Source organism: Aquarana catesbeiana, linkage group LG13 (assembly GCF_042186555.1).
Source record: "Aquarana catesbeiana isolate 2022-GZ linkage group LG13, ASM4218655v1, whole genome shotgun sequence".
NCBI lineage: Eukaryota > Metazoa > Chordata > Amphibia > Anura > Ranidae > Aquarana > Aquarana catesbeiana.
In genome coordinates this window covers 67,502,539-67,561,155 of record NC_133336.1, presented here as the reverse complement: position 1 = coordinate 67,561,155, position 58,617 = coordinate 67,502,539, and the positions used below count along the sequence as shown (strand labels likewise).

General features: G+C 43.9%; 1 protein-coding gene across 2 annotated transcripts; it reads right to left on the bottom strand.

The window, feature by feature from the left end:
* Positions 1-17,256: 17,256 nt before the first annotated feature.
* On the bottom strand, positions 17,257-48,546 carry LGALS3 (galectin 3). Of its 2 annotated transcripts, XM_073610097.1 has the most exons (7): positions 48,411-48,546; positions 26,078-26,098; positions 24,642-24,894; positions 24,412-24,593; positions 24,211-24,299; positions 20,306-20,471; positions 17,257-17,546 (listed from the first exon to the last, which is right to left on the bottom strand). In XM_073610097.1, exons 2-7 carry the CDS (start codon positions 26,093-26,095, stop codon positions 17,391-17,393), a joined length of 864 nt encoding a protein of 287 aa, XP_073466198.1. In that variant the 5' UTR covers positions 26,096-26,098; positions 48,411-48,546; the 3' UTR covers positions 17,257-17,390. The 2 variants fall into 2 exon arrangements, with proteins under 2 accessions (XP_073466198.1, XP_073466197.1); XM_073610096.1 differs by having other exon boundaries at positions 24,412-24,894.
* Between the last annotated feature and the right edge of the window lie 10,071 nt (positions 48,547-58,617).

Sequence of the window (58,617 nt, the reverse complement as noted above, 5' to 3'; positions counted from 1 at the left end):
CTGCTAAGTCAGCTGATCCCAATTCTCTATCTATCCTCAATCATCTATCTGCTGACTTTGCCAAACCCATACACACTATACCCATCTCTTTAGTGCTCAGATTTATGGATGAATTGCCCAAAGCATGTAGTGCAAGGGCCTGCCTGTATACTTTCCAATGGTACTGTTTAAAGTTCTTGTATCCTATTATGATCTTGATAGGTAATAGCAGAATGTCCAAATGTGCTCAAATGTGTACAGTGTGTATTTATATCTTTGTATTATGACACTTCTTACCTGTCCAGTGGGCTGCCAATAGTGTAACTAAGGAGGGGCTGTTCCAAGCAATACCCATTATTTAGGCATTCATCTCTAAATTAAGTGAAGAGGGTTACCTGTCCAAGAGTTCCCCCCTATAATGTTAGAAATGGCCCATGAGAGGGGGGGGAGGGGGAATATGATAGGTGTACCTTATACTTTGTTGTTGTTAAATTCCCCTTAATAAATGCTATCTGGAGGTTGCCCCATAATGTTTGTGTCTAATCTGCTTGCCATGTTTCTGTGAAAAAATAGTAATGTTTATTGTTTTTTCCTCAACAGTTTCCTTCCACGCCACAGGAATGGCAGACTGTGGCCTCCCACTTTGCCCAGCGGTGGGACTTTCCTAACTGCGGAGGGGCAATTGATGGGAAACACGTGCACATCGTCCCACCACCCAACTCGGGGTCGTACTATTATAATTACAAGGGGTTTAATAGTATAGTGATGTTGGCGGTGGTGTCGGCTAATTACGAGTTCTTGTATGTGGACATGGGGAAGAATGGCCGGATGTCCGATGGTGGAGTGATCGCCCAGACGGAGTTCTACAGGCGTCTCCAGAATGGCAGCTTGGACTTGCCACCTCCAGAGGACAATGTTGAAGGTCTCCCATTTGTGTTCGTTGCTGATGAATCGTTTGCGCTGGGGGACCACCTGATGCGGCCATTCCCGATGAGGACCCTCACCCCGGAACAGAGGGTTTTTAATTACCGGCTGGCCAGAGCCCGAAGAGTGGTGGAGAACACATTTGGAATCCTGGCCAGCCGGTTCCGATTATTTCTGACACCCATCCATATGGCGGAGTATAAACTGAACCATATAATACTTGCCTGCTGTGTTCTCCATAATTTTCTACGAAAACATTCAGCCAACTATGCTGGCTCAGTTGGGCCTGAGGCCGGAATCCCAAATCCATCAACACTGACTGCGCTTGAAAGCGGCCGTCCTGGCTTGCCCTCCCTGAATGCCCGTGATGTCCGGTTACGATACCTGGAGTTCTTTGCGGGTAGGGGGGCTATCAATATGCCAGACAATCTGTGACACCTTTTTCAAATAAAAAACAACCAAAAGAAATTCTTTGTGGCCATTTACTGCTTGTATTTGTTTTAGCTGACCCTGACAGAAATGTGTGGAGTGCAGAAAATGGCGTGATTGGGTAACCTTACAAAAAACACTGTTGGCTGGTATTTCCTAAATGCAAAAACACATTTCACTACAAGTGCACTTGCAACTGCACTGAACCTGCACTTGTAGTGCAAAGTGTATTTTCCCTTAGGAAATAACCCCCATTTTTGCATAAAACAGCAATTACATCATCCCAAAAGTGTTGTAGTGTTGAGACAATAATCCACACATTCTTGAGTAAGGCACTTTTTTATACCTGCACAATCACATGTGCATTTACGAAAGGTTTTTAAAACAAACCAACATGTTTGTTGTATAACAATTTTTGCAGTAGCATTATCAAAACTCGAAATAACCATTTCAGATAAAACAGGCCTGTGTAAAACCAACAAGAAAGCCAAAAAACTTGAACTTACAAAGTTCACATTAGGTAAAACCTGAAGGCTATATCAGACATCAGTATTTAGGAACTGTGTTTGATATAGCGTTCAGATGGGGGGAAATTACCCCTGGAAAAGCCAAATTTGGAAGATGCACACCAATTTACGAATGTCAACATGTGCTATCTGCCATCACGGGGGATCAAGGGACGTGTTTTGGGGGAGAAAGCCCTTCCTCACCGCTACTTTATAATTGAGGAAGGTGTTTCACCCCAAAACGCGTCCATTGATCTCCCGTGATGGCAGATAGCACATGTTGGCACACTGTGTGCATCCTCCAAATTTGGCTTTTCTAAACATTTTAAAAATTTTTGGAAGATTGGACCACAATAAAACAGGTGATTTTGTGGGGTTTTAAATTCGCCCCAAAACATCAATGATGGGGGGGTCTCTGGTCTCCTCGGATGAGGGGTGTCCTCCGAGTCTTTTCTCCCCTATGTAAAACAAAAATGGTATAATTAGCACACAGATATTTGATGGCAGAACTAGAAATAGGAAACATTGCTTGGAAGTGGGGTACAATTGTCTATTTTAGCCGAGTTCCAAGATGTATATTTTTTTTATTGTCCTTTGTCAAGCTGCAATACTTTACCTGTTTGGTACAAGCTTCACAGATGGAGACCCCCCTATAGTATACACTGGAGCACCTGTGTGCCCCCCCTAATAAAAATGGTGTTCTGGGGTCCCACACTAGTGCTCCAGTGTCCAGATGTGAAAACAGCTGCTCTGTGTCCTCTCCTTACACAGAATCTAGTTGTCATTTCAGTCTAGTAACAAACCCATCTACACAAACAAATATTTGGCATCCAAGTAGGCCCCAAAAAATGTGTGAAAATGCATATGGCCTAAACAATGGTGTTCTAGAGGCCGAAATAAAAATGTTTGATACGAACGAATAATGGGCCCATGAACATTAAAGTTGCCCTTTTAAACGTTACAATTAATAAAAGCATATGGAGCAGAACGAACGTAATAAAGACAGAAAGAATAGGAACACAGCACAACTACTTACTTTTTTGCAGCACTCTCCGGATCTTTCGGTACTGCTCTGGCTCTCTCAACTTCAGGTCCGACCACCGCTTCCTGAGCTGATCTTTAGATCTTCGTACCCCGAAATTCCTCTCCAGACTCCGGACCACTTTACCAATGATTTTGGCCTTTCGGATGTTGGGGTGGGGGTAAGGCCCATATTTTCCGTCATAGTCGGACTTCCTCATGATGTCTACCATCTCCAACATCTCCCCAAACGATATATTTGTGGCCTTAAAACGTCTCCTTCTGGATCGGGACGTGCCTGGATCCGGCCTTTCCTCCTTCTCCTCCTCGTTGCTAGAATTAGCATGCACCTGCTGTAACTCTGCCATCATGCTCTTCACCCACTGCGCCGAACGAAAAGGGGCGGGGAATACACTAGAAAGAACGTCAGGGGCGGGCGGAGTTACACGCATGCGCAGTGTGTATAGAGCGTAACACGCGTGCGTATTACGTACGATCTGTGAGCGGAGGAAGGAGCATTGGACGCGCCGATCGTAAGAACGAAGGTAAGAGACAAACTTGTGCCTATACTGCTTCTTGATTGAGGCCTATATTTTAACAAGATTAGGAGAGTTTTGTCTGACATTAGGCTTTGTCTTGTGTTGTGTCTTGCAGTGAACATGGATATCTTAATGAGAGATACTGACTTCATGTCACTATTCATTGATATGCTAAGGGAGCTGCCCTGTCTGTGGGAGATTACCCACCCCCATTTCAAGAACCAAGCAAAGAGGAAGGCAGCACTGGAGCAATTGTGTGAAATTGTGAAGCAGGTGATCCCCACGGCAGACATCACTTATTTAAAGATATTAATTGGTTGCCTGAGGAGTACATATCTGAGGGAGCGCAAGAAAGTCCTGGATTCACAGAGATCCGGAGCAGCAGATGACATCTATGTCCCCAGGATGTTGTACTACGACAGGCTGCACTTTCTGGCAGGCCAGACTGAACCCAGGCCATCCCTCTCCAGTCTTCCTTCCACGCTTCCTTCCCCCCCCGGCTGAGGCTTCTGACGCCCAACCTGGGCCTTCCAGGCCACATGTGGAGGAGCCCAGATTGAGCCAGGTATAGCATTCCTCTAAATATTTCTGCTTGTCCAATCAATGATGTTAACTAGATGTTAGTTGGGAGTACTAATTTAGGATTGTGATTGATGATGCAAAACATTACAACCATTTCCCTTTTTCATACACAGGGAAGTCTCAGCCAGGAGGTGGCCGGGCCGAGCCGGCTGGCTGATCTGCAGGTCCCTCCACCCCCCCTGAAAAGAGAAAGTGGCAGTAGGACGAGTGCCCTAGAGGAGGCTGCTATCAGATTCTTTTGGAGGGCTACAGAGGTCCTGGGAGCACCACACACCATGCAGGAGAACATTGCTGCATTCATAGCATATAAAATGCAGAGGATGGAGGAGGGCCAAAAAGCCATGTGTCAGGCCCTCATATCAGAGGCTCTGGAGAAAGGTATGAGGGGCCAAATTACACCTCACACACAGCTTTGGGATGGTCCTCCTCCTCCTCCTTCCTCTCCTCCAGGTCCTCCCAGTCCTCCTCCAGGTCCTCCCAGTCCTCCTCCAGGTCCCCCCAGTCCTCCTCCTCCTCCTCCCTCTCCTCCAGGTCCTCCCAGTCCTCCTCCAGGTCCCCCCAGTCCTCCTCCTCCTCCAGGTCCTACTCCTCTTCCTGCCACATCTCCAACTGCACAGCCACAGCCCGGAAGGAAGCGTGGAAGGAAGACTAGACAGTGATTGGCCTGGGTCCAGTCTGGTCGGCCAAAAAATGCAGCCTCTTGTGGTACCACAGCCTGGGGACACAGATGTCATCTGCTGCTATCCGAGTCTCTGTGAATCCCGGACCAGACTGCCCTCCCTTACATATGGACTCCTCAGGCCACCAATTTTGATGTTGAAGAATTGATGTCTGCCGTGGGGGTCCCAGGCTTCACTAATTTCTCTTGTTGATCCAGTGTTGCCTTCCTCTTTGTTTGGTTCTGATCCCTTAATAAAGGATTTTTGGTTTGAATTATACTCTCCTATGTGTTTTCCTTCAAAAATGACAGTTTGTTTGTGAGGATTCAGGTACATTTCAAATATACAATGTGAAATGAACAAGGGACACCAACAACAAAAAATCTCCTGGAGATTAAATAATAAAAGATAATAATGGTGTTGGGGTAACTTGACACACAAAACACACACAAAAATATTCTGGAGTAAAAATAAAAATAACATTGAACAAAGATCAGCCTTGGAAAAAATCCAAACATTAAGAAAAAAAAAGGCTTAAAATCCAAAAAAAAAAAACCATAAAAAATATAAAACTGTCAGATGTGACAACTAATAACAATATATTGAGGGAATCCCACTAAAAAAACACAAAGAAAAGTTTGTGAGAAGTGTGTGTGAATATGAGCATCAAAACTACTTAATTCTTGTCACATTATAAAGAAGAGAGTGCGCTGTATTAAACCATTTTGAACATTGCAGCGTGACGAAAGTGCTGTATCCATTGCGAACGCTAAGTTTACCAGATCGAGCTGTCCCGTGTCGGAATTTCTTCTGAGCATGCGTGGCACTTTGTGCGTCGGAACAGGCCACACACGGGCGAAATTGACGCGATCGGATTTTGTTGTCGGAAAATTTTATCTCCTGCTGTCCAACTTTGTGTGTCGGAAAATCCGATGGAAAATGTCCGATGGCGCCCACACACGGTCGGAATTTCCGACAACACGCTCCGATCGGACATTGTCCATCGGAAAATCCGACCGTGTGTACGGGGCATTACTCTCATAATCTGTCCTTTTGGGATATTCCGGAGCCATAATGGATGATGACCGCTTGAGATGGGCAAATAACTGTTCCTGTCTGTTTTTTTTAAATAAACTCTTGTTTCTAATTTATCGTTCACCCTATAAATGGTGACGTCCAAAAAGTTTATTTCTTCTTTATGCCATTCTGAAGTAAGCTTAATATTGTTGTTATTATTATTCAAGGCCTGTATAAATGCTCCTAACGACTCAGATGTACCATTCCAGATAAAAAACAGGTCATCAATGAAGCGTTTGTAAAATATAAGTTCCGGCCTTTGTTCTCTAAAAATGGTCTTATCCTCCCACTCCGCCATGAACAAATTGGCTATGCTGGGCACGAATTTCGCGCCCATCGCAACGCCTCTTTGTTGTGAGTAGACTGTACCGTCATACCAAAAATATTTATGACTAAGGCAGAAATCCAAGGCATTCCTAAGGAAAATCTTTTGGTTTTGGGGGAGATCCTCTCTTTGACTAAGGGCCCAATTGAGCGCCAATAAGGCATCATCATGCTGTATGATGGAGTAAAGAGAGGAAACGTCGGCTGTGACCAAAATTGCCTGCTCTCTTCCTATCAGGCTCACATTCTGCAAACAATTTAAAAAATTCTTAGTGTCCCTTATATATGAACGGGTATTAGTGACACTCTTTTGCAAGAACCGGTCCAAGTACTGACCCATTCTGGCAGAGACCGAATCAATACTGTTGACAATAGGTCTTGCTGGAGGATTATAGGGGTCTTTGTGAATCTTCGGCAAGGTGTAGAGCGTGGGGATCCAACTGCTGGTGGGTAACAGGAACCTTTTCTCTTTGTCCGTTAGTACCCCACTTTTTGAACCCATGTGTACTAGAATATCCAATTCATGCCTATAGGGCAGGGTGGGGTCATTCTTCAGACGTTTATATGTTACTTCATCTGAGAGTATCTCCATAATCTGGTTATGATAGAACTCCTTTGAGAGTATTACTACCCCACCCCCCTTATCGGCTGGTCTTATGATGATATCTTTTCATTTCTCCAACATGGTAATCCCCTCACTGATATGCCTTACATTCATTTGTTTATCGGGTTTCAGATGTTCCAAATCTCGTAGTATTAACCCTTTGAATACCTCAACTTGATGGTTGGGATTGTTGAGGGGGTTAAATAGGGACTTATTTTTAAGACCACTATTGACCACCTCCCCTGGCTTATGAGTTACCGCTGATATATTAAGGGTGCATCCCAAAAAATACTTTTTAATATTTATCTTCCTAATATATTTGTGGATGTCAATGAAGACGTCGAACTTATTGATTGTTTTTTTCAAGCCACATTTTAAGCCTAGATTCAGAATATTCATCTCTTTGTGTGTTAGTTGTTTGTCAGTCAGATTGAAGATGCCCTCTACTCCGACTCCCTTCTTCTTTTTTTGGGTTCTAGATCCTGGTCTGCAACCACGATATTTTCTTCCTTTGATTGTGGGTATTGCGGAGGGTGCCTCTTTCGTTGCGGATGTTGAGTCTTCCAATATGGGGTATTGGGGTTGTTCTGGGGTTGCTGGTCCCTGTATTGAACCCACGGGTGGGGTCTCCCTCCACGTGGGGGTTGGTTCCGACCTCTGGACGAGTGACCCCTTCCTCTCCCTAAAAAAGGACGGGGGTGTGGGTGATTGTTAGCATAATTCTCTTGATTATTTCAATATTTCTGCAGGGGCTGAAACCTGTTGTGTGTGGGTATGTCATAGGTGTTGGGTTGTGAATATCCGTTCTGATTAGAACGTCTTCCATTCCCCTTTAGTTTCCTTCCTCCTTTCTGTATGGGAGTGGAACACCTAATCGGTGAATTTGCATACGAGGTGTTCCCTGCACGATCATGCGTATATACCGGATAGTTAACCGATGGTAATCCTGGTATCAGTCACCGGATCTGCTGTGGAGGTGCAGATGGCTCTTGTATAGATTGATCTCCTGCCTCATTTCTACAAGGCACTTGTTGCCACGAGTAAATGGAACTCTTTTTGAAGTCCTCCAAATCCCTATGGTATTTCTTCAGTTTCTTTTTTTGTGTCTCTCTATCAACTTTTTCCAATTTCTTTTGTATTCTGGCATTAAACTCTATAATTTGTTGACTATCTTTTATTGGGTCTAATTGCTGTTGTAGATCATTGATTCTTGACTCCAAATTGGCCATTTTGCGTTTTTTTCTTTGTAGGACTAACTGTTGTAGCTTGAAACCCACACCGTTAAAAAAGTCCAACCATTCTTGCATGGAACCTTGGTCATCCAACCCATCCTGTGGGGTGACATCCCCTAAGGCTCCTAATGATGACTTTTTCCTTGATGTATTGTTCAAGACTACATATGTCCCACCAAGTCCGTACTTGTTTTTCTAACACATGGCCCAGTGCTGACATTGCTCCATTGTAATTGGTTTGTGTGGTGGTCGGTTCATAACTGGTGAACAAAGGATGCTTATCTCCATGTGCCGGTTTTCCCCGCTCACCAGAAATTTCTACGCTTTGAGGTAGAAGATCTTCATTTCCAGTTTGTAGCTCTGCCTTTCGGTCTAGCTACTGCACCTCAAGTATTTACAAAGGTCCTGGCTCCTCCTTTAGCCAGGCTAAGGGCTGAAGGTATCACAATACTAGCCTACTTAGACAATCTACTCTTGGTGGATCAAGCAGTAGCCCGCCTAAACCAAACTTTGGTCACCGCGATCAGCTACCTGGAATACCTAGGTTGGATTCTCAACCTAGAGAAATCCTCCTTAAAACCATCAAGGAGATTGCTGTACTTGGGGCTGATCATAGATACAGCTCAGAAGAGGGTGTTCTTGCCTTAGGAAAGGATCAGTTCCATAAAGCAACTGATTCAATTGGTCAAGACAACGAAGAATCCTTCTATTCAACTTTGCATGAAATTGTGGGGAGAGATTGTGGCTTCTTTCGAGGCCGTTCCTTATGTGCAGTTTCATTCAAGACTGCTGCAAAACAGTATCCTGTCAACTTGGAACAAGAATGTCCAAGCTCTGGACTTCCCAATGCGTTTGTCCCCCAATGTGCGTCAGAGCCTCAATTGGTGGTTGATATCCAACAATCTTCAAAAAGGAAAATCCTATCTACCGGTTACCTGGAAGGTGGTAACAACAGATGCAAGCCTTCTGGGCTGGGGAGCAGTCCTGGAAGAAGCGTCTGTCTAGGGGAAATTGTCCAAATCAGAGATGACCTTGCCCATCAATATTCTAGCGATTCGGGCAGTGCGCCTGGCCCTGGAAGCCTGAACGTCCAGACTATGGAATTGTCCTGTCAGAATCCAATCCGACAAAGCCACAGCGGTGGTCTCTATCAATCACCAATAGGGGACGAGTAGTCGTGCGGCCCAGAAAGAGGTGAATCATATTCTTTCTTGGGCAGAAAACAACATTCCTTGCCTATCAGCAGTCTTCATTCCAGGGATAGGGAATTGGCAGGCGGACTACTTAAATCACCAACAATTGTTCCAGAGAGAATGGCCCCTTCATCCCGACATATTTCTCTCAATATGTCAGAAATGGGGAGTTCCGGACGTGGATCTGTTTGCGTCCAGGTTCAACAACAAGATCGGCAACTTTGTGTCAAGGACAAGGGATTCGATGGCATACGGAACAGATGCCTTGGTCCTTCTGTGGGATCAGTTTTCACTGATCTATGCGATCCCTCCTATTCTGCTGCTTCCCCGTCTTCTTCGCATGATCAAGCAAGAAGGGAAGGAGGTGATTCTGGTGGCCCAGGAGATCTTGGTTTGTCGAGATCACCTTGGAGTCCACCTCACACCCACATACGACACTCTCTATAAAGCTAACTTCCCCCAGCTATATACCTCCATAAGAGCCTCTTTGGCAAAATGGAAGTCTCTAAGGTTGTCTCTTCTTGGTCACCTCGCGACCTTAAAGATGACAATGTTACCTAAACTTTTATATCTTTTTGAGACGCTACCCATCCCCATCCCATCCTTGCACCTTAAGAGGCTCCAGGGTGACCTGATACATTTTTTTTGGAATTACAAGAGGCATCAGATCGCTAGATCAGTCCTATATGCCTCTCGTAACCAAGGCGGCCTAACATTTCCTAATATTCCTTAGTTACATAGTTACATAGTAGGTGAGGTTGAAAAAAGACACAAGTCCATCAAGTCCAACCTATGTGTGTGATTATGTGTCAGTATTTCATTACATATCCCTGTATGTTGCGGTCATTCAGGTGATTATCTAATAGTTTCTTGAAGCTATCAATGCTCCCCGCTGAGACCACCGCCTGTGGAAGGGAATTCCACATCCTTGCCGCTCTTACAGTAAAGAACCCTCTACGTAGTTTAAGGTTAAACCTCTTTTCTTCTAATTGTAATGAGTGGCCACGAGTCTTATTAAACTCTCTTCTGCGAAAAAGTTTTATCCCTATTGTGGGGTCACCAGTACAGTATTTGTAAATTGAAATCATATCCCCTCTCAAGCGTCTCTTCTCCAGAGAGAATAAGTTCAGTGCTCGCAACCTTTCCTCATAACTAAGATCCTCCAGACCCTTTATTAGCTTTGTTGCCCTTCTTTGTACTCGCTCCATTTCCAGTACGTCCCTCCTGAGGACTGGTGCCCATAACTGGACAGCATACTCCAGGTGCGGCCGGACCAGAGTCTTGTAGAGCGTAAGAATTATCGTTTTATCTCTGCAGTTGATCCCCCTTTTAATGCATGCCAATATTCTGTTTGCTTTATTAGCAGCAGCTTGGCATTGCATGCCATTGCTGAGCCTATCATCTACTAGGACCCCCAGGTCCTTTTCCATCCTAGATTCCCCCAGAGGTCCCCCCCCCAGTGTATAGATTGCATTCATATTTTTGCCACCCAAATGCATTATTTTACATTTTTCTACATTGAACCTCATTTGCCATGTAGTCGCCCACCCCATTAATTTATTCAGGTCTTTTTGCAAGATTTCCACATCCTGCGGAGAAGTTATTGCCCTGCTTAGCTTAGTATCGTCTGCAAATACAGAGATTGAACTGTTTATCCCATCCTCCAGGTCGTTTATGAACAAATTAAATAGGATTGGTCCCAGCACAGAACCCTGGGGAACCCCACTACCCACCCCTGACCATTCTGAGTACTCCCCATTTATCACCACCCTCTGAACACGCCCTTGTAGCCAGTTTTCAATCCATGTACTCACCCTATGGTCCATGCCAACGGACCTTATTTTGTACAGTAAACGTTTATGGGGAACTGTGTCAAATGCTTTTGCAAAATCCAGATACACCACGTCTACGGGCCTTCCTTTATCTAGATGGCAACTCACCTCCTCATAGAAGGTTAATAGATTGGTTTGGCAAGAACGATCTTCATGAATCCATGCTGATTACTGCTAATGATATCATTCTTATTACTAAAATCTTGTATATAGTCCCTTATCATCCCCTCCAAGAGTTTACATACTATTGATGTTAGGCTAACTGGTCTGTAATTCCCAGGGATGTTTTTTGGGCCCTTTTTAAATATTGGTGCTACATTGGCTTTTCTCCAATCAGCTGGTACCATTCCAGTCAATAGACTGTCTGTAAAAATTAGGAACAACGGTCTGGCAATCACCTGACTGAGTTCCCTAAGTACCCTCGGATGCAAGCCATCTGGTCCCGGTGATTTATTAATGTTAAGTTTTTCAAGTCTAATTTTAATTCCGTCCTCTGTTAACCATGTAGGTGCTTCCTGTGTTGTGTCATGAGGATAAACACTGCGGTTTTGGTTACTGAAGCCCCCCGATTCACTCGTGAATACTGAGGAGAAGAATAAATTAAATACCTTTGCCATCTCCTCATCCTTTGTAACCAGATGTCCTTCCTCATTCTTTATGGGGCCAATATGGTCTGTCCTCCCTTTTTTACTGTTTACATACTTAAAGAATTTCTTGGGATTTTTTTTTGCTCTCCTCCGCTATGTGTCTTTCATGTTCTATCTTAGCCGTCCTAATTGCACCCTTACATTTCTTATTGCATTCTTTATAAAGTCTGAATGCTGAGGATGATCCCTCAACCTTGTATTTTTTGAAGGCCTTCTCCTTTGCTTTTATATGCATTTTTACATTGGAGTTAAGCCATCCAGGATTTTTGTTCGCTCTTTTAAATTTATTACCCAATGGGATACATTGGCTAATGCCCTTATTTAACATGCTCTTAAAGCAAACCCATCTCTCCTCCGTATTCTTTGTTCCTAATATTTTATCCTAATTTATGCCTTTTAGCAAGGTTTGTAGTTTAGGGAAGTTGGCTCTTTTGAAATTCAGTGTCTTTGTGTTCCCTTCATGTTTCCTATTTGTGTGATTTATACTGAAACTAATTGACCTGTGATCGCTGTTACCTAAATTGCCCCGTATTTCCACATCTGTGATCAGGTCTGTATTGTTGGTAATCAGTAGATCCAGTAATGTTTTATTTCTAGTTGGTGCGTCTACCATCTGACCCATAAAATTGTCCTGCAAGACATTAAGGAACTGGCGAGCCTTAAATGAATGCGCAGTTCCCTCCGCCCAGTCTATGTCTGGATAATTAAAATCCCCCATTATGATAACACTTCCTATCCTTGCTGCTAATCCAATTTGTGATAGGAGATCCGTCTCCACTTCCTCCCTCAGGTTAGGGGGCCTATAGCATACTCCCAGTATTATTTTCCCCTTAGCTTCATCCCTTTGGAGCTCTACCCATAAGGATTCCACCTCCTCACTAGCTCCCTCAGTGATGTCATCTCTCACATTCACTTGTACATTATTCTTGATATATAGGCATACCCTTCCCCCTTTTTTACCCTCTCTATCCTTGCGGTATAGGGTATACCCTTGAATGTTTGCCAGCCAATCATGAGAGCTGTTGAACCAGGTCTCTGAAATTCCCACAAAATCCAAATCCTCCTTGTACAACAGTATCTCTAGTTCACCCATTTTGTCCGCCATGCTCCTGGCATTGGTGAACATGCCACATAGTTTAGACCGGTCGCATATTGTCCTCGTATTGGGCGTTTCAAGATTGCAACTAGGACTTGCTACTATACTCACCTTGTGTTTTTGTGCTTTGGTTAACCTATCACTAATGCCCCAATACTACCCTCTGGAATATTTTCCGTGCTGGCTATCACGGTCTCTGGACCCTCCCCCCCATCGCCTAGTTTAAAAACCCCTCTAACTTTTTGGCCATCTTCATTCCCAGCAGATCTGCACCCTCCTCATTTAGGTGCAGTCCGTCCCTTCTATAGAACCGGTTACCGACTGAGAAGTCGGCCCAGTCCTCCAGGAACCCAAACCCCTCCTTACTACACCAGCTCTTCAGCCACTTGTTTACTTCCCTAATCTCCCTCTGCCTTTCTGGTGTGGCTCGATGTACCGGTAGTATTCCTGAGAACACTACCTTGGAGGTCCTTTTCCTCAATTTAGCACCTAAGTCCCTAAAATTGTTCTTTAGGACACTCCATCTGCCTCTGACTTTGTCGTTGGTGCCAACGTGCACCATGACAACCGGGTCTTCCCCAGCCCCTCCCAGTAATCTGTCCACAAGATCCGTGATGTGCCGAACCCGAGCGCCCGGTAGACAACATACTGTTCGGCGCTTCAGGTCTTGGTTACAGATTGCCCTCTCTGTCCTTCTAAGAATTGAGTCCCCTACCACCAGAATCTGTCTTTCCTTTCCCTTTGCTGCCCCCCCACTCTCACTGGAGGAGTTCTTCCCCTGGCAGCTAGGAGAGTCCCTCATCTCCAGCAGTGCTGGTCTCTGACTGGTTTCACCAATGTCACTCAATGGAGCGTACTTATTGGGATGCTCCAGTCCTGGATCGGCCTCTCTGGCACTTCCCCCTCTACCCCTCCTGACTGTCACCCATCTACTCTTTGCTAGTGCCTGCACCTCTTTGTCTCCACCCGCCTCTGTGCTGGCCCCTGCCAGCACCTGCCGTGTACGTTCCTAATATGCCAAGTATTATCTAGCTGCCCAGTTACATCCTGTAGCCTCTTGGTGCACTCTCCACGCCTATAATCGATGGACACAAATTGAGAAACTATGGCTAGCTCCTGACCATCTGAGTTCCATGCTACGGAGCTCTGACGTAGTCTCTAGCAGCACACAACTACTGGGGCCCATGGCCCTCCTGCGTATGCTGTGGAGACGTGCCAAATCGACATATCCTGTTACACCACCTCCTCCCCAGTCACCTCATTCCTATTCACACCCAAAATTCCAGACAGCCTGACTTCACAGATGACCCATTTCTGGATGGATAAGGATTTATTCCGCTACGGTCAGTTGATAGATCCTAGAACCAGAACGCTAAGATCTTTCAAAGATCTACAAGATGCCTTTAGTATTCCCAGACAGGCTTTTTTTTAGCTACTTGCAAGTCCGTCATTATGCATGATCTTTAGTTAAGAATCTACAATTCTCTCCATTAACTGAATTTAAAAAACTATGTCTAGAGGGCTCGTCACCTAAAGGTATGATCTCGCGTACTTATCAGCTCCTGCTCATGGATTTATCGCCAGCCGGACCTCGACATGCCTATATGGGTAAATGGGAGCGGGCCCTGGGTCTAGACATACCTTTGCATGCTTGGCAGCTCATATGGTCACAAGCCTCAAAGAGCTCCATCTGTATGCTATATAAAGAGAATCAATATAAGATTTTATTCCATTGGTATCAGACCCCTGACCTGCTCCACTCCATATATCCCCCGGCTGATTCCCGATGTTGGTGCTGTTATGAAATAGCGTCCCCCTATTCTTACATCTACTGGACTTGCCCTCTGCTCATCCCCTATTGGCAAATGGTACACTCCCTGCTTCAATCAATCTTTGACACTGAAGTGCTCTTTGATCTGAGGATCTTCCTCCTGGGCCTTCCACCGACCTCCTTCTCTAAAACGTCAAAAAAACTTCTAGCACATGTGCTAACTGCAGCGTGGTGTCTGGTGGCCCTAAAGTGGAAAAAGAAGGAATCCCCTTCACTATCTGAGCTGCACTCCAGGATCAGAGATGTCAAAAGAATGGAGTACATGACGGCCTCTCTAAACAACACCCTTGATAAACATAATCGAATATGGGAGACCTGGGTCATGCTGGAGAATCCTACATCCTAATGTTTTTTAATCCCCGATTACCTCAGATTTACTTTCCCCGGGTGACGCTGGGCTCCGGGGACGGGCGGTTGTCCTTTCTTCTTCTCTCTCCCACACTATATTCCTACTTCTCTTAATCTTTTCATTATATCGCTTATCTTTCTTTTCTGTTTTTGTGCCTTTATACGGGATAGAAACTGATGTACTATCTGAGAAACATGATGATTTTGTTTGCATTCAATGGCTGTAAGTTATACATGTTTTCACTGAACTATGTCATTGGCCACCTGTCTGTTGTTTACCTATCAGAAGTGCCTATTCTGCTACAAACTGTATTCTCCTGTAACCTTTGTTGCTTATACCTTTTCTCTTGAAAAATTAATAAAAAATTGTCAGTTATAAAAAAAAAAAAAAAAAAAAAAAAAAAAAAAAATGATGGCGGTAGGGGACCCTTGGACCCTAACACTGTGGCCAGACCTTCTCTCGCAAGGTCCGGTATTCCATAGTACCTTACAAACGCTAAATTTAACAGTTTGGCGATTGAGACCCACATTCTAAAAGACCATGGGCTGCCAGCTTCAGTAGTTTCTACTTTGGTTAATGCTAGAAAGCCGGCCTCCAGAGTCATATACTATAGAGTCTGGAAGACATATGTCTCCTGGTGTGAATCCAGGGGTTGACACCCCAAAAAAGTAATTCCTACAGATGGGATTAGAAATGAAGCTGGCCTTGAGTACTATCAAGGGCCAGGTGTCAGCCTTATCGGTATTGTTTCAACGACCACTTGCTTCACACTCTCTGGTTCGTAACTTTATTCAGGGGGTAACAGATTAATCCCCCAGTTAAATCACCCCTGAACCCTTGGGACTTAAATTTAGTCCTGTCGGCTTTACAAAAACAGCATTTTGAGCCAATTCGAGATATTCCCTTGGTCCTCTTGACAAGGAAAATACTTTTCTTGGTTGCCATATCTTCTGCAAGAAGAGTATCAGAGTTGGCTGCTCTTTCTTGTAAAGAGCCATATTTGATTATTCATAAGGATAAGGTTGCATTGCGGCCTCATCCTAATTTCCTACCGAAGGTAGTGTCAAGTTTTCATTTAAACCAAGATATTGTTCTGCCTCCATTTTTTCCAGAACCTTGTTCTATGGAAGGAAAGTCACTACATTCTCTTGTGGTGAGAGAGCGGTCAAGGTCTATTTGAAAATGACGGCTCAGATTCGTAAAACAGATGTTTTGTTTGTATTGCCAGACTTTCCTAAAAGAGGACAGGCAGCATTGAAATGTACTATTCCTAAATGGATTTGTCAAGTGATTGTTCAAGCTTATGGTTTAAAAAGGAAAAATTCCTCCTTTTCATATTAAAGTGCACTCCACCAGGGCTGTTAGTGCTTCTTGGGCAGTGCATCACCAAGCCTCCATGGCTCAGATCTGCAAGGCCGCAACTTGGTCTTCAGTCCATACATTTACCAGATTCTATCAAGTAGATGTAAAAGGTCATGAGGATATCGCCTTTGGGCGTAGTGTACTGCAGGTGGCAGTATAAAGTCTCTTGGTGCCCTACTTTTGTTGTGTCTCCCTCCCTTCAGTTGGCATTGCTATGGGACCTCCCACATAGTAACTACTATGGCTCTGTGTCCCATGATGTAGATATAAAAATCCTATTTTCTTAACAGCTTACATGTAAAATCCTTTTCTTTGAAGTACATCTCGGGACACAGAGGTCCCTCCCTTCTTGGTATACACGTGTATTGCTTTGCTACAAAACTGAGGTACTCCCAGTAGTGGGAGGGGTTATATAGGCAGTGTGTTGGATAGCACATGTTGAGATTAACGTTTATGCTGGTCAAGCTGACATGTAAGCGCATACAGTTGGGAAACGGTTTTAATTTTAAATAAAATTGTGTTGCACAATTCCCGTGTTATCTTCTTTCTGGGCGATTGGTGCATATCCCTTTGGAGGGGGAAGGAGCATCTGCGAGTTGGAGAGGAAACGGAAGATACGGATGAATATAGATTTTTTTGTTTAGCACGTGTTGATTTGAGCATTTATGCACACATTCATCATGCATAGCATATTTTAGAATTACGATTTGGTCTACATTTCATAGCAAATTGTGTGTATTTATTTTGCACTGTATTGAGTAGTAGTGTGTAAGATTCATATCAATTAGCACGTAGCCAATAGTGCCTACTTTATATTTTTTGGTTTGATTCATTTGTGTGGTTCACACTTAAAAGGGGCAGCTGTCACATTTTTATTTAGGGTTGGCGCCTTTTATAGTTAGGTATTATTTATGCCTGCTTTTGCAGCTCTCCAAAAGCTCCGAGACTGCTACTAGGCACACCATCTTGAATGTGATATCATTAGACTCCAAGCTTTCATTCAGGTTGCAGACCAATTATTCCCCTTTGACAGTTTATCCAATAAAAATAGAAAATAAAGTTTAACACATCTATAGGTTACATTTTTATTGGTTTCTACTAATGTATTTTTCCAATATACACAAATAAACTTCATATAAAAAAGAAACTCGGTGAAGCAAAGCAACATTTTTCACACGATTCAGTGACTGCGGTTTGCGAAGAGATTACATCATGCCTACAGTAGCTGCATTCAAGGTGATGTCACCACCAATGACCACGGCTTTAGTCAGTTGGAAATCTCGGTTTCGGTGCTTATACTGGAAGAGGTTTTCATTGTTGACAGCTACGAGATACTGTTCTGGTTCAACAATAATTTTCACCTGGAAAATAAAAGGAATTACAAGTCAAAATCCAAAATGGACAAAGGTACCACAAAAAAAAAAAAAAATCCTTCGCTCACTTTCATTTAACAAGATTCAGTCTCTTATAACTCCAACCAGTCAGGAACAACATTTACCGCTGGAAAGTGTAACAGCTATATCACTACATCACTGCAGTTTCTGAGCTTAAAAAAAAAAACAAAACTAAAAAAACTGTGTGCGTTTGATGAAAAGGGCCCACTGTTGCGATTGTGCTTCACATGCCTACAAGCGGGCTGCTTAAAGTGATATTGAAAAGGCATAGTTTTTTTTTTTTTGTTTTTTTTTTAACAAACCTGTTATACTTACCTGCTCTGTGCAATGGATTTGCACAGAGCAAACCCCGATTCTCTTCTTCTCGGGTCCCCCACTGCCAATCCTGACTCCTCCCCCTTGACCAGTACCCCCCTTTGCGCTCTCCTCATTGGCAGTTTTTGCCAGCAGTAGGAGCCAATGGCTCCCGTTGCTGTGTTTCAGCCAATTATGAGAGTGAGACCAAGGCTCCCGTGCACATCGCTGGATTGAGAGGGGGCTCAAGTGAGTATTGTGGGAGGGAGCAGCACATTGAATGCATATAGGTAGAAGCCCTTAGAACCATGCACCAAAAACAGGTAATACACTTTGTTGTAATGCAGCGCACCACAATGCATGGTAGTGTGTTAATAGTAGTTGTGGTGTGCTGCAGCGCAGGTTCATTGGTAAGGTGTGTTTACAATGAACACACCAAAGTGCATGACTCGCTTATTACTGCAGCACAAGACTGGGAACCTGCCTTAAAATGACACTGTCATTAATGGAGGCTGCCATTGCTGACGTTCTCAGGCTGCTATTCTGATGCTTCTCTGACACTCATTTACAGTATGCTTGTTTTGGGTCTGTGACCAAAACATACAAAATTAAGACTCAGCCAAGTATCAAAAGGCCCGTAAATGGCAGCCCCATACTTCTCATGACAGAGTCACTATAAGCAGTACTGGGACAGGGTCGTCCAGCACGCAGGGCAAGGATCCGGAATTTCTCCCCCTCCCTCACTGTTAATACATGCCATAGAATAGATAAACCACTCTGCATCTATTATTTGCCTCCTTGCTGGTCTGTGCCCAGGGCAGCTGCCCATCCCTTGTCCCAGGCCTGACTGTAGGGGCCCATTTCCACACCACCGCCCGCTATGACACCCCAGCGCAAGGCAACGCTCCTCTTTTGCACATGCACTGCAGCACATCACAACACATGTACCAGGACAGGTAACCGGCATTTTTTACCCTAATGCTTTTAAAGCGGGGGTTCACCTACATCAGCTAAAAAAAAAAAAAAAATAATAATATTAAAAGCCAGCAGCTACAAATACTGCAGCTGCTGACTTTTAATACATGGCCACTTACCTGTCCCAGGGTCCAGCGATGTCGGCAGGCAACGCCGAGAACCCACTCGGTTCTCGGCAGCTGCCGCCGCCATCCTAGGTGAGGGAATCAGGAAGTGAAGCGTTGCGGCTTCACTTCCCGGTTCCCTACTGCGCATGCGCGAGTCGCGCTGCGCGTCCTAAGTGGTCCCCGCTCTCTCCTGGGTGCTGTGTGTTTCCCAGGAGACAGCGCGGAGGGACAGGAAGAGGCATAGACTCCCATGGGAGTCTATGCCGGAAGTGGGTGCAAATACCTGTCTTAGACAGGTATCTGCACCCCCCTCCCCCTGAAAGGTGCCAAATGTGACACCGGAGGGGGGGAGGGTTCCGAAAAGCGGAAGTTCCATTTTTGTGTGGAACTCCGCTTTAAGTATAACTAAAGGCAAGACTTTTTTTTAGTTTTGGATAGAAAGCAGAGGGATTAGAACACCTATCAGTTTTTATTGCTGTCTATGCCCCCATTAAGGAGATCCACCCTCTCTATTTGTCCTGTCTACTGTGGTCATCAAAAGTAAAAGACAATCCCAAATTTTGGGTTGTTCCCAGAAAAGTAATACAGGGGAAATGTTCCAATGAGGACACTACTTCTGGTGACCTGGGGGTCCCCAAGGGATCCTCTTAATTTTCAGGGATTTCTTCTGACTTCCTGTTTTGGCTGTGGGACAGGAAGTGAAGGTAAACCTCTCCAATGAGACACATATGGCAAGGAAAAAAAAAAAAAAAAAGAAGAAAGGACAGTGGTTATAGTAGTAGTTCTACTTAAAGTGGTTGTAAAGGCTGAAGGGATTTTTTTTTTTTTTTTTTTTTTTACCTCCTGCATTCTATGCTTGAAGGTAAAAAAACCTGTGCAGCTCCCCCCTTAACCCCCCCGCCAGTGAGGCAGGGGTGGGGCTGAGCCATGCTCTGTGTCTTGTGGATGCAGAGAGCCAGCTAGGGAACAAGCACGCACAAGTGCCCCCACAGCAAGCAGCTTGCTATGGGGGGACTTGGCATGGCGGGGGAGGGGTCCAGAGCGCCAGCAGAGGATGATCATGGCTGCTCTGTGCAAAAAAAGACAGAAAAGTCTTATATAAATTATTATTATTATATAAATTTTTTTCCTTTACAATCACTTTCAGGCAAAAACAAAAACTACTTCAGACTTTAGTACTACTTTAAAGACAATTGTGGTCAGTTGCAGAACTGTGCAGAGGAGTGTAAGGAGAAAACATTCTTCAGCTGAAAATGTCTGGATCAAGCAAGGTCTATTTCAGAAATCTTCAGCTGAAACGTTATATTCCATGCAATGTAGAAATTTAATTTTAAAGCTTATTTTTTTTACCATAAATGGATGTCCTTTCTGAAATGGGAACTTGGGCGCTGCCCGCTCTTCAGCTCCCCACCGGCCTTGGAGCATTGAATTGCGCACCAGTACCTTTGGGTGCTCATCGAAACGTGGATTGAAATGGAAAACTATATTATCGCCGTTTTTAAAATCAACAGTCCACCTAAAAGATATAGATCATTAACTTTTTTTTCAATACACAAATTGCAGTCTGTTTTTGATCAATAGTGTGAATTTATTTATTTATTTTTTGTAGAAAAAAATGTTTTATACTGTGAAAAGAAAAAAAAAAAAAAAATCCATATACTTTTCCCAAATATTTCTTTGCTGAATCATTTATTTCTCCTTGAGAAAAACGCCCCCTCCACCCAATAGCAGTATACTGTACATGGTAGCTGGTACAAGGCGGTTATTCACTGCAATATCTTGCTGGCAACAAAGCTTAATTTACATTAGAGCAGCAGAAATACCTGCAGGGATGAAACATGCTAAATGGAAAAATACTTCACATTCCTTTAAGTGTTATGAGTGTTAGTTCACCTTTTCCAAAAAAGTGAACACCACACACACACACCCCACCCTGAGTTTTACTTAGACCCCTTTCACACTGAGCTGCCCCAGGCGTCAGCAGTAAAGCGGCTCTATTCGGTGCTAGAGGGGCGGTTTTAACCCATGCTAGCGGCCGAAAAAGGGGTTAAATCCGCTCGCAAAATGCCGCCGCAGTGGCGCTTTGCCATCAGCGCTGCCCCATTGTTTTAAATGAGCAGGAACAGTGTATTCACCGCTGCAAAGAAGTTTTTGTGACGCCCTGCCACTCGGGCTTTCACACTGGGTTTGCAGCTGAGGCTTTTTTCAGGTGCTATTTTTAGCACCGTAGCGCCTGAATAACGCCTCCAGTGTGAAAGGGGTCTAACTCTCCTGAATGCGGAGCCGTTAGACCACTTGACCGGTTATGTGGGCGCCGAGGATTCTTCTCCCTCTTCCCTGTGCAGTGCTTCCAGATTGGATCAGAGTGATGTTCTGTGATGGCATCAACCATTCTGATCTGTCCCAGGATGTATGATAAAAAGCCAATGCGTTGGAGATTTAAAGGGTCTCCCTTAGTACTGTTCAATAAAGTGTGTACAGGACTGATAAAACTGGGGGGATCCTGAGGGTAATTGGTATGACCAGTCCAGATTATGGTTAAGCAGCAAGCTACACCTACATCACAAAACATATCGAACGCCAAAAACTTCTCATTTTTGGATAAAGTGGTGAAGAGGTTAGAACTCCGAGGTTTTTATTGATGTCTGGTAATCATTAGAATTGGAAAAGAATGTGATGGAAAATCTAAAAGATTATAGTTGTCACTAAAACAGGAAAGGAAGAGTAATATTAGGTGGGGACACTAGTGACTTGACTTGTTCCAGTGTTGGGATTTCCTCACTTTCTGCTATGTCTCTGGAAGAGGAAATTAAAGTGGTTGTAAATGCAGAAGATTTTTTTTTTACATTACAGCATTTTATGGAGGGGAGCCAGGAGCACCGGCGGGGGACCTGAGAAGAGAAGGATTGGGGCTGCTCTGTGCAAAACCATTGCACAGAGCAGGTAAGTATGACATGGTTTAGTCTTTTTAAAAAATAAAAACACACACCTTTTACAATCACTTTAATAGAAATTTCCTCAGGGGACACTGACAAAAACACAGAAAATTAACAACCCTTTACAGCAGTGGCGGCCTGTCCATTAGCGGGTGCATGGGCGCCGCCGCCCCCCATGCGTCCGGCCCCTTAATCTACATGCGAGGCACTGGATGCATGGATTCCAATGGGGGATTTTTTATTTTTTTGAAGCACGCGATTAGAGCCAGAGGCTCCAATAGGCTTCAAAAAAAGGGTGCGCCCACCCAGTTGTGTGACAATAGCGAATGAATATTTGCTATTGTCACACCGATTCTCCTCCCAGCCAATCAGGAATTGGTTTGTGAGCCACGTTTCGCAATTGGACGAAAGGAAAAGCATTCCAATTGGCCTAGGAGGGGAAGGCATACGGCAGGGAGGAGACGCAGGGGAAGCCTGACCGACCCACCCACCAGCTGCCACTGACTCCAGGGATGGCTCACCCGCAGCAACTCAGTCATCCAGCACTCCCCGACTCGAAAAGGGGTGGGAGAAGGAGGGGAGATCGGAGTCCTCCTGGGCAGGATATTTGCGTCCTAAGGTAAGGAGGCCATCTTCCGCGGGGGGGTGTTGCTGGTGTTCCCTGCATTCACGTTAGCATCCGGGGGGGTTAACGGCCTTGTCTCCCCTGGGGGGGTGGCATTGGCGTTGGTTTGCTGCCCCCCCCCCCCCCTCAAATTATTGAGTACCAGCCGCCACCGCTTTACAGATATAAAAGACACAAATTATTAGAGCTCTGTAATCATTAAAGGAGAGGTACAGCCAAAGCTTGTTTGGATCACAGGTGTGCAGTTCGTTCTGCACTCCTGTGTCCCATTTTCAGCAGACAGCAGGCTGAAGCCCGCCGTCTGCCAACAACACAAAGCCGTGAGATTGCGACGGGATCCGCCAACATGCCTGGACCAGCACCCGGCCAAACGCTGCAGTGAGTGTGTGTGTGTGTGTGTGTGGGGGGGGGGGGGGGGGGGGGGGCACAGCAGACAGCGGTGACTGATAGTCACCAGCTCTCTGTTCAGGAAGCCCTGAGAATGGGCTACTCATTTTATCCTGTTATTTTGGTTGGATTTGTGCTTTGATGTAAATAATCATATCAAGTGGGTTAATGTTTTCTAAAATGTTCGATTCTGGAGTATAGTTTGTACATAATTTCATACATATATTCATCCATTTCACATGGCAGGTGAGCGGTTTAATATTGCTTTGCAGTGATTGTTCTTGAATGATACCCCTCCTTACTGCAATTCTATCAGTAACCACACCTCATTTTCATTTTGTCTTAGCAGAGAAAAATATGCTAATGCAGGGAGGGAGAATCTTCAAGCATGTACATGCAATTCAGTCAGGGAAACCTGGAACAAACGTGTTGAAATGTGAGTGTATCCAAACTGCTTGCAGCTTAATGATACCATGATGCCTGAAAATGGCTTTATTCAATAGGCTATGTTAGGAACTAAGGGGGACAGCAACCAACACCAGCCAATCAGAACTGACACTACTGCAATCAAATCAGTACAAGATTCTTTCCGATTGGTCGATATGTTTTGTTAGCTTTTTTGCTCCCTGAATTATTTTGTTGGGTACTTTTACTACTCATTTATAAAGCAGAGCGGTAGGCTTTACAGATGTGCTCTGCAGTCCACTGGCTGAAGTTGGTGGAGCTCAATACAGTACTATGTAGCAACATAAAAAAAATTCTCTTCTCCAATCGGGGAGCTCTCTGCTGCATTTAGTACTCAAGCCTACATTTTATGAATGGACCATTAAATGTGGGCCACAATGTGCGTAGTACATTTATAAGGCACTGCTACGTGCTTTGTGCTTGTCTTGTTTTGGAAAGCTAAAGTAAGCCAAGCCTTATTCATCCTAATGAATCTGGAAAAAGTGTCAGGAGGAGTAGGAAACCTATCACATGATCTGAGATCATCCTTTTCCTATCCAGGAGTGTTCTCTACAACATCATTCAGGATATCAGAGGCTCTTCACTGTGTTCTGTATATATATATATATATATATATATATATATATATACACACACACACACACAATATATATATATATATATATATATATATATATATATATATATATATATATATATATATATATATATATATATATATATATATATATATATATAAACACGTAGCATGCAGTATTTTTTTCAGAGATACATCCATTATAAAAATCGGACCTGTAGGTTCTACCAAGATGACAGATGAGGTCATCTCCAACGACTATTACCTTTTGCAATTATTGCTCACCACACCTTGAATACTCAGCACCAGGCCAGGCATAATTCCAGATGGCATGGGTAGTGTATACGGTAAATTCTGAAACACAATATAATTGGTTAAGACATGCTGTTATATCATACATGTTATAAAAAAAGCAACAGTTATTCAGAGCTTTTTTTTCAATCGTTTAAATTTATTACGCACTCACCAGTGGGCCTGCAGGAGCTGATGGAAAAGGAGCTGATGGAGTGGGACCTGTCTGACCTGCTGATTTTGGGTCAGGCTGCCCAGGCACAGGAGCACCTGGGTATTGCTGTCCTGGTGCTGGGAAGCCTGGAAATCCAGGAAATCCCCCTGCGCCTGCAGGTGGAAATCCCCCTGAGCCTGCAGGTGGAAATCCCCCTGCGCCTGCAGGGGGAAATCCCCCTGCGCCTGCAGGGGGAAATCCCCCTGCGCCTGCAGGTGGAAATCCCCCTGGATACTGCTGTCCACCTTGAGGAAATCCTGGGTACTGCTGTCCGCCTTGAGGGAACTGCTGTCCGCCTTGAGGAAACTGCTGACCTGGCCCTGGTGCTGGGTATCCTCCTGGGTATGGCTGTCCAGGACCTCCCCATGGATTATTCCAATTCTGACCTTGTGATTGGTTTTGCTGCCCGCCAGCATTGGTTTGTCCTGATATGGCATCAGTCAGCTGTTGCAAAAAAAATACAAAAAATAGAAGGGAAAAAAAATTGAAGGCAAAGCATTGATCATACTGAACTACCTATCAAAACAACAGAGCAGGTTTTTCTGAAATATAACATGCATTCTACTTTGCGAGACCGTGGCACAGGCCACTCTGCCCAACACTGCATCAGTCAAGCAGATTTTTGGGTTTAATTTTTTTTTTTTGAATCAGCACAAGGGATGGTACTTGCATGCATTCACCCATTACCTTGTACTGGTGGTTGCCGTATTAGTTGAAATATTTTGCTCTCTGTCCACCCTATCCATCCCCACCCCACACCCCCACACAGGGGTAATATAGCTGCTGGGTCTATGATAAGCACTCTTTAATAGTGCCAACTTTGTTCGCCCTTTCCACCCCCTCCTCAGCCTCCTCCATTCATAAAGCGCTTTTCTTTGATAGAAGTTACAGTACAGATTCTATGCACGTGGGGGGGGGGGGGAGGGGGGCAAAAGCAGAGGCATTGCCAGCACTTTTGGTGAGTGCTTATGACAGGTCTGTATTAATGCCCACAGCACCGGAAGATTATTATGGCTGGGGGGGGGGGGGGGGGGGTGTATGGAAGAGAATGAGGGAGTTCAGTGGACAGAAGATTTCAAAGCAGCCACCACCAGCACAAGGGACACTTCTCATTAAATGCTATACAGCACAGTGCTTGTGCTGTTTAATTTGGCCCCCTGTAATCACCTAAAATACCTGGCTGATCCTGCTCTCCCCTCTGTAAACTGACCACAGTTCATCATGGCTGCTGATCTCCGACACCGTGGTCAGTTTACGTGCCTCTGTAGGGACATAAAGGAGGCATTATCCGACAGAACACCTGTTAACACCTGGCATTCTGCGCTATGGATTGAAGTACACAGCAGAAAAAAAAAAAAAAAACACACATGCTTAACAGAAGCGAATGGAGAGACTTTACAATCATTTTAAGCTGTCTTACTTACAGAGTTGAAGCAGATCCCAATACATTGATCTCCCACCCACCCCCATTTATCTCAGGTGCAAAAGTTTGACCGTAAAATAAATGGATTCTCTATGGAAACTATTCTATTTTTGCAAGGATACCACAAAACCAGAATCTCAGCATTAAACCAGAATTTGATTGGCTAGAAGCAGAAAATTTAAAAAGTAAAGAAATAGGACTTACGTTAAATTCGTCTGCCATTTTCTGTGGAAAAAAAAAAAGAAATATTCTGCATAAATACATAATAAAATTAAAAATAAATAAATAAATAAAAGTGATAGCAATTAATTCCTTTTTTATGGAGGTTAGGACCAGCAAGGCCCATATAATACACGACCTTTGTCTGATACCTGGAATTTCAGCATGATGTGACAACACTGCACAACTCCGATAGTCAACCCTACAGAGCTAAGAATTAGGCTTATTTCTCTAAGGCAAGCAAGATCAAATCACTTCCAAGATCCATTTAAATTATTTTTTTCTTTTTTGCTCTCTCAGTATTACAGTATATCTCAACTGACTTACAGTTGGGGGTCAGGGGCCGTAAAAACAGGTGGTTGATTTTTTTTACTGTCTGACTGTCCCCCCTTAAACTGGAAAGGAAGCCTGATGGGGTGGTACACATGCCATGGCTGCAATGCTTTGCTTAGCGGCCATGGCAAAATTGTAACTTCTGTTCGATGCAGCCAGCAGTACCTACATGAATGAGACCCATTTAAGTGAATGGGGCCGCAACGCAACCACCCTACAACAGCTGGCATGGTGGTGCAGGCTTTAAAGAGTTAAAACAGTCAAATGCCTCTGAAAAGTGATTCACCACATTTTGCATTTCAGAGGGGCAGCAAGGTCGGCTACAAGTGTAAACTTGGCCTAACGCTCTCTTTTATAGTGATGGGCATAACGATCATTTTTTTTTTATAAGTTAACGGGCGATTCTCTCTCATAATGACTGGGATAATGATAATTATGGGTTAAAGGGCAACTCTACCCACAGAAATGCTCTTTGTGATTCAGAGTTGAGCTCAGTTGCTCAGATCCCCTGCCATAATCCACCATCCCTCAACAGTGGTAGGCTTAGAACTAAGCTACCATTATCATTGGCTTTAGCAATGAGTTAGTCCTGTGGGTGGATTAGAAGGTGCAGCGTAGAGATTACAACCAGTGGCAGCTCTAGGTAGGTAGGTCGGTCACACAAACCCCCACCTCGCCGCCTACAGGCGGCGGGCTTCGGCTCTTGGGTCCTCTGCATCACAGCAGCTTCCGCCGTGCGTCTCCTCCCTCCTCCTAGGTGTTCAATAGAATAGTCTGTCCTTTCAGCCAATCGGATCCTGATTGGCCAGGAGGAGGATCAGTGTGACGGAGGATCAGTGTGACGATAGCGAATGTTCATTCGCCATTGTCACACAACTGGGTGGGCTTGGAACGCAGTGATCTGCGCCCCCAACCCTTTTTTGAAGCACACCCCCCCACCCCATTGGAATCCATGATCCGGCGACCTGCATGTAGCTCAGGGGGCCGGACGCATGGATAGGTGGGGCATCGCCCGTGCGCCCATAATGGATGGGCCTGCCGCTGATTAGAACATATCGAGAACTCCCATGGTCGGGATGCGTCCCCCCCCCCCCCCCCCAACTACAGAGAACTTAAACTCTCACTGTGCCTCAAAGTTCCCATAGTGTCCCCCAAACCTACCATAGTTGCCCCATCCTGCTGAAGAGCCTCAAGCTCTATATAGTGCCCCCAACCTCCAGAATTGCCCCACAGTGCCCCCCAACCTCCCACAGTGCTCCCCAGACCCCTACAGAAACTAAATTTCCTACAGGGTGACCAAGTCAGCTGCAGAGTCCCCACATCTCCCCACAGTGACACCCAGCCCCTTCCAGCATTTCAATACATTTTGCATTCCCATAGTTTATGCATACACAACAAAAGTATTTGTTACTGTTGAGGCAAAATAACGTTTTGGAAGAATTTACTGTGCCCTGGTCTTAAAAAAAAGTTGAGAAGCACTGGTTTAGGAATTAATGTGTCATCCTACTGAATGTCAGCTACAATTCACTGGAAAATCTGACAGGATGGAATATAAACAGAATGCAGAACGCGCAGAATCAACGGCACATGGCTACAGAGAAGATTTGAATATGACAATCAGAGCAGTGGAAGCAGGCCGCAGATGTTTTGCATTGATAAACACTAATGAGTCATCATAGGATGGCTGCTGAGCCTGAGGGGAAGGCGAGGCCCTGACTGCTCCCTTGGATACTATTGCCAAACCATAGTGAGTGGGAATTCAAAAGGAATGCTGCACCCTCACAACATCGACAGAAAACTTGTTTGAGTCCATACTCATTGCTGAGAGAAATCCCTAAACTATTTCAATACTCTTCTCTATAGACTTGTCTGTATTCAGAGTTTGTGTTGTGTTGGCCATATGCTAGTACAATTTCAGCCAATTCAGGGAAACCAGATGAAATAACAATTGGTGGCCCCGCCAGCTCGACAAATTCAAAGGAGCCAGACTGAAAATTGTTGGACAAACAGCACCTGCAGCCACTGTTCAGGTATTCTGACAGCCAGAGCTAGCAGCTATCAGAATACAATAGCCAAGTGGGGGGGATTTGTTAACACGTTAATATGTCACCAAGTCATATTTTAATTCTAGTTAGAGTGGGGAAAATTATCATTTTTGTTTGGGTTGTACTGTTGAGAGGTTCCCTCCTTACTTCCAGTATGGTGACAGTTGTCTCCAGGTCAGGGTGAGGGTAAAATCTAAAGTTTTACAGTTTTCATTGGATTGGGAGTTGAGGGCAATTGGGACACTTCTTCTGAAGCAAACTATCAAAGGTGTGGTTTCTCCTTCATAAATGGACATCTTCCTTTTATTTTCTGTTATGTCCCCAGAATAGGAAGTGTGCAAGTGAGGATACTGAATAAAAATGAAAAGAGGTGCCAACACTTGTCAATCTCCCCAAATATATCCAAAACTGATAAAAAATGTTTAGCTGTAGCTGCTCTATATACATATTTGTGAATATGATTAGTAGGTCTTTTACATAAACCTTCATTATTATTGTCCTTCTTGTGCATATGACTAAAATAGTGGTCAAATAAAGATGAAAGAACTGGGTATGTACCTAGTGCTTATATGACAGATCTCTTGTGGTACTAAACATCAGGAGTAGACACACTGCATAGGGATCCAAAGTAGTAAAAAAACCTCATCAGATGATATGTCCTACATTGAACCCAGTGTAAGTGTTCCACTTCACTGTTAATCTACAGGGATCGATTAGAGTGAAACCAAAATTACATCAGAGAACTGAAAGGCTTATTAGCGTAATATAAGGAAAACTGGTACCAGTGATGTTATAGGACATGATAAAATACAGCATTTGGTAGAGCTAAAACAAAATTGAGGAAATGCAACATTTAATGGGGGTGGGGGGGGGGGAAGGGGGTTGGGGGATCATTTTAGGGATCCTCCTCCTTCACTTATATTATCAGTGTCCTTCAAGATCCATTGCTGCCAGGTCAAGCAATACCTGAAGTACCAGGTGATGGACCCAATACCAAAACTCATGTACCCCCAATCAGGGATCGAGGTGTTTTACAAAGGCATCATGTTCCAGTATGCCTCAGTTTACCATCTGGTTTTGCAAAGAAAAAGTAGTTCTTCATGCAGCAATAGGATCAATTAGGTTATAACCATTCAGAAAGCTCTCTGGGTGTTTCTAAACCACGCTACGGAAAATCCCTTTTGTTCATTGTTCTACAGGCACTCACATAGTATATTGTGTCAACATTAGTCATCTGCACAACTGGTTGTTCTTCCGTGCAATTATGTTTTGAGAATTAAAAGCAGACCTATCAAATACTTAGCAAATATGTACTGTATAAATGCATGCCTGGCAGTGCACAAAATACTTTGAAAATATATATATTTTTTTTTTTAATGAAAACTATCTCTTATTAAAAATCCATGCTTGAGCTCCAGTCAGAAGACTGTGCCTTAACCAGTAATTGTAAATATTCCTTCTCAGATATATTCAAGATGATCTATGTTCAGTTTATCACCACCATAATTTTAATGCAATACAGACCACCAAAAGCCACAATTAACATTTATGGGGTTTGTATTGAATGTAGCGTTCTTTCCAGTGTACTTTGCTTGGGTTCAATGTTACCTTCTGGTTGTATCTTCGACTGTACCACTGATGTTACTGTATTGTCTTATCAAAAAAAAAAAAATTAAATATACTATAGTTAATTGAAAAACAGTAAAGCTGGCTGTACACTTTTGTTCATCCTCCGTTGAGCCTACTGAAATAATTTTAGCGGATTCCTTCATCCACATTAAACAACATGGATAGCTGAATTTCCCATGCCGGCTATTATGTTCTGACAGTTGGCTTCAGCAGCTTTCGGAACACCCAAAATTTACCTGCATCTGATTTTATTGGGAATAATTTTTCACCAGGCTCCTTCAACAAAAGTGGTTTGTGCAGTTGACTTTTGTCAAGCTAGGTGGTGCCAGCATAATTTGGCCAGAACTCAAGCCTATCCTGACCTGTTCACAGTCATGGGAGGACATACCATTTGTACAGGCTGTATAGCTATGTAGGACCCTATGGGCTTTGGAGGCCAATTTACACTACAGGCGAGTCAGGCAGGTGCATGGTATCCCTCCTACGGTCACTTAGACCTAATTATTGCTAAATTCTAGATCAGGTGAGCTGGTAGAGGCTGCTTCATGATACCCCAACCATTCCCAGAGTTTTTAAATGTGGGCACGTCCTTCACTCAATGCCCGACTGGCACAGAGACATACAGAATGCTTTGACCATTTCCTTTTGATGAACATAAAAAAGGTACAGCGCAAAAAAAAAAAAAAAGAGAATTCAAGATGAAAAGTTCATAATAAGAGTCCAGGTAATGCAATTCCAAACGGTGAACAAGAAACCTTGTGAGGAATCCTCCACCAGGGGGTGTGCATTTCTTTTTGACTGAAAGCAAGCTTTCCTGACAGGCTCCATGGCAGCATACGTGTGGGTTGACCCCACCTCCATAACTACCCAATAGGACCCCTCCATATAAATTTCAGCTGTGGGCTCTCAGCCGTGTTCCTTTTTTGTCCTCCTCCGTAGGACTTAGTTTGGTTCTCCTACCTGAAGACGATGTCCTGCGATCGTATCGGCCGACCGATGTGATGTCTCATCCCTCCAATAAGCCTTGACTGTTAGCAGGGTATGGAGTGTATTGCAGAGTAAGCGCTGAAGAGCTGGAGTCATTTGGAATGAAAAGCGCGCACAGGCCGATCGCCTAGCAGTATGCAGGTGGCCATTATCTGCCAAAAAGCCCGGTGTGTGTATGGTCGTTCCGGCCCAGTCGATCGTAGGTGGTGGTGAGCATGTATCGCCTTCATGGCAGCAGTGTGTATATTTGTTGTTGTTTGTTTTTTTCTCTCTATGTGCCTTTTGTTAAATTGCCTGTGCAGCGGCTGGTTCCCTGTGCGTTCCAGCCACCGCTCCCTCTACTTCCGGGTTCCGTCTGCGTTCTGCGCAGGCGCATTCCCGGAACGAAAGCGAGGCCTGGTTCGCGCATGAGGACCGCAGGCCTGGCGCGGCCGTGACGTCACGCGCCGCCAAATTTAAAAGCCTGGGGAGGCTTGCAGAGCTCGGGAATGATCGTGGGCATAGCTGCGACTTCCCTGAGCACCTGCAGAGCCTTCCCCAGGTAAGTGCAGTACAGATGGGTCTATGCTTGCCGTTTCTGCTTTCTGGTATATCTGATGTACTCTGTGTTCACCTGCAGTGATTCCCAGCATCAGCCATGGACTCTTCACTGCCTCCTGGTGGCCAGTCCTCTCGCAGCAGGTAGGATTTGAAAGTATTTTTCTTTACTTGCCTGCTGGGGGGAAGAGAGCGGAGTGTAGGGCATTATTCTGACTTTGTGCCTTTCTCTTTCTCTATTCCTGTATCCCTTCTTTCCTTAGCCCTTCTAGGTCTGACCAAAGACAAAGTAGTTCCCGCAGAAGGAGCGGGTCGTCTAAATCACACCCCCGACATTCCTCCTCTGGCTCTAGACACCATGGTTCATCCTCCAAGTCTAAAGACCACAGTAGAGGCTCTCCTCACCCCCCCTCATCTCATAGTAGGGGACCGGAGAAAATATGTTGGGGATGCAGGGCCCCAGTTCCTGCCAGCAAGTCTCTCTGTGACCGCTGTTTCTCTAAAGCAGCTAATGAGAGGGAGGGTGCAGACCAACACCTGGAAACGCTAATCAAGCGAGTCGTGAAAGAATCGCTGCAGGAAAGAGACGCTGCAAAGCCTCGTGATTCCCCTCCAGATCCACCGATTCCCCTGTCAGGAGAGGGTCCAGTCCAGGAGACATGGGAGTCTTCTCAACCTAGTCACCAGTCAGCTCCCCCTTCAGATAGTGGGTCAGAAGCAGATGATCCTGGGATGGGCTTTGAATATGCCCTGGTTCCTTCTCTGGTGAAAGCCGTTAAAGACGCTTTGAATTGGGAAGAACCAGTTATTTCTCCTGCTAAACAGAGAAAGTTTTTCAAACAACTCAGCAAGGAGCGTCATTATTTTCCTTTCCTCACGGAAGTAGGAGCCATAATATTTGAAGAATGGGGCAAGATGGATAGAAAAAGCTCTATGCAGTCTAAAGTCTCAAAACTATACCCTTTCAAGGAAGAAGAGGTTAAACACCTTGAGTCAGCTCCTTTGGTAGATGCTGCATTAATGAGGCTTGTGAGGTATGTGACTCTGCCTCTTGAAGATACAGTCTCATTTAGAGATCCACTGGAGAGACGGATCGATGCCGACCTAAAAAGGATTTATCTGACAGCAGGCACAGTGTGCAAACCCGCTCTGGCCTTAGCAGCAGTCTCTAAAGCTTTAGAGGCATGGTCAGACAATGTGAATGATTCTCTTAGAGGTATCTCTGAAGAAGCGGCTAAGAGCTCCCCTATTCAGGAAATCAGGCTTGCCTCCGCCTTTCTGGGGAGGTCTCTATTGACATTATTCGCCTAGTGGCTCGGGTGATGTTGTCATCGGTCACCGCCCGTCGGGCCTTGTGGCTGCGACCCTGGTTGGCGGATCCAGCCTCTAAGCAGGCTTGGTGCCGTATTCCATTTGAAGGGTTCATCCCTCTTCAGCAACAAGCTTGATAGCGCCATTACCCGGGCTACGGGTGGTAAATCGGGATTCCTCCCTCAAGACAGGCGTTTACAGAACCAAAAACGCACCTTTTCAAGATCGCAGAACACCGACCGTGCAAGGGAAGCACGTAGTTATAGGCCTGGTCGGGAATTTTCTAGATCCTGGAAATCCAGGCAGTCCTCTTTTAGAAAGACCACAAAAGGGGCTTCTACTAGTAACCAGGACTCCACTAAGTACTTTTGAAATTGGGCCCGCTCAAACATGTCAGGTGGGGGCTCGTCTGCTCCACTTCAGACATGTTTGGGCGGCCTCAATTCGGGATTTCTGGACGGTCAAAACAGTGTCCTCAGGCCACGCCTGGGTCTTCAACAGCACTCCCAGACTAAGATTCATACCAACAAATCTTCCAAGTTCAGGGGAGAAGAGACAAGTTCTTTTAGCTTACATAAGCTCTTTATTAGCTCATAACGCAGCCATTCCTGTTCCAGATGGCGAACGAGGAGAAGGCATGTATTCCACTCTGTTTCTGGTGCAGAAGAAGAACGGCACATGGAGGCCTGTTATAGACCTGACTCATCTCAACCGGTTTATCCGAAAGGAAAAATTCAAGATGGAGTCACTATTAACGATTCAACAATCGGTTCATCTAGGAGACTGGTTGGTGTCAACAGACTTGAAAGACGCCTACTTTCATGTCCCAGTGGCAGCAGACTTCCAAAAGTTCCTTCGCTTTGCTGTAGGCGATCAACACTTACAGTTTACCTGCCTTCCAGTTGGTCTCACGACATCACCTCGGGTGTTTTCCAAGGTTCTGCTGGCTGTTGTTGCTCTGCTCCGAGTCAAAGGAGTTCATCTTCACCACTATCTAGAGGACCTCCTCCTTCTAGCCCAGGACAGGGGTCAGCTTCTAGAGCACAGGAGTCTAGTAATTGCCACTCTCCAAGAGTTTGGGTGGCTTCTGAAGTTGGAGAAAAGTCACCTGATTCCATCTCAGTCTCTCATATTTCTAGGTGCCCATTTCAACACACTAGAAGGCACCATCTCGCTACCCGAGGAGAAGATTGTGGTGATCCGGGACAGGATCCGTTCAACACTTGCTTCATCTCACCTATCCGCTCTTCAATGTCTAAAGGTGATTGGCACCATGGCAGCCACCATTCCCATGGTGAAGTGGGCTCAATGGCACACTCGCCCATTCCAGAAAGGGTTTCTCCAACAGTGGGATTCTCCCAGCAAGAATCAGCGCATCCTCCTCACTCCATCCATGAGAGAGTCTCTCCTTTGGTGGCTCCAAGGGAAGAATCTCCGCAATTCCCATTCGATTCTCCCCATCACATGGGTCACAGTGACCTCAGATGCCAGCAATCGGGGCTGGGGTGCTCATTGCCTGTCAGAGGTGGCTCAGGGCAGATGGAACTCGCCATCTCAGAAGACTGTATCCAACATTCTGGAACTTCGAGCGGTCTTTCAGGCGCTCAGATCCTTCTACCATCTGATAAAAAACTCCTCAGTGATGCTCCGGTTGGACAATACAACCGCTGTGGCCTATATAAGGAAACAAGGTGGGACTCGCAGCTGGTCCCTCCTACGGGAGGTGGAGCCAATCATGAACTGGGCTCAGAAGAATCTGTCCAACCTTTCGGCAATCTACATTCCGGGGGTCCAGAATATTCAGGCGGACTATCTTTCCCGTGTTCAAATGGACAACAACGAGTGGTCCCTGCACAAAGAGGTGTTCAAGTGGCTCCTGACACTGGGAGTGTCTCCAGAAGTGGATCTGTTTGCATCCCCATGCAATTACAAACTCACCAAGTATTACTCGAGGTTCCGGGATCCCCAAGCATATGGGATAGATGCCCTCACGGATCGGTGGAGGTTCAACAAGGCGTATGCCTTCCCTCCGTTACCTGTGATACTCCAGTTTCTCTGCAGGCTCAGAACAGAGGAAGTGGAAGTCATGGCAGTAATACCGTTTTGGCCCAACAGGCCATGGTTTCCCCTCTTAACTCTCCTCAGTTATCGGGAGTCAATCCCTCTGCCTCTCAGGGCAGATCTTCTGTCCCAAGGCTCTATCCTGCATCCATGCCCTGCTCATCTACATCTCAGGGTTTGGTTTTTGAGAGGGGAAGGCTTGAAGCCTTAGGTTGTCCAGAAGAAGCCATCCCGACGCTTCTGAATGCCAGACGGAAGAGCACTAATAGAGTTTATGAACGTATCTGGTCCAAGTTCTCAGAGCACATGGCCTCTAGACCTAATCCTTGTGGTTCTCCAAAAGTCCAGGATATCCTCAGCTTTCTGCAAACAGGGTTGGATTTGCCTCTAGCAGTAAGTTCCCTTCGTGTGCAAATATCAGCCATCTCGGCGTTTACAGGAATTTCATAGGCTAACCACGCCCTGGTTCGCCAATTCTTCAAGGGTGCTATCAGGCTAAGACCTCAAAGGAAACCAAGATTCCCTAAATGAGATCTTCCCCTTGTTCTAGATTTTCTTTCCACGCTTGGAACAGATCAAGACCTCACACTCAAGACAGTCTTCCTGGTGGCAGTAACTTCAGCCAAAAGAGTGTCTGAAATCAGGAACTTAGGTTCCAAAGAGCCTTTCCTGACCTTTTTCCCGGATAGAGCAGTATTAATTCCCATGTTGGGCTCAAACCCTAAAGTGACATCGATTTTTCATGAAAATCAGGAAATTGTGTTGCCTACCTTTAGCACAACAGAAGGTCAAGATGTCCATCCCCTTGATGTGGGACATACTTTGAGTCAATACTTGGAAGCTACGGAATCGTTTAGACAGACGGATTTTCTTTTCATTCTTCTACAGGGAAAAAATAGAGGGAAACGGGACTCAATCAGATCTATCTCTGCTTGGATAGTACAGACCATTCAAAGGGATTATAAAGCGAAGGGCTTGGCTCCTCCAGAGGCAGTGACTGCACACTCAACTCGGAGTATTTCAACCTCCTGGGCGGCTTCTCTTCATGTCGCACCCGAAGTTATATGTAGAGCGGCTTCTTGGTCATCTATCAATACGTTTGTTTCCCACTATTGCGTTGAACCAGCCACTTTGTCATCCATTAATTTTGGTTTGAAAGTGCTGTCAGTGGACAGTGTTAAATAAATTTATTTTCTTGCTCAGCATTGTGCCCACCCGGGTGTGTTTGGCGAGTTATTTCCCACACGTATGCTGCCATGGAGCCTGTCAGGAAAACGGAAAATTTATATCAAATACTTTCCGTAATTTTCCTTTCCTGATAGGCTCCATGGCAGGAGTCCCTCCCAATGCTTGGAGTAGGCTAGTTACGAAACACGGCTGAGAGCCCACAGCTGAAATTTATAGGGAGGGGACCTATTGGGTAGTTATGGAGGCGGGGGTCAACCCACACGTATGCTGCCATGGAGCCTATCAGGAAAAATTACGGTAAGTATTTGATATAAATTTTCCGTTATATCTCTCTCTCTCTCTCTACACACACTGAATAAGTGTTTGCAATAGTAGTTTGCAATAATTGAATGTGGCTTTGCATAGTGGCATCTTGCTGACTATGTCTGTCACTGCGTACAATGTACTGTAAGCAAAACATGGTTATGCAAACTGTACACATGGAAATCTTCAGACTAGTTGTACCATTTATAACTCAAATAATTAAGTGTACTTACAACCAACAGTGTCAGTGATTTCTGAGTTCCAGTGGTGATAGGTTTGATCAATTAATTTTAGCTGTATTTCTAACTAAAAGCTAGTTGAAAATGATTGAAAGTGGTTGTAATTGCTTAAAAATGATCTTGGATTAGGGCAGATATTAGATTGCACAACTGTCATTTCTCAAAGTAGCTATAAAATCGGAAACCCCTTCCGTTCTACCCCCTTTTCCTCTATCATTTTATTTTCCGAAAATGGAGAACAAAATATCTGCTGGCAGTAATGGGACAGCAGGTCATAAAGAAGGAAAAAAACTCCTTAGACCCCAAACTCAGCCTGAACAAAGGTCAAGGATGAGGCCTTCTATTATCAATGATCAAATGGCAGAGCCTTTATTTGCCAATTGAAGTTTTGAAATTTGACAAACAAATGTTAGGTGGCAGGGCTTAATAGTAGGAGAGCTCAAAGCAGTGGCAGCTGGTGCTCAAAATTTTTGGGGGGCGCAAACAAACTGAAAAATACTGAACCCCCCAATCAATTGCAGCGTCACAGTGCCCAAACGAAGCCACTTGTGCCCACTGACCCCCCTCGCGGCTCTGACATCCCCCACGCTCGCGGCTGACAGCAACCCCCCGGGGGTGGTCTGGCACTTACCGACAGTCCTGAGTCCACCAGAGCAGCCGTGGCGGCAGGAATGTCTGTCCTTCTGTCTCCTCTGTGCCACCTCTTCCTAAGCGCCAGGCATCCAACAGGATGCCCTGGCGCTTTGGCCAATCGGAAAACAGGTCTGATGACCTGCCTTCCTGATTAGCGGGAGAGGAGCGTTAGTGTGAAAATAGCGAAAATTTATTCGCTATCTGGGCTCTCTGCACCCAGAGCCCACCCTATTTTCAAGCCTATTAGAGCCTCTGGCTCTAATCAGGTGCTTCAAAAATTACCACCCCCTGCCGCCCCCACCATAGGAATCCATGCGTCTGGCGTCCTGAAAGGGGCCAGGCGCATGGTTGGGGGGGGGGGGCGGCGCCCGTGCGACCACAATGCACGGGCCGCCCCTGGCTTAACACCAGCCCAACTTTTCATCAAGAAAATTTCAAATTTCCATCAGGTTTTTATTTCCATGTGTGACCCCATTTAGGGTAATGCTCTTTTTGTCCTTGAGATGCCTGTACAAGAAAGCAGTGATGTGTGCGTCCTCGGAACATGGTCATGGTATTAGGCTTTAATCAACTTGAGCTTACATTTTGGATTATCTTGGTCATGGTACAAATTTCTCAATTGACAAAAGTTTTGTAAGAGTTTGATGACCGCACCTAGTATGGGTTATGTTAAAATGTTGAAAGCCTGTCTCAGGAATAGAGGAACAATGACACATATTTAGTACGAATGTCATGTGGTGAAGGAATTCTGGTATAAAATATTTGAAATATACAAACTGGTGTCTGGAAATGAGATGCAACCAAGCGTTAAGGTCTCGATACCATCTATAATACATGGATCAATAAAATCTATAAAGACGGATATTCTTCACATATGATAAATGCAGCAAGGACAATAATAGCTCGAAAATGGAGAAAAATAACTAGTCCAACAATAGTGGAATGGATATGTGAAATGAATGAAACACAACATATGGAGGAGCAGATTAGGAGAGAAGGGACTGAAAAGAACCAAAAGCCCATAATTTAGCACCAATGGGAAAAGTTTCGGACTTCGATAAAAATGACAATTTCTATGAAAGGGAACAGAACACCCCGTACAGATGGGGGGGATCCCTTCTCTCCCCCCCCCCCCCCCCCTTTTTGTGATATGTATGAGCACTTGTACAGAGTGTATGTTTGGGAAAGTAAGATAGTGATGAATGGTAGGAATGGATATATGAACACCTGTATAGAGAGTGTATGTTTGGAAAAGTAAGATAGTGATGAATGGTAGGGATGAATGGAACATGGACATTGTAAAGAAATATAAGTCGGATGGATAAGTACAGAACTGGATACTAGAAATTATTGCGGAATGTTCATATCCTATGGCAAGGATGCAATATAATAATATAAATATTCAATTCTGTGATGAAAGTATAAATTTATATGCATTTGTATAATTGTTTTAAAATAAAAGAAGATTAAAAACAAAATGTTGAAAGCCACATTTCCATGAGTCAAGGGTATGGCATTGTTGTTCAGAGTAGCCCGTCTTGTATACAAAGATAAGGTATAAGATGTTAATTTGGCCAAGTGCTCAGAAATGGATGAGGCTTGTTACAGTTAAAAAAAAAAAAAAAAAGGGAGGATTTGTGAGTTAATTGAATGCATCAGTTTTAGGCAAGAATATTTTTTTTGGTGTATCCCAAACCTGGAAAAAATGTACACAAACACTACTTAGGTGGGCTGCCACCAAATTTGCTGCCTGATTGGAAGAGGATTGCAATAAAATAATGACTAAGGAGACTGGACAAAAATTACCATTAAACTGCATAAACAAGGAGTACACACCCCATAGACACAACAGGAGAACTGCATGTTCTGACTGCTATAGACCATATCCAAAGGGAATAGATTAGAGGCATTTGAAAGTGTTTGCCAATGCAACTGGTAACTGAATCTCCAGGGTATGCAAGCACATGGGTGTTGCCACTTGTCCTCAATGAAGGAAGGTCTGTATAATAACTTAAATAGTCAGTGTGACTTATAGAGCCCCTTCTACAAAAAAACAAAACAAAACACACAACTTTTTGCCAATTTTTAATTTATTTTATTTATTTCAGTTACTTTTATAGCGCTGTCAATTTAGCATCTCTTTACATATACATCAGTCCCTACCCTCAAGGAGCTTACTATCTAAGGTCCCGAACACACATTCATACATATACTAGGGCCAATGTAGACAGAATCTGATTAACCTACCATGTGGTAAACTTAGTTCCACATCAACACTAGTGTACACAAGTATCTCAAAGTCTGCCTGTGTACTTAGAAACCTTTAAGGCCCCTTAAGGCCCCATAGATTACTCAAATTTCCTGCTTAAACCGGCCATCATTTGAGTCATGGGTGTCTCTGCAAGAACCACCTGGCTAAACAAAAGGCGATTTAAAAACCGGTTCAGAAAGGTGGTAAATAGTCAGCTGAAAAGTGACTGCATCCTATTTTCCTACTTCTCTTGTGGGCTGAATGACCTACGCCCAACCTTTACTCACTATCAGAGTGGCTGATCGGACACTACAGCCAGTCCTGCTGTACCAGGCCCGGCCCCTTCAGCTTAACAGAGGGGCCCATCCAACTTTACAGTTAATTACTGCAAAATAGAATAAATTACACCCCCCGCTCCTATTTGCTTAGGAGGATATACAATTGCATTTTCCTGGGCTCCATCAGTTCAACAGAGGGGCCCACATGGTGTGAGCAGAGGAGGGATTTTCAGGGCGCATGTACGTTCAAATGCCCCCCACATGTTGCTGTGCTTCTCATTTAGTCCTGGCCAGCTACTGCAGATCACTGCCTTTCCTGGTGGAGATCTCTGTTCAGGTCCTATCCTCAGGTGGCGAGTGACTGATCTGAGGCGGCAGACGACTGACAGGGAGCAGCAGAGCAGGACCTGGACTGTGTGGCTGCATGCAGGGGTGAATATCTGCATAGAATCCTCTTACTGACTGTCCCATTATGATAATACACAGGCAGCACAGTCAGCAGAAGCTCTATGTGTCACCTGGCTGTTGGGTGCTGACTCTATAAACTTAACAAAGCCAGCACCCAACAGCCATGTGACCCCCCCCCCCCCCCCATGACAGCGCCATGATAAAGCACCTGCTGTATGTGTGTTATCACATCATGACCTGAGCGGGCGGATGACAGGTCTGTGTCTGCTCTGCTTATGCAGAGCGGACACAGACATAGCCCACTCTGCTCTATGGGCGGTCAGATGATAACAGACCAGCTGTCCATTTACACCCGCCCATCCAGGCGGAGGAGAACGGATCCCATTCATTTATTTTTTTTTAGCTGATCAGATTGGACATAGGCGGCTGTAAACAGACACAAAAGTTTGTTTACATCCGTCGCTCCATAGAAGTGAACGAAGGACCTGATAACAGGCTGGAGAAATATAAATATCACTTGAACACAAACCTGCACCTGCTCAGTAGCACCAGCAATTCCATGGAGTTTCGTCCACCTGTGCTTTAAGTGGATCGGGGAATCAAAGGATTTCTTTCTACCTCTCTTGTGAGCAGAATGACCTACATTTGAGCCATCTATGCCCAAACTTTAGTCTCACTATTAGGGCTGGGAGATTTTCTTAAAAAAAAAAAAATCTTCGATTCTCTTAAAATAAAACTCGATTCACGATTCGAATCAAGTTTTTTTTTTGTGGAAACCGTGCCGGTCCCGAGGCGCTGCGGGCATGAGCTTTTAGGCGAGGCCGCGGCTTCGGCCTAGTCCGCGGCGTCCGGCCTAGCGGACTAGGCCGAAGCCTCGCCTAAAAACTCATGCCCGCAGCGCCTCGGGACCGGCGCGGTGAAAAAAAAAAAAATCTAAAAAAAATCGATTTGCTTAAATTTTGAATCGATTTGACCTCTCAACTCGATTCAAGATTTAAATCGATTTTTTCCCCAGCCCTACTCACTATCAGGTTTACTGATAGGGCAGTACAGCCAGTCCTGCTGTACTGGGCCCGGCCCCTTCAGGTTAACAGGGGAAACACTTTTCCTTTAAACCCTTTGTTTCAAGGGAGGGTCAGGGCCAAGAGCAGAGTTGAAGGGGGCCCTTTCTTGTCAAAAGATTTTTATTAAGTTCATAGTAATAAGCTTAACATACATGTCTATGGATACATGTTAACATAAAGAATGAAGCTCAATATTTACAGAAGTAGGTAAGAATATAAAACACAAAATGAAGTATGTGGGCCCCATGATTTCTAACAGCGGCCCTACTCACTATGCAAAAACAGAATGTCTATTCATAATCCTGCAGGGTGAAATGGAGACAATGCAATCCTGCCTTGCATTAAGTCTCTCCCATTCTGTTTTTTGTGTAGACACTCAGCGTAGGAGAGGCTATAGAACATATATATAGTGGTTCTCAACTCCTGTCCTCAGGACCCACTAACAGACCAGATTTGCAAGATAACTGAAATACATTCCAGGTGATATCATTTGCTGCTCAATGATTGCAGTATTCTAGTCTGTATCTCCCCAAAGGTAATACTTAAAATCTGGCCTGTTAGTGGGTCCTGAAGACAGGAGTTGAGAACCACTGCTATACAACATATACTTGTGTGTACAAGCCCAAGCTCTTCCTATTGCTTTACCAAAGGAATAGTTGGGCCCAATGATTGTAGACTAAACTCTACTAAATCCTTTTATACTAGTCAAAGAAATCACAATACTATAATGTGCTCATCATTAACAAGCCAATCTAACAATAAAAACATAGCCAAACACAACTATTTACTAAAGAATTTGCAAATCATTCCTTAAAAAAAAAAAAAAAAATTATGACCAATTCATGTGAAAATCAACTGCAAATGATTGATTAGTCACAGTGAATTGGAATTGGCTTTTCACATCACTGGATAAATTAAGTGAAGATTCACAAAAATTGCAAGGGAAGATTCTCAACTGCTTTAGTAAATTCACCTGAGGACCTCAGCATAAAGATTATACCTGGCCTGACTTCCCCCTCACACCGGAAGATCACAAGTCATGACTTGTACTGTCTGCTACCATAAAATAACAGTGTCATTTCATTCCAGACAACAGAGTGTTTTAATATAACATTTTTATTTAAACATGTACTTGCCAAAAGGTGGCCACATTGAAGGAAGAAATTTTAGGATACTAAACTTTTCTGTCAAAATTCTGTCATGTTATTCATAAAAAAATGTCAGTGATGTTTAATATTTCGGGCAACTGTACCACTTTTTCAAATCTATATAATTCTTTGCAGTAAGGATATACCAAGTTTTCATTGGTATATCATGTCCCCGTTGGGGAGATTTCACATCACTTCCTGGTGACAAAACAGGAAGAAGTGAGATCTTCCTTTGGAGAGGTTTTTCCTTACTTCTTGTCTTCGTGACCACACAGGATGGAAGGTAAACTCTCCCTAAATGCTTCAGAAACAGCAGTAAACACCTGACAGGGTAGCAACTTTACCCATTCCATCCAAAACGAAAAAAAAAAAAATTGGATGGAGGAGCTCTTAAATTATTATTATTATTATACAGGATTTATATAGCGCCAACAGTTTACGTAACGCTTTACAACTTGAGGGTAGATAGTACAAATACAATACACATTAATACAGTAGGAATCAGAGGGCTCTGCTCCTTAGAGCTTATTCTTAAATCATCTAACATGCTGTAAACAGTAGAATAAAAGTTAAAATTGTTGTAAATCCTGACATATACCCAGTAAGGTGACTAGCCTCATGTGATTCATAGAGACTAAAGTGGTTGTAATCCCTGTTACACCACTTGTACCTACAGGTAATCCTATAATAAGGCTTACATGTAGGTACTGTAAATATCTCCTAAACCTGCAGTTTAGGAGATATTTACCATATACGCTTGTGCTGACATTAGCGCATGCGCATTGAAGAAACGCCTCGAAAGTGCTGTCTCTAAAGGGCCTGTGGCGTGACCAGCGGCTCCCTTGCGCATGCATGGGAGTGATGTCATCATGGCTCCGGCCAATCAAAGCGCCAGAGCCTGCGAACCCAGAAATAACTCTGTGAGATACGTCGCCAGTCACAGCGGTGTATGGGGATCGCTGCAACAGCTTAGATCTAAGGTAAGCATTTCATAATGAGCGAGTATGCAATGCATACTCGCTCATTATGCCTTTGTCTTGCAGGGTTTTTTTTTTTAAACATGGGTTTACAACCACCTTAAACAAATGTTCCAACATAAGCTGTACCCGTTTATCTGCAGCCCTCTCTTCTTTATATCCATTCAAAGTGTAGAATTTATACAGCTTATCTGAGCTTTCAGAAAGCAGAGAGCTGAAATCACACTCTGCAGAGTTCAGTGAGAGCTGATTGGAGGGAAAGGACACACCCCTCTTCACACTGCACACAGGAACAGAGCTGAGGCTGTAAATCAGAGCCTGTGTACTGGAGCTCCCTCACCTTTTTTATCTCTGGCGCCAGAAGTGACTCATGGAGAAAGCAGAGAGAAATGACAGTGCTCTGGATTGCGACAAGTACACACTAGAGAGGGATATGCTTTGTTTATATTTCATGTCTGAGGTCTACAACCACTTTAATGTATATAAAAGAGCTTTAGTCAAAGAAACAGGTTGTCAAACCATGCTTACTTTGATCTAATTATTTAGAATCATATCTTTGTTTCTGGTGAACACGTGCAGACTTATCTGGTACATTTGGCATTATTATGCCTTCCACCTGAATAGGAAGTTCTCACTTCTGGCATAGTTGGGATGCTCCAATTAGAATATGGCACTGCACAGGTAACAGCCCTCTATCTCTCCAGCAGAATAGATCATTGCACTAAAGTGCTGCTTCTGGGCTTATACAGAATAAAAAATTCTTCTCCCTATGAAGAGCGCATCTGTGGAAAGTCCTTTTCCTGCTGTCAGCAGCATCCTATCCTGAATGGCCCAGCCAGCCTGGACAGTGCTATGGGGGGGGCACATATCCCAGGGGAACACATTCCATAAGCCCACTGAAACGTGAAGTAAATTCAAACATCCAGGGGCCCATTCAGATGGGCGATTAGCTTCTCCACAGCAAGAATCTGCAGAGGAAAAACTTCAGCCCTATGGACACTGTGTGAGATCAGCCATGGTCAGATTTAAACAAATTGACTGCCAAGCGGCGCCATCCCTTTACATATTTACATAGTTACATAGTAGGTGAGGTTGAAAAAAAGACACAAGTCCAACCTATGTGTGTGATTATATGTCAGTCAGGGGCGGACTGACCATTGAGCCACTCGGGCACTGCCCGAGGGCCCTGGGCCACTAGGGGGCCCCATCAGGGTTGCCAGCCTCAGTAAAACCAGTGACAGTATGTATAAATCAGTGTTTTTTTTACATCTGTCTGTGTATACTGTGTGTACATGTATGTGTATACTGTGTGATTGTATACTGTGTGGCCCCATAATCTCTAATTGCCTGGGGGCCCCACAATCTCCTATTGCCCGGGGCCCCATGAGTTATCAGTCCGCCCCTGATGTCAGTATTACAGTATATCCCTGTATGTTGTGGTCATTCAGGTGCTTATCTAATAGTTTCTTGAAGCTATCGATGCTCCCTGCTGAGACCACCGCCTGTGGAAGGGAATTCCACATCCTTGCCACTCTTACAGTAAAGAACCCTCTACGTAGTTTAAGGTTAAACCTCTTTTCTTCTAGTTTTAATGAGTGGCCACGAGTCTTGTTAAACTCTCTTCTGCGAAAAAGTTTTATCCCTATTGTGGGGTCACCAGTATGGTATTTGTAAATTGAAATCATATCCCCTCTCAAGCGTCTCTTCTCCAGAGAGAATAAGTTCAGTGCTTGCAACCTTTCCTCATAACTAAGAATCTTCCAGACCCATTTTTAGTTTTGTTGCCCTTCTTTGTACTCGCTCCATTTCCAGTACATCCTTCCTGAGGACTGGTGCCCAGAACTGGACAGCATACTCCAGGTGAGGCCGGACCAGAGTCTTGTAGAGTGGGAGAATTATCGTTTTATCTCTGGAGTTGATCCCCCTTTTAATGCATGCCAATATTCCTTTAAAAAAGCCGTCTGCGCCCAGGCCTAGTCAAAGCCCCAAATTGCATGTACCCTCTTGGAGGAACAGTTCCATGCAATTACTGGCCGATCCTGAATGCAGATCTGGGTTAGTGGCTGTTATGTAAATCTGGAGCAAACATGCAAATCAGGAAAGGTGAAGTAAATCCAGAAATCCTTAAAGTGGTTGTAAAGCCTTAGTGCCAGTTCACACAGGGGCAACCCGACTTACAGCGCGACTTTGCAAGGCGGTTTGGAGGTGATTTCAGCAACTTACAACGCGACTTAAAGTCGCCTCCAGGACAGGCGACTTTGGCTGTGACCAATCACAGAATAATCAGCTCTGTGAGAGGGAGGGGGTTGCCTGGGTAAATCATTTTCTGTTTCCTGTAAAATCGCTTCAATATAGATTGAAATCCGACTTGGAGGGGACTTTTACTGAAATCTATGGGTACAAGTTGCCTTGAAGTAGTACAGGAACCTTTTCTGAAGTCAGATCAACTTCAGTAGTGTACATTAGGACGGCTCTCATTCACGTCTATGTCTTATGTCCAGTGACTTGAGGACTTACAAGTCGGATCCCAAGTCGCTGTAGTGTGAAACGGCACTTAAGGTTTTCACCTTAAAGTGATACTAAAGTTCATTTTTTCAAATGTAAAAATAACAAGAATCTTATACTTACCTGCAGTGTTTGTATCTGTGCAGTGGTTTTGCATAGAGCAGCCCTGATCATCCTCCTTCCCGGGTCCCTCGCTGGCGCTCCTGGCCACTCCCTCCTGCCGGATACCCCCACAGCAGGAAGCTTGCTATGGGGGCACCCAAGCCGAGGTGTCCATTCAGACACGGAGCCATGGTTCGGCCCTGTTCCCTCTCTCTCCTCATTGACTCATTGACTTTTATTGACAGTAGCGGAAGCCAATAGCACCCTGCTGCTGTCTCAACCAATGAGGGACAGTCCCGAGCAGCCGAGTCTCTCGTGCAACATCGCTGGATCAAGATGGGTTTAAATATTAGGGGGTGCTGGGGCGGCTGCTGCACACTGCCACATAGGTGACACTGATAGGTGGCACAGATGAGGCAGCCACGGCTTTCTGTGTGAGGGACTGATGTCCCTCTGACAGAAGCCGGCGATCTGCTTTTTTTTTTTCCCCCTCACGCTGACAGTGATTACCGATCTTCTGTTTACATCACGTGATCAGCTGTCATTGGCTAAAAGCTGATCACGTGGTAAGAGGCCAGGATCGGCCCCTTACTCCGATCAGCCGAGTCTCAGACTCGGTGATCACAGAGCGCGCCGTGTGCAACCTGCAGACAGCTCATGCACAGGAGGACGTCTATGGACGCCCTCCCGGCAATTAGGGCCCGCGCTGTAGCCATCTTTTGGCTATAGCGCGGGTGGCAAGTAGTTAAGCCTAGTACACGATCAGAATATGGTACAAAAAAAATTTTAAAATACCGCTTTCTAAGTGATTGTATGTTAATCTGATCATTAGTACACAGCTTTAGTCCAAAATTTGCTGAAGGGACAAAAACAAAAAATTTTTCACGTACGACACCAGACCGTATGATTATCGTTTAATCAGTCGTTTTCTTCCAAAAATACAATACAAATCCATTACATCACTTCCAAATTTTTAGACTTTAGTAACTTATTTGTCTTCGATATGAGACCAGCATGCAAAAAGAAAAAAAAAAAAAAAAAGACGGATGAGCATTCGTCTGATAATCTGATCAAGTGAACTAGGCTTAAGAGTCCATTCAGACTAGCGAATAGCTTCTTGAGTGCTTGTAACCTGAACAGACTAATAACTGCCACTGCCGTTTTGTATGTAACTACTCATCTGAGAGGTTACATGTCAGAGTTTTTAGCTGGCCTTGGACGCACACCATTTACAACTATGGGTCGGAGTTACTGGCCACATACGAACTGGCACAGCTGTTCATCAGTTAGCACGCATCCAAGGCACAGATTGTTGCTGCGTCACAAGGCAACATTTAACTGCCTGAGCAGTGCAGCATGTTTGCCAATCTAAATCAGTGGTTTGGAAGTCCTGTCCTCAGGACCCACTAAAGCAGGCCATACACGGTCGAATTTCGAACTAATTTCCTTTTCAAAATCAGAAAGTTCGGTTTTTTTTGTGATCCGATGACGCCACCATTGATTTTCGAAATTCGGCCGACCAAGCCTTCAATTTCACTGTATGTTGCTACAGAAAAGAATTTTCTTGGCCGGGAATCTTCTTTTCTCTCTCCGTAAATTTTCTTTTCTTATTACATTTCTCGCACGATTCTCCCATCATTGATTAGAAAATCGTTCGTTTTTCTAAAAATTTCCAACATGTCCGATTCCTCAAATTTGATTTCCGCACGAAAATCGGCCGTTGTTGCAGCCCACTAATGATGCAAAATTCATACGAAAATTCTTTCATACGATTTTCGAAAGAAAATTCTTACGAAATTCGAACCGTGTATGGCCGGCATAACAGGCCAGGTTTGCAAGATAACTGAAATACATCACAGGTGATATTATTTGCTGCTCAGTGATTGCAGTATTCTAGTCTGCATCTCCCCAAGGTAATACTTAAAATCTAGCCTGTTAGTGGGTCCTGAGGACAGGAGTTGAGAACCACTGATCTAAATGATTCCTTATCCGTATGCTGGTTCTGGTTTGTGATTCAAAATATATGATAGTAGAACAGTCGGTAACTAGCATCAGCAGTTAAAAGCCCCCCTCTCCCCCCAAGGACGCATCTTTCTGCAAAAAGATCCTTTTTCAGATATGTGCAAGTATTATCAGTTTTTGTGTTTTAGGTTTTTGGGCCCTTTAAGAAAAAAAAAGTCAAAATGCCTGTTTAAAAATAGTTCAGGCATCACATTTTAAGGAAACGCAGCCAAACACGCTGTTGGTGGAAAATGTTAGTTAAAAGAAGTTCTGTAACTTTCTAAGTTCTGCAAAGATAGCGACATTGTGAATACTCACAGTTAGATGGGAGCGCAGGCAGCTGAAACCAGACTTGGGCAAAGCAGAAATGTGGCAGCAGCACGGATATAAAAGCTGCTTTTGACTGCAGGCACTGGATTGCACACGCCTAGTTTTGCCCCACCTATTAAAACCTGACCAACAACCCAGCCTACTGAAAAAAAAAAAAACTGTTGCTAATACTAAAAACGATTCCTTTCACATTCTTTTCAGGGGAGGATTCTCGGATACAGAAAATTGGAAATGTTATTGCCAGAAGATGTCAAATGAAAGACTTGCATATTAGCACATTCCCAGTTATGCATGTGAAACGGATTCAAGAACCAGTTCCCAAAATCCTCTAATACAAGGTTTCAAAAAGCAGCCCTCGAGGAATGCTAGCAGCCGCAGGTCATGTTTTCTAGATTTCTTTAGGCTACATTCACACTAGTCTCCTGTGTTTGGTTTATATAAAAACGCAGGGGAAATTATCTTTGAAGTAGAAATAAACGTTATGCTTCCCGCGTTCTCCTGTGTTTCAATGTGCTTGCGTTTACACACATTCAAAAACGCATTTTCAACATTTGTTTCTGTTTTATGCATTTTATTATGCAAGGAAAGCTATTCTAATAAAATGGCAGATGACAGACCCCCCCTACAGTATCCCAATGGTACAGTTTAATTAACAATGTCCTCCCCCTGTACAAGCTCACCTACCTGGGCCACAATTGCCCTAAAAAGTTGCATAAAATCTGGAATTCTTGGATTAAGGCTAGTAACCTCACAATTTGTTTCACCCCCCCACCTATCCCCTCTCTTCCCCTTCTATTTCCTTTGCCCCCCACCTCCATCTCACTTTATTATCCTTACTTCCCTAATTGCCTTAAGTCTCTACTAATATAAATAGAATGCTAGGCTTAATGGGTTAGTTCCTGGTGTAGGCTTATGGGATATCCTCTGATATCTTAAACAATGGAAAAACACATATACGAGAGCGCCCAGGCTGCACAACCCAAATGTATACAGAAAAGACAAGACAAGGATTCCCCAAGGGGGTTTTTTAGGCAGCAATACATTGAATGTTATTATAATAATAAAGTAAGTCAAATTCATAACGTATATAAATGTGTAACAAGTTTATTTAAAAGTACAAAATACAGACTCTGGTTGACATGTACCAAAAATCGACATATAACATCATCCATGGTTAAAAAACGTGTCATCAATAATGTCCATATGAATACCCCAATGCATTTCGACCCATTGGTCTTCTTCAGGGGGGTTTTGTATTCTAGGAAAATATGTCACAGTTAGAGTTTAAACTTATAACCTTAGTCAATATGTAAAACATTTACACAGCATTTAGCATTGATAAATAACTGTATTACATTGTATCTATGGAGGTATATTTACCATTGAGTGGATGATATGGTGAAGATGCACCAACCAAACCAGATTGTTTAAAAGCATGAAGGCCTAGAGATCCCAGAGGCCGCACATATCCCTCCGTGCATCCCAGGCACATCCGCAATCCATTGGACTTGCAAGGGGTCACACATTTGGACAGGGGAAATGACGGGGGCAGAGCACCTGCCATTGTATATAGAAAAGACTTGGTTAGGAACCTTAGTAGTATTGTTCTCAAAATATCTAGTGCCGTAGGGCAATAGCTAATTAGCCCTCAATGGAGTGATTGCTTGTATATATGTATATTACTGTTAATCAAACCTATTACTCGGAAGTATGTATTTAATTGATAGTATAATAATTAAAGGATACAAATGATGAAAAATGTGCATGAATGACGCATGATGGGTGATAGAAGGATGTTAAGAATAATAAATCCAATTAGAGCATGGATGGAGAAAGTGAATGTGCTGATAGTGCCATGGTGATGATGATGGATGTGAAGTGATCGTGTGGGAATGCACTGTGAGAATTAGTGTAAAAAGAAAAAAACTAACTAAATCAAACCAAACTGTGATAAAAACTAAAAATGTGTATGGGTGCCAGTGAACAGATCAAGCCAATTGTTAGGAGTGTATGGGGTGAATGTAGAGGTTGGAATGGTGAACATGTGTATGAATAGTGATGGCTAGAGGTGGAAAGACAATTGTACTAAGTGAGTGTATCCAAAAAATAGTTGGTTAGTGATGGTATTATTAATGATGTTAGAATCGATATCAGCTATAGTGGGTAAACTAAACATAGCACTTACCTAGTGCTGGATGCTTCTCAGTATAGTGGCAGCTTTACAAGGATACAACTACAGAGCATCCAAGAACTGCCAATTATATAATCACAGGGGGCTAACCTACGACTTGCAGGTAAGGAACTCCTCCCCAACGTGCCAATCCTCACATGTCCATGGCGCCGATTGACGGCGTCTGTGTGGCCCCCTCGGCGTTCCGGAAGGCGGAAGCCCCGGCAGCCGCCGTCACCTCCGACGCAATTGCGTGACGTCACGACGCCACGCGCGTGCGCAAAGGAACCCGCACGCACGCGACGTCACTGATGGTCCGGAGGTGATCGCGGGACGCCGCCGGCACGGGGGGAGCTCCCCACGACTGCCCTTAGGCAAAAGTCTTGTCGTGGAGACCATAAGGGGGAGAATCGCAAAAGCATAATGCGTCTCCCCCCCCCCCCCGTGCCGGGAAGTCAAATGGAGATGGGAATGCCACCCCGGGATACACAGCGGACACAGCAGTCCATGGGCAGTGAGCCTTACATGCCAAAACAAAGTGGTGTGGCCACATAAATGTTGTAGTTCATAAATTTGAAAGTAGTAATGTATATCTAATATGTCAAGATGTTAAAAAATACATTAAAAAGGCCAGGAACATATACAAAAAACCAACAAACCAAAAAGGTCAGAAGATGGGGAGGGAAAAAAGTGTTTTCCTTCATCTCAGGAGCAATGTTCTCCCATGCCTACATGGTAGATATGTTCTACACCAGGCAACATTCTCAAACCATTGGAACAAGGAGCCAATTGGAGCGAGGATGGGGAGGGGGAAAAGTGATTGTTTACCCCCATCCCAGGAGTGATATTCTCCTATGCCAATAATTGGTGAGTGCAATCGTACTGGGCAACATCTTCAAACCGTTGGGATATGTCCTGGCTCGTATGGGGTCTCTCATGTGCTAGAAGGGGAAACGGGTGTTTAACCACCCAAATAGAAGAAAAACAATGGAAAAACACATATACGAGAGCGCCCAGGCTGCACAACCCAAATGTATACAGAAAAGACAAGACAAGGATTCCCCAAGGGGGTTTTTTAGGCAGCAATACATTGAATGTTATTATAATAATAAAGTAAGTCAAATTCATAACGTATATAAATGTGTAACAAGTTTATTTAAAAGTACAAAATACAGACTCTGGTTGACATGTACCAAAAATCGACATATAACATCATCCATGGTTAAAAAACGTGTCATCAATAATGTCCATATGAATACCCCAATGCATTTCGACCCATTGGTCTTCTTCAGGGGGGTTTTGTATTCTAGGAAAATATGTCACAGTTAGAGTTTAAACTTATAACCTTAGTCAATATGTAAAACATTTACACAGCATTTAGCATTGATAAATAACTGTATTACATTGTATCTATGGAGGTATATTTACCATTGAGTGGATGATATGGTGAAGATGCACCAACCAAACCAGATTGTTTAAAAGCATGAAGGCCTAGAGATCCCAGAGGCCGCACATATCCCTCCGTGCATCCCAGGCACATCCGCAATCCATTGGACTTGCAAGGGGTCACACATTTGGACAGGGGAAATGACGGGGGCAGAGCACCTGCCATTGTATATAGAAAAGACTTGGTTAGGAACCTTAGTAGTATTGTTCTCAAAATATCTAGTGCCGTAGGGCAATAGCTAATTAGCCCTCAATGGAGTGATTGCTTGTATATATGTATATTACTGTTAATCAAACCTATTACTCGGAAGTATGTATTTAATTGATAGTATAATAATTAAAGGATACAAATGATGAAAAATGTGCATGAATGACGCATGATGGGTGATAGAAGGATGTTAAGAATAATAAATCCAATTAGAGCATGGATGGAGAAAGTGAATGTGCTGATAGTGCCATGGTGATGATGATGGATGTGAAGTGATCGTGTGGGAATGCACTGTGAGAATTGGTGTAAAAAGAAAAAAACTAACTAAATCAAACCAAACTGTGATAAAAACTAAAAATGTGTATGGGTGCCAGTGAACAGATCAAGCCAATTGTTAGGAGTGTATGGGGTGAATGTAGAGGTTGGAATGGTGAACATGTGTATGAATAGTGATGGCTAGAGGTGAAAAGACAATTGTACTAAGTGAGTGTATCCAAAAAATAGTTAGTTAGTGATGGTATTATTAATGATGTTAGAATCGATATCAGCTATAGTGGGTAAACTAAACATAGCACTTACCTAGTGCTGGATGCTTCTCAGTATAGTGGCAGCTTTACAAGGATACAACTACAGAGCATCCAAGAACTGCCAATTATATAATCACAGGGGGCTAACCTACGACTTGCAGGTGAGGAACTCCTCCCCAACGTGCCAATCCTCACATGTCCATGGCGCCGATTGACGGCGTCTGTGTGGCCCCCTCGGCGTTCCGGAAGGCGGAAGCCCCGGCAGCCGCCGTCACCTCCGACGCAATTGCGTGACGTCACGACGCCACGCGCGTGCGCAAAGGAACCCGCACGCACGCGACGTCACTGATGGTCCGGAGGTGATCGCGGGACGCCGCCGGCACGGGGGGAGCTCCCCACGACTGCCCTTAGGCAAAAGTCTTGTCGTGGAGACCATAAGGGGGAGAATCGCAAAAGCATAATGCGTCTCCCCCCCCCCCCCCCGTGCCGGGAAGTCAAATGGAGATGGGAATGTCACCCCGGGATACACAGCGGACACAGCAGTCCATGGGCAGTGAGCCTTACATGCCAAAACAAAGTGGTGTGGCCACATAAATGTTGTAGTTCATAAATTTGAAAGTAGTAATGTATATCTAATATGTCAAGATGTTAAAAAATACATTAAAAAGGCCAGGAACATATACAAAAAACCAACAAACCAAAAAGGTCAGAAGATGGGGAGGGAAAAAAGTGTTTTCCTTCATCTCAGGAGCAATGTTCTCCCATGCCTACATGGTAGATATGTTCTACACCAGGCAACATTCTCAAACCATTGGAACAAGGAGCCAATTGGAGCGAGGATGGGGAGGGGGAAAAGTGATTGTTTACCCCCATCCCAGGAGTGATATTCTCCTATGCCAATAATTGGTGAGTGCAATCGTACTGGGCAACATCTTCAAACCGTTGGGATATGTCCTGGCTCGTATGGGGTCTCTCATGTGCTAGAAGGGGAAACGGGTGTTTAACCACCCAAATAGAAGAAAAACAATGGAAAAACACATATACGAGAGCGCCCAGGCTGCACAACCCAAATGTATACAGAAAAGACAAGACAAGGATTCCCCAAGGGGGTTTTTTAGGCAGCAATACATTGAATGTTATTATAATAATAAAGTAAGTCAAATTCATAACGTATATAAATGTGTAACAAGTTTATTTAAAAGTACAAAATACAGACTCTGGTTGACATGTACCAAAAATCGACATATAACATCATCCATGGTTAAAAAACGTGTCATCAATAATGTCCATATGAATACCCCAATGCATTTCGACCCATTGGTCTTCTTCAGGGGGGTTTTGTATTCTAGGAAAATATGTCACAGTTAGAGTTTAAACTTATAACCTTAGTCAATATGTAAAACATTTACACAGCATTTAGCATTGATAAATAACTGTATTACATTGTATCTATGGAGGTATATTTACCATTGAGTGGATGATATGGTGAAGATGCACCAACCAAACCAGATTGTTTAAAAGCATGAAGGCCTAGAGATCCCAGAGGCCGCACATATCCCTCCGTGCATCCCAGGCACATCCGCAATCCATTGGACTTGCAAGGGGTCACACATTTGGACAGGGGAAATGACGGGGGCAGAGCACCTGCCATTGTATATAGAAAAGACTTGGTTAGGAACCTTAGTAGTATTGTTCTCAAAATATCTAGTGCCGTAGGGCAATAGCTAATTAGCCCTCAATGGAGTGATTGCTTGTATATATGTATATTACTGTTAATCAAACCTATTACTCGGAAGTATGTATTTAATTGATAGTATAATAATTAAAGGATACAAATGATGAAAAATGTGCATGAATGACGCATGATGGGTGATAGAAGGATGTTAAGAATAATAAATCCAATTAGAGCATGGATGGAGAAAGTGAATGTGCTGATAGTGCCATGGTGATGATGATGGATGTGAAGTGATCGTGTGGGAATGCACTGTGAGAATTAGTGTAAAAAGAAAAAAACTAACTAAATCAAACCAAACTGTGATAAAAACTAAAAATGTGTATGGGTGCCAGTGAACAGATCAAGCCAATTGTTAGGAGTGTATGGGGTGAATGTAGAGGTTGGAATGGTGAACATGTGTATGAATAGTGATGGCTAGAGGTGAAAAGACAATTGTACTAAGTGAGTGTATCCAAAAAATAGTTAGTTAGTGATGGTATTATTAATGATGTTAGAATCGATATCAGCTATAGTGGGTAAACTAAACATAGCACTTACCTAGTGCTGGATGCTTCTCAGTATAGTGGCAGCTTTACAAGGATACAACTACAGAGCATCCAAGAACTGCCAATTATATAATCACAGGGGGCTAACCTACGACTTGCAGGTGAGGAACTCCTCCCCAACGTGCCAATCCTCACATGTCCATGGCGCCGATTGACGGCGTCTGTGTGGCCCCCTCGGCGTTCCGGAAGGCGGAAGCCCCGGCAGCCGCCGTCACCTCCGACGCAATTGCGTGACGTATCCTTGTAAAGCTGCCACTATACTGAGAAGCATCCAGCACTAGGTAAGTGCTATGTTTAGTTTACCCACTATAGCTGATATCGATTCTAACATCATTAATAATACCATCACTAACTAACTATTTTTTGGATACACTCACTTAGTACAATTGTCTTTTCACCTCTAGCCATCACTATTCATACACATGTTCACCATTCCAACCTCTACATTCACCCCATACACTCCTAACAATTGGCTTGATCTGTTCACTGGCACCCATACACATTTTTAGTTTTTATCACAGTTTGGTTTGATTTAGTTAGTTTTTTTCTTTTTACACTAATTCTCACAGTGCATTCCCACACGATCACTTCACATCCATCATCATCACCATGGCACTATCAGCACATTCACTTTCTCCATCCATGCTCTAATTGGATTTATTATTCTTAACATCCTTCTATCACCCATCATGCGTCATTCATGCACATTTTTCATCATTTGTATCCTTTAATTATTATACTATCAATTAAATACATACTTCCGAGTAATAGGTTTGATTAACAGTAATATACATATATACAAGCAATCACTCCATTGAGGGCTAATTAGCTATTGCCCTACGGCACTAGATATTTTGAGAACAATACTACTAAGGTTCCTAACCAAGTCTTTTCTATATACAATGGCAGGTGCTCTGCCCCCGTCATTTCCCCTGTCCAAATGTGTGACCCCTTGCAAGTCCAATGGATTGCGGATGTGCCTGGGATGCACGGAGGGATATGTGCGGCCTCTGGGATCTCTAGGCCTTCATGCTTTTAAACAATCTGGTTTGGTTGGTGCATCTTCACCATATCATCCACTCAATGGTAAATATACCTCCATAGATACAATGTAATACAGTTATTTATCAATGCTAAATGCTGTGTAAATGTTTTACATATTGACTAAGGTTATAAGTTTAAACTCTAACTGTGACATATTTTCCTAGAATACAAAACCCCCCTGAAGAAGACCAATGGGTCGAAATGCATTGGGGTATTCATATGGACATTATTGATGACACGTTTTTTAACCATGGATGATGTTATATGTCGATTTTTGGTACATGTCAACCAGAGTCTGTATTTTGTACTTTTAAATAAACTTGTTACACATTTATATACGTTATGAATTTGACTTACTTTATTATTATAATAACATTCAATGTATTGCTGCCTAAAAAACCCCCTTGGGGAATCCTTGTCTTGTCTTTTCTGTATACATTTGGGTTGTGCAGCCTGGGCGCTCTCGTATATGTGTTTTTCCATTGTTTTTCTTCTATTTGGGTGGTTAAACACCCGTTTCCCCTTCTAGCACATGAGAGACCCCATACGAGCCAGGACATATCCCAACGGTTTGAAGATGTTGCCCAGTACGATTGCACTCACCAATTATTGGCATAGGAGAATATCACTCCTGGGATGGGGGTAAACAATCACTTTTCCCCCTCCCCATCCTCGCTCCAATTGGCTCCTTGTTCCAATGGTTTGAGAATGTTGCCTGGTGTAGAACATATCTACCATGTAGGCATGGGAGAACATTGCTCCTGAGATGAAGGAAAACACTTTTTTCCCTCCCCATCTTCTGACCTTTTTGGTTTGTTGGTTTTTTGTATATGTTCCTGGCCTTTTTAATGTATTTTTTAACATCTTGACATATTAGATATACATTACTACTTTCAAATTTATGAACTACAACATTTATGTGGCCACACCACTTTGTTTTGGCATGTAAGGCTCACTGCCCATGGACTGCTGTGTCCGCTGTGTATCCCGGGGTGGCATTCCCATCTCCATTTGACTTCCCGGCACGGGGGGGGGGGGGAGACGCATTATGCTTTTGCGATTCTCCCCCTTATGGTCTCCACGACAAGACTTTTGCCTAAGGGCAGTCGTGGGGAGCTCCCCCCGTGCCGGCGGCGTCCCGCGATCACCTCCGGACCATCAGTGACGTCGCGTGCGTGCGGGTTCCTTTGCGCACGCGCGTGGCGTCGTGACGTCACGCAATTGCGTCGGAGGTGACGGCGGCTGCCGGGGCTTCCGCCTTCCGGAACGCCGAGGGGGCCACACAGACGCCGTCAATCGGCGCCATGGACATGTGAGGATTGGCACGTTGGGGAGGAGTTCCTCACCTGCAAGTCGTAGGTTAGCCCCCTGTGATTATATAATTGGCAGTTCTTGGATGCTCTGTAGTTGTATCCTTGTAAAGCTGCCACTATACTGAGAAGCATCCAGCACTAGGTAAGTGCTATGTTTAGTTTACCCACTATAGCTGATATCGATTCTAACATCATTAATAATACCATCACTAACTAACTATTTTTTGGATACACTCACTTAGTACAATTGTCTTTTCACCTCTAGCCATCACTATTCATACACATGTTCACCATTCCAACCTCTACATTCACCCCATACACTCCTAACAATTGGCTTGATCTGTTCACTGGCACCCATACACATTTTTAGTTTTTATCACAGTTTGGTTTGATTTAGTTAGTTTTTTTCTTTTTACACTAATTCTCACAGTGCATTCCCACACGATCACTTCACATCCATCATCATCACCATGGCACTATCAGCACATTCACTTTCTCCATCCATGCTCTAATTGGATTTATTATTCTTAACATCCTTCTATCACCCATCATGCGTCATTCATGCACATTTTTCATCATTTGTATCCTTTAATTATTATACTATCAATTAAATACATACTTCCGAGTAATAGGTTTGATTAACAGTAATATACATATATACAAGCAATCACTCCATTGAGGGCTAATTAGCTATTGCCCTACGGCACTAGATATTTTGAGAACAATACTACTAAGGTTCCTAACCAAGTCTTTTCTATATACAATGGCAGGTGCTCTGCCCCCGTCATTTCCCCTGTCCAAATGTGTGACCCCTTGCAAGTCCAATGGATTGCGGATGTGCCTGGGATGCACGGAGGGATATGTGCGGCCTCTGGGATCTCTAGGCCTTCATGCTTTTAAACAATCTGGTTTGGTTGGTGCATCTTCACCATATCATCCACTCAATGGTAAATATACCTCCATAGATACAATGTAATACAGTTATTTATCAATGCTAAATGCTGTGTAAATGTTTTACATATTGACTAAGGTTATAAGTTTAAACTCTAACTGTGACATATTTTCCTAGAATACAAAACCCCCCTGAAGAAGACCAATGGGTCGAAATGCATTGGGGTATTCATATGGACATTATTGATGACACGTTTTTTAACCATGGATGATGTTATATGTCGATTTTTGGTACATGTCAACCAGAGTCTGTATT

Coding starts and splice junctions, on each gene's coding strand:
- LGALS3 (XM_073610096.1), bottom strand. Junction 24,300..24,411: donor CAGCTCCTGCAGGCCCACTG/GTGAGTGCGTAA, acceptor ATTGTGTTTCAG/AATTTACCGTATACACTACC. Junction 20,472..24,210: donor GTGAGCAATAATTGCAAAAG/GTAATAGTCGTT, acceptor TATATCTTTTAG/GTGGACTGTTGATTTTAAAA.